The following is a 72,089-nucleotide window of genomic DNA, read 5'->3' on the forward strand; positions in this document are numbered from 1 at the left end:
ATATTATTTCATAAATCCATAATTAGATATACCTGTAATATGTAAAGTATGTCAACACCTATACCAACCACATGATAGATATTATTGGGCAATCCATATAAGGGAACTAGGTATTCCCAAATTTGGTATTGATTTCTTACGATATGAGTCTATTTCTCGGAAAACTCCGCCCCTTCGCTTTTTACTGCATAAATACGACTGAAATTTCTCACATATCATATTAACCCATTAACTAAAGGTATTCAAGACAGAAAACAAGAGAAAGGAAAATGTGTGACGACGACGTAGCCGCTTTAGTTGTAGACAATGGATCTGGAATGTGTAAAGCTGGATTTGCAGGAGATGATGCTCCAAGAGCTGTATTTCCATCAATTGTTGGAAGACCCAGGCATCAGGTTTGTTATTTTTTATTACTAAAGTCAAAGTTACGAACTACAGAAATGTGTTCATATTGGAATATCAAGATCGCTATAAAGTGTAGTTTCTTCATTTGATTACAGTTCTAGTGTTTTAAGGAGACAACATATTATACATAACATACTAGTAACATAAATTCTATTTAGAATACCAATCTGCTACGGTACCCAAAACAATTAACCAGTATATATATCGAAATATCTAAAAGCAAATATCCATGTATCCCAAACACGTGCATGACAATGAGCAAATTCTAACGTTGAAAAAATACAAAAAAAAAATTTTCTCACAAATCTGGACTTCAATTTTCGTTTTTCGTCATGTTACACGATTCCGATCTAAGGATTGTCAAGTTTCCTTCTGCAGGAATAAAATACGAACAAAATTAAGTTATTAAGTATAAGAAATATATAGACCTGAAAGATGATAATATTTGTTTAGTTGTTAAATATATATTAATTCATTATATTAATAAGTTCAGCCTGTGGTGTATAATTGGGGGCGTATGTCCGTACATCCAGTTATCTTGGATCGTGATCTGTGTACATTGTTCATTAATATCATGTCATGGTAGATTGCAGCAGATTATCTATAATATTATATAATTAACGATAAGTATGTAGATGTAATATTAATCTAATAAGTAACAATATCATATTTACATATGATTCAGCGGTTTTAATCAGCACACACCGAATATAGCCTGGGATCCTGGCCAAACCTCCCCTTCGTATCGAACAGTGAGCCCGGACCCCAAGCAAACACTGAAAACTACAACATTAATTCGGGTTTCCTACTTTTGGGTTTGAACGTTCCTGCCGACGATAAATCAAGAACACTTTTTCGGACGCCCCCAATTAAAAAAGTGCTATTTGAATTTTTTGTCAGATCAATTTTCCACATCCACATGAAGTTTAAAGGATAAATGTATGGAAAAAAACACGCATTTCTAGTCTCTTTCGGAATTAAGGTTGGATATGACTTTTGCCAAATAAATTAATTTCAAAAACAAATGATAAAAAGTACATGATGCGGTGTTTCTTTTCATGCTTCTGGTAGTGCACGATTGCCGTATTTACAGATAAAAACTTTTTTTAAAAGAATACTAAATAATACAATTTGAAATTAAAATACGAGGAAATTAAGTTATAAAACAGAAAAACATACAATAAAACTAAATTATATGTCTCTCCTTGTGATACTTATCTCCCCTTATAAATCAGTCTTGGAAGAAGAAAGGTCATCATGCCTCGAAATCAGTCCTTTTATTCATGTAATGTATTATTGAAACGATATCAGTTAGGTATATAAGCTAGTATTTATATGTTCTTAACAAGACAAGTATTCTCGCACATGCGGCAATGCAACATTAGTTGAATCATCCACGAGTGGGGTAAACGAAGCAATGGGTTTTGTAGGGACAAAAACTTTTTGTCAGTCCATTCAGAAGCATGATTTTTTTTTTATTTCTTAACAATGGAAAATAAATATTTCTCCCTTCCTTTCTGAACTATAAAGTTTATTTCATTGAATTAAGAATCAAACTGTTTGAAAAAAAAACATGGAATCCTTAATCATTCTTACTTCTAGTACAGGAGGTCACCGGACCTCTAAACTTTGTTAAAAAAAGAGCAGCATACAGTAAAATTAACGAGATTTCATTCAAATAAACACAAAACATGAATTTGTTATAGTTTTCTTCGGAAAGTTCCAAAGAATGTTTAAAGACCTCGTTTATGTTGGCTAAGATAACACAAAAGAGCAATCTGCATATCATTATTAACAATCAATTCAAAATTTAAAACAATCAATTCAAAGGACCAATTTTAAAAGGTAAATAATATATGTTTAAAATTAATATGTAAATTGACATACATCTTTTGAGTAGCTTAATTTGCAAGTTTTTTATTCTCAAATGATTTATTTTAGGGTGTGATGGTTGGTATGGGACAGAAAGACAGCTACGTTGGTGATGAAGCCCAGAGCAAGAGAGGAATTCTTACCCTGAAATATCCAATTGAACACGGAATTGTCACAAACTGGGACGATATGGAGAAAATCTGGCATCACACTTTCTACAATGAACTACGTGTAGCCCCAGAAGAACACCCCGTTTTACTGACAGAAGCTCCACTCAACCCTAAAGCAAACAGAGAAAAGATGACACAGATTATGTTCGAAACCTTCAACTCTCCAGCTATGTACGTTGCTATCCAGGCTGTATTGTCTTTATATGCTTCTGGTCGTACAACTGGTATTGTGATGGACTCTGGTGATGGCGTATCACATACCGTACCAATCTACGAAGGTTATGCTCTTCCTCATGCTATCATGAGATTGGATCTCGCTGGACGGGATCTCACAGACTATCTTATGAAAATTCTCACAGAGCGTGGATATTCATTCACAACAACAGCCGAGAGAGAAATTGTCAGAGACATTAAAGAAAAATTATGTTATATGGCTCTAGACTTTGAACAAGAAATGTCCACAGCTGCATCTTCATCATCATTAGAGAAAAGCTATGAATTACCCGATGGACAGGTCATAACAATCGGTAATGAGAGATTCAGATGCCCAGAGGCTCTTATGCAACCTTCATTCCTAGGAATGGAAACTGCCGGTATCCACGAAACAACATACAACAGTATCATGAAATGTGATGTTGATATCCGTAAAGACTTGTATTCTAATACAGTACTATCTGGTGGTACAACCATGTACCCAGGTATTGCTGACCGTATGCAGAAAGAAATTACTTCATTGGCTCCATCAACAATGAAAATCAAAATCATTGCTCCTCCAGAAAGGAAATATTCCGTGTGGATCGGTGGTTCTATCTTGGCTTCACTCTCAACCTTCCAACAGATGTGGATCAGCAAACAAGAGTACGACGAGTCTGGTCCATCCATCGTCCACAGGAAATGCTTTTAAGATGTTGAGAACTCGGGCTACGTTGCCTTCTAGATCTGTGATATTTGTATGTCGACAGGGATTGTGCAATTTTGTCATACCGTTTTTGTTGAAATAAATATGAAATAAAGTCGTATGAATAATATGTTTTTATAAAATTTTCTCTAATGGTTTTTTAACGTATGAGTACATATTATGATATACCTTTCGTCCAAGTTTCGCAAATTTTTTTCTAAATAGTTGGTTTCATAATCTTTTCGATTTTGAAGATTTTCTGAATTTGATTGTTTTGGAGAGTCATTCAAACTTTAAAGGTTTCGAGGAGATTCCATGGTTACTTAAGTTCTACTAAGCAGATCGTTGCGAAATTTGTGCAAAATTATTTTGATCTGTAGATATTTTTTCCCGTTGATTTTCGGATATGTCGTCCTCTAGTTACCTGATGTTTTTGTAACAAATTCGATAAACACTAGTATATATATCTAATGATATCTGAGGTAAAACAGATCTCTATGAAACATTATAAATTAATGTTCAATAGTACAAACTTCGTATGTATTGATATGATTTTCCAAAACGTCATTCACAAGGTTCTTGGGACTTATAAAATTTGCAAGGTTTAATCGATTTCTTGTTCAATGAAATTTTCTAACAAGTTACTTCTGACAAAAAGTAAGGAATCCGAACGCCCTTGTTTAGAGTTGTTCAGAAGTTCCAGATTTTATACTAGATTAGAAGCAAGAATTATGCTTGCTTACATTGATATAGATATGAATTTGTACACAGTTATAAACACGTTTGTGCTCATATCCTGGCGATACTTGTATTTTGGCATTGTACAAGTTTATACTTTTTTCTCGCTGCTTAAGAAGACATTAGTGTACTGATTAATATTATATCCCCACTACATGAGTAGAGGCTATATACATTCACCCTGCCCGTCCGTCCGTCCGTCAAACAAATATTTCCGCCACACTCTTCTCAGACGGTACTACTGATTAGAATGACTTCATATTTGGTAAGCAGTCTGACGGAGATTAGTTCTATCATATATGCACTTTTCAGATCTGTTGGACATCTTTTTCCTGCAAGTGGGACCCGTATGCCTTTTTCTACAAAGCGTGTATTCTTGCTGCGTCTTGGAAAACCTGATTTGATCTTTTAGTCGTAATGGGCATTAAACTATCTTTCATTAACTGCGAGTACTCTCAAATTGTTTTTTTTGTGTCTTTTTGTTTTTTTTTTGTGCTTCGTGTAGATCTGATGAGCTTAATCCTGTCCAACTGATTTTAAGTTTCTACACTGTCCCCATGTTATAGGGAGAGGGTTAAGCACCCAGAAACCTGTTTAATCCCGCAAAATTTGTATGTGCCTGTCCCAAGTCCGCAGCCTGAAATATAGTGGTTGTCGTGGATTGCTGTCTGCAATATTTGTTCATGGTTTATTGTTTTAATATATTGTTTTAATATAAATTGGGTTGGTTTTCTCCTTTGAATCGTTTCACATTCAAGTTGTCATGCTGGGGCCATTTATGGCTTACTTAATACGATACCGTATTGGTTTTTTTCATTGTTTTCTCTATTGATTGTCCTAGTTGTCTACAAAAAACTAGTTGTCAATATACATATCTTGTATACCCGAGCGTGACTGGTTTTTCAAAGTTGGGAAAAGGACCAGTAGCGGCTGAGTGGGATGTGAATAGCGGCAAGATACATATTTCCCGAAATAGCCTTTGATTTTTCGGTATGTGATGATTTTTTGTGGTATTTCATGCACCTGAGCTAATATACCATAAAATTTGAAAAGAATTGAGGTTAAATGAATTCATTTTTATGCGGAAAGATTTTAACCTAGCATAATATTTTGAAGGTATTGTAGCTATTTACAAGATATTTGCTATGCTATACAGCAACGATTGATTGATTGTTTGTTGCTTAACGTCCAGTGGCAAATTATATATATATATAGCGACGAAAATAGCATCGTTAGAGACAACCATAAGACAAGACAAAATAACGATAATACAATCACTTATTAAAAGGCACTGCATTTCATTTCTATTTATTCAGATTTGTATATTTCTAATTATGAGACTTGAACCGTCAAAATAAGGAGAAGGGGAGGCAAGCCGATAATGTGAAACTAAATATCCAATATATTTAATTTTCTGGTTTATACATACGTGATTATTCCAATGACTACGTGTAGAATGCTTGGTTAAATTTTCCTGTGTGAACGCAAGAAGTTTGCTGACGATACAATGGATAATTGGCATATATGAGAGATCTGCCTTGTCGATTGAGAGAAAAGCAAGAGGCTCATAAGAGCCTGAATCGCTCACCTGGAATTTTTTGTGTAGATCTTGAATCAATGATTATTCTGCTGTTAATAATATATAAATTGGTGTTTGAACGTTAAAAGATTTTCTTTATCTATCATAGTTTCTGCAAAAAACTAAAAAAAAAATATGTTAGACTCATTTCAAGGGCAATAACTCCTATAAGGAATCAATTGACATTTACGGTCATTTAACCTATCCGTAGGTCTTACTTTGCTGAACATTTGAAGTTTCTGTCTATCTATCATAGTTTCTGGAAACAAAATTAAAATTGATGTACCCTTTGTTCTTTTGATATCTAATGTTTTCTGTATTTTGCAATCAGATTTTCGAGCAATTAACTACCGTATGATATCTATTAAAATTCTTTGCCTTTCATACTTTATAACTTGTTGAAATTATCCCAGAGCCGTGAATATGTAGTAAATATCTTGCAAATAATTCAGTGCAAGCCAATCATATCTTAAATTTGCAGTCAAGCGCGAGCAGTTTATCGTTATCTGGATATGTGGTTTTATTGTGTAAGGGGGTATGATATTTTGAAGGCGACAAATCTGGTTGCACAGACCCGGCGATAAAAAATTTATTTACACATTTAAAATAAATATTTTTGATTACTTCTAGTTTAACTAATATGTGAAAATATAAAACTGTATGATTGCTAATGAACCAACTATCCACCATAGACCAAAGATGCATGAGAACTACAGGTCACAGTAAACGGCCGTCAACAATTAGTAAAACGCACACTGTATGGTACGCTTTAAAGGGTCCCAAAATGACAAATTTAAAACAATTCAAACGAATAAATAGTCGGCATTATACCAAAACAATAAACGAAAAACAATGTATCCAGCTTAATTTCTTTCAAAGTATTTAAAAAGAGAAATTAAAGCTGCCACTAAACAGCTATTTTAGCGTAAGTGCCTTTTCTGTACTGGCTTTTATTGTATGTACTTGATGTACGGTTTGTTAATCTACGGATAGAGATGAAAAAAGGGGATGGTTGACTTCTAAAAAAACTAGTTTTACCCCTCACCATTCTTCTGTGCCTGTCACCGCTTCAGTAGCAACTGTTGTCGATATATATATAATATCTTAATGGTATTTATTTTTTTTGGGGAATGGAGTTTTAATGGCAGATTCCATTTGTAAAATTTATTCACAACGTTGTTAGAAGCAGGCGATTTTGAGTCTGACACATTGTATAGACACATGTCTATTGTTGAAAACTGTATGACGCCCTCTAAAAGACTTTTTGTTATTTTTGTCGTTGAGTTGCTTTCTTTTGACGTAAAACACACATTTCCTTTTGTTCGTATTAAAATATTTTTTTTTTAATCCCTTATCATTTATTTTTACTTTTAAAAATGGAATTTTTTTGACGACATGTTTTGCCATTTTTTAAAAGCTCACCTGTTTCCGCCATTTCAGAGCAGGCGGAAACCCAGGTGAAATTAAACAAAAGAAATGGAACTCTTTGTTAGAGAAGGTAAAAAAGGCGAAGTTGGTAAATTTGAATGTTTACATCTGTTTCTATGGGCTTTAAAAGTTTAATGAATGTGCCTAATTTAGGATTTTATGCATCTTATGTATGTGTTTTTACTTAAATTATTGAATTGAGCTTCGAGATATTTGTAAAATTTTAAATTATAGACAAATTTTCACAAAACAGTCGATTGTGGTAGGTGCAAATTCACGTGGATCGATTTTTGTGCCTAAGCGTAAATTCCGTCGAAAAAAATTCCAAAGAAAGATAATAGATTTATCTTTTTAAAGCATCAATTTGCATCTCTGCCCCGGGTGACAGTTTTTTGGAAAAAATTCCCAAAAAAGGCAATAATTTCATCGAACAGAGAAAGTCGAGTACACCTTTTTAGGTTCATGCGTGTTTGAGTTGACTATTCTGTCTTGAAAACGTATAAAAGAAAATATTTGATACATCATCTCTCTTCATATTATATTATTTTTATATATTTAGGCTATAGGTTGATACAATAACATTAAAAATTTACAGTATTGAAGATGAAATATATGGGTCAAGTGAAATACCTTTCTAATGAGTCATAACAACAGAGTAGGTGTGTTCGAATAACACATTTTTACTAAAAGTACTTGACGACAAATTTTTCTGGTGGATCTTAAAAATGCATAACTTCAAATAAACTCATTTTTTATGTGTGTTATCTAGGATAATCAGTCTACAACCTCCTTAAATTTTAAGTCTGCCCTTCAACGAAATATTTAATTAGAATTTTTTTTAAATATTTTTGAATTTTCGAAAATTCCCCCTGACAACCGATTAGACAATAGTTTTAAGTTGACCAGATGCATAAAAGTACATTAAATGATGCTCAATAGCTAGTAGATACATTTGTCTTTTAAAATACAACAGGCATGTAAGGATCGTAATGATACTATGTGGATAAATTTATCGGTTTTCAAGAGCTAAATTGACAGCGCGTCATCACTACAATGGCTTCCAATTTTACGATTATAAAAAAAATTAGGTGGCGTAATGGGGAGATAGTTTTGACGAAGTAGAATCCTGACTGAGAGATGCCTATTAAGAAATTTAATTCCGCATTCATCGTAATTGTTACTTCTAAAAATGTAGAGTTGCTTCCCTTATAACAGTTAAATTGTCATGCACATGGCTTTTTTAACCAGACTGTGATATACTGATACATCTTTGTTTATACTTTGAATACAATTTCTTTTTCAATTAAACCGCCGGAGTTGGGTAAAATAAGCATGTTCGAAGTCTTGGGTAATAACAAGAACTTGAAAATTGGTGTATGTTGCTTTACCGCTAAGCAGAGTGCAATTAGGATTGAGAGCAAAAAGCTGGTTGGGAAGAGGTCACAAAAACATGACATTTAATCCTGCAGACTTTGTTAACTTTTTAACTAGCAAATCCGGCTCAGCGTATCGGGATATTACAAAACGAATTCAAATTTATATCACATTACTATGTTCTCGTCCTGAATATGCATGTAATATTTTTCAACTGGAGGTTAAACATCTTACGTCATCATCTCCCCTTATTTATCATTCCAAAACAATTTTACATTGAAAAAGTTGATATATGAGCCAACTCTACTCTTATTTTCCACATGGCTGAAATATCGAAATTGTAGATATCATAAAACTGCACATGCTTGCCTCTGAAAAGTAAATATATACAGGTAGTATAATTGGCTTTCGATTCATCAGTCAATGCTGAATGACTGTAATTATGCAAAAGAATAATCCAATTGGCATTATGCATACGTGTAATTGTGGATATATTCCAACTCCATTCATCTTGTCTTGCAAAAGATTTGAAAATATTGCAAATCGTAGCCTTTTATCGAGCTAAGTGTTTTTCGATTAAATTAACAGAACACCAAAAACAGTGACATTTTACATACTGTGCAACCATTCGGACATTCCAAGTATAAAAAATGTGATCTAATGTTTCCAGTTTGTTGTAGTTAGATTAAATTATAATAACTTAATAGAATAAATGCTATTTAAATATATACAAGACCATCTACTAGGATATACACGTTATATCTACAGGAAATAGTCATAGTTAACATGATAAAGAAGTACATTTAAGGTTGCCGAATGACAACGAGTATTTATGGAATGCAAGTACATGTACGTAATATAAAGATAAGGAGATGTGGTATGATTGTCAATGAGACAACTTTCCGCAACTATTCTACAAGTTCAAATGACGTAGATGTTAGCAACCACAGGTCACCGATTTCCAAACATACAAAGCATCGATCGTATTCACATGATACTAAATACTACACAAAAAATCCAAATGATGCATTTGGAATAGAACAATTACTTGATTGAATTTGTATAGACTAAAAGTTTACCTTGAAAAAGACAGAACCTATTATTTTCTATCCTTACTTCAAAGACAAGATAGGGTTTATATTCCTAGTTTCTATATGATACCACGTAAAAATAAGAATATATAAACTACTGTTATTATTAAGATATTGGATAAGAACAAGAACACATTACAATCATTTAATAAATAAGTTGAAATATTAAGAAATATTTACAAAAAAATAATTGAAAAAAAAAAATAGGGAAAAAGGGGGTCCATTTCCCAAACGCATGTTGATTTATGCTTAAAATTCTTTTCTTGATATGCAGTAATATCCCTTTATTGCTTGTTAATGAAAAACTTCCTGATACGAAAAATGTACATACAAAATATGAATATGTGGAACCGTATTAAGCTTTATCTCACCTCCTATACATTTCTAGGAATATGATTGATTAAAAGCAACCGCGTGGAGACCGTGTATATTTCATATGGGGTTAGTACGCGTGGACTATTTCAATACACGGTTAGTAGTGGTGTTCCGTCCCTTTGTAAAAAACAACACAGTGTTGAGTAACCCGAATACTTCAGTCCCTCCCCGTAGTCGATCTCTCCTTCTTGTTACTGTTAATGTAGTAGAATGTAACGACTGAATTATTCTTGTTAGGTGTTGAGGAAAAATCTGAACGGTTTCAATAGACGAAGAAATTGATGATGAACGATTGAAATAAATGCAGATAACACATTAAAAGCTAAGATATTGTTATTGTTGGCATTTGTTTTTGTATAGACCAATGGAAGTAGGTTCTTGATATTGAAGACTTGATCACTCTGATAGGCCACTAGTCTAAATGCCACGTTAAGATAGTTGGGTAAGATAAATTCGTTACACAGTGTGCTAGTGACCTAATACGATATATATGGGGTCAGTAAATCGTATCAGGTCACTATCACACTACGTAACTAATAGTATTGACTTCTTATTTGGAAACCCTCTTGAAGTGACATTCGCAGATATGCTGCTGACATGAGTATAATGAAGTATATAAGAACAGTTAGCCAGGGGTTAATGGGTAACTATAACTGATCGACATCAAAAGTACTAAGGGTGTACACCAACTCTTATAGTTGCAAATTGTGCTATCCTTTACTTATTTTAGAAATGAAAAAAGGCATAAATGTTACCTTCGAAAACAGAATCTATAAAACAAGACATAGTCAAACCAACATTATCTCCATGTCCTATTGGATTTGACCCTGATCCTTAGTTGGCTTTGACCACTGGATAGCACGACGGGATCAACTCCTTCTGCATAGTGCTTTAAATGTGTTGTTGTATTTAATTATATAGATAAATCTTTATAACACCATGTACAATTTAAGTGGAGCTAAAACGTTTAATTCAAACTTGAATTCGAATGAGCCGATTAGAGGTTCAAAGAGTTAGTTCGTTCAAGCTTCCATTTAATCGTCAATCTATGGCAGAAGGAGGTAGTAGCTTCATTCACAAGGTGAACATTTAAAAGTAGTCTTATCCTACTGCATTGAATTTGAATATTAGAGCGTCTATAACATTGTTTAAAAACATATCTTCATGAAATCAAAATTTGTTGCAGCGCTACAAGTTGAAGGTATTTTGATACAAAATTGCAAATTTTAGTTTTTTGTTAAAGTTTGCATCGAAATACGTATCTTACCAGAATGAATTAACTTGTTTCAGAAAGAAAATCTATACTTCTAACAGAATTGATTAAGAGAGTCCTGAAACATTTTTAAATAAACACTCAAACGTTTGTCAAAACTGCATTTTGAGCTATATAAAGACGTTTATAAATTTTTCACCTGCCAAGAAAGTAGCAAAATATAATGGATAGAATCTTTAAGTTCACATATGGAACTATGAAACTGTGAATTTAAGTAATTGAAGACAAAGACTTTTTGTAATGACAAATAACTGTAACAAATTTAAAAAGTTAAAATCAGAATCAATGTTTCTAGTCTGACTTGCCTATTTCATATAAATTATTGATCCGGTTATTGAATGCATATCAAAAACACTTACCACTCATTTAAAAAAGAGGTGGAATTCCTCAGAGCAATTAGTACTTTGCGGAACGGAACGTAACGGAATAACAAATTTAAAAAGTTAAAAAATCAGAATCAATGTTTCTAATCATCGTCGGAAAGGATGACGGGAGGTCCGTCTTCTTAGATATCATAATGAATGAAAGGAGTAAGACTTTTTTCTCTGAACTGCCAATGCGTCAAATTCATGATAATTTATCAGGACATGAATGTATATCTACAGGATATTTCCCGATGTTATACATTATTATACATTTTACATGTGAAGATGAGGTTTAGTATACAATTGTGTTATCTGTATATTGGAAACCGTAAACAGAGAAATTTTAAGTTTGTTTTGTTTTAAAGATTTTTAGAAATTATGATAGGTATGATATGGATACCTTAAATGAAATTCCGTTCCGTTCCGTTCCCTAAGATAAGATAAGATATAAGATAAGATATTTTTTTATTTCCAATTATGGGCCCCAAAGGGCATAAACATTACAACATCAATAATTTTTCATAATACAATACAAACAATGAGATAAAAAAAACGAGAATTATTTAAGTTCTTAAAGAATACGTTGATAAAGAATCTATAGTATGTTTTTTTTTCAATACTAATGCATTTTATTGCATGTGTGGGTGATATAGATAACAAACAAGCAGCCCAAAAAGAAAAAAGAAAAATACATATCCATATATGTATAGTACACAAAAAGTTCGATCAATTAAACATATAATAATTAGCCAAAAAGAAAGTAGAAATTAAGCATGTCCATGACTCATCCTGTGTCAGCAGCAAATAGGAAATGATTATGGTTCCCTAAAGGCAGCTGACACCAGGGGGAGATACCTTATGGGCCATAGGCATGTAAAATGTGTGTAAATGTCTCTTTCCTACCTATTTCAAAAGCAAACAAGGAAGCATCATAGGTAACTTGAATGCAGTTGATACAAGGGGACGATGCCTCAAGGATATAAGAGAACATTTGAATAAATAATATATCTTAACAATTATTTTTTTTTTAATCGGCTAGTATGTTTGTGATATTCAGATGAATATAATTTTCTATGTCCAATCAAATGTATATACACACATAGATTTCCTTTAACTAATCTTCACTAAGGAAGATGTTTGTATATAAAATTACATATTATTTTAAGTAACTCAACATATTCTACACTAAATAACCAGATAATTTTGCTTTGACTGCTCATATGATTAAAATAAGAATTATATTTTGCAATACTAGCTAACATACAATTTCTATCATCCTCAAATTTGTTACAATCAAATAGAAAATGAGCCTCATCTTCGACAGTATTGGAAGAACATTTATTACATATTCTGTTAATTCGGGGAATACCCTGATATCTACCTAATTCTATTTGTAATCTATGAGAAGATACACGTAATTTAGTAAAACTTCTTCTAAGTTCAAAATTATTGATTTAAATATTTTTCAAAACCAAAATTTGTTTTATATAAAAGGTAGGTTTTCAGTTTACTGTCTGAAAATTTATCTATTTGTTTTTTCCAACAGCTAATAAACAATATTGATAGCTTGGTTTGTGTATATTTCTTAAATTTGTATAAGGATTCAAAAAATGGAGCATTCATGGCATTTGTATAGTCAATACCAAGTATTTTAAAAATAACATTTATTGAACCATACCATGATGTTATATTCATGTGATGTAGTGTCTTTGATTGTGTATATGCCTCTTTTAATAGAGGAAAATTGTTACCTAAATTCTCTAATCTATACCAGTACAATAACATTCCTTTTATAATATTAAAATATATTGGAAATCTTCCAAGTTCAGATAACACTGCAGCATTTGTTGTTTTCTTGTGTACCCCAAGTATAAATTTACAAAATTTTATATGAAGTTTCTCACAGGGTAAACCTGAATATAATTTTTCAAAAGATATATCTTCCTTCTTACATTTAGAGGAAAGAGAATTAAACATCCCCCATATCTCGCTACCATATAACAAAATATGTTTTACAGTGTGGTCAAAAACATGAATACTTGTTTTTACATCAGGATTAAGTGATAAAAGATCTTTCCTTAATTTGAAATAAGCTTTCAAGGATTTTTTGTATAGTTCATTTTGAGCATAACTGAATGAACCAGATGAGCTTAAATATAAACGTAGGTATTTGTATTTTGAAACACATTCCAGATTTATATTCTGAAATGTGAATATCTGTTTTACATGTCTGCCTGCTTTGTTGAAAATCAGAACCTTTGTCTTATTAGTATTCACATTGAATCACCAATCTTTGCAAAATTTATCAAGCATTCCCAGCTTTTCTCGTAGTCCTTCAGCTGATGTAGATAATACGGTAAAACAATATCATCCGCATACATTAAACAATATAGATCTTTGTCATTGACATTAACTGGGTCTCTAGTATCTGACAAATATCTGGGCAAATCATTTATGAATATCTTGAATAAATCAGGACTGAGGTTGTCACCTTGTTTGACTCCAATATCTAATGGGAAAAAATCACTTACTTGATTTTGAATTTTGACACATGATTTGCTAATTTCATACATAAAGTAAAGTACCAATAGCCCAAGAAACTAGCAAAAAAATATTGTTAGTACCTTAACGTTTACATATGGAACTATGAAACTTGAATTTAAATTTTTGAAGACACACTTTTTGAAAATGACCCTACAGGGGACAAACAAAGTCCGAATTTTACATTAAAACTTTCAAGTTTATATACAGTAACTTTGGAAATATTTTTTAGTTCCGAGTTTGTTTTGCAGCATTTTCTTCGCAAAAAAAATCTATTTTTTGGGGATATATTAAAACTATTAAATTGAAGAGCAGTTTAAAGCTGCGTGGATATTCTTGTAATCGTCTAAACACCTCAAACCCCTTCGAATGTAAAATTGCAGTTAATTGAATACTAAACAGATGTCATAAAGACAAATCTAAATTGGAAATATAGTTACAACAAAAGTGAAATATTTGTCATTGAACATCAAGCAAACAAGTCAAATCAATATGTGGTATGATTACCAATGAGACCACTCTCCACAATAGACCAAATGACACAGAAATTAACAACTATAGGTCACCGTAGATCCTTTCAAACGGATGTATTCTGTCTTGATGTGTCAGCTATTAAAATGTATAACTATTAGTGTGGTGTACTTTTGTTTGGTTGCTGTCTAACTGACATTATATATTAGTCGGGATCTTAGTCTAGAGGATATGGGCTCGGGTCACTGTTTTATATCTCCTGTGCCACCAGACGGAGGATGGACTCAAAATTCCGAGTCAGTGTTTTAAATCTCCCATATCCCCTGTGAAGCCCGAATAACAATTATATCATACTAGTGTGTCCTTAATTCAACACTATAATTATCATATTTTATTTTATCTTTACATGATTAACTGGGATATTTTACTCTAGTAAATGTATAGCTCAATATCTCCGACTTCATTTTGTTCACCCAAACTCCAACTAGACATATATATATATATATTTTCAATTTAGACTTGTTTATATATATATATATATATATATATATATATATATATATATATATATATATATATTCAGAAACGGTTTGTAGTAAGAATCAGTCAAGCATAACAAATACTGTGTTATGCTGATTTAGGAAATTCATGACTGCAGACAAAAATAAAGCCGGGTATGCTACCAGCACACACGAGACTTCAGACAACTAGAGGCTCTAAAGAGCCTGTGTCGCTCACCTTGGTCTATGTGCATATTAAACAAAGGACACAGATGGATTCATGACAAAATTGTGTTTTGGTGATGGTGATGTGTTTGTAGATCTTACTTTACTGAACATTCTTGCTGCTTACAATTATCTCTATCTATAATGAACTTGGCCCAGTAGTTACAGTGGAAAATATTTTGTAAAAATTTACAAAAATTTACAAAATTTATGAAAATTGTAAAAAATTGACTATAAAGGGCAATAACTCCTTAAGGGGTCAATTGACCATTTTGGTCATGTTGACTTATTTGTAGATCTTACTTTGCTGTACATTATTGCTGTTTACAGTTTATCTCTATCTATAATAATATTCAAGATAATAACCCAAAGCTGCAAAATTTTCTTAAAATTACCAATTCAGGGGCAGCAACCCAACAACGTGTTGCTTGATTGGTCTGAAAATTTCCGGGAAGATAGATCTTGACAGGGGCGGATCCAGGATTTTGAAAAGGGGGGGCGTAGTATTAAAGTTCGCCGAGCGGAGCGAGGCAAAAATTTTTTTGGACCTTTTTTTGGCTAAAAAACATAGAATAAGTGTAAAATGCATTTTATAGTTAAAGTGTAGGGGTTGGACATTTTTGGTGCCGTATTCTCTCCATCAATTGTCTATTATGAAATGATTGGATGAATCCAAAGCTATGTACTAATTAATATATTTGATGTGGGACTTGTCAGTAAAAAAGGGACATGGAAAATTCTCGTTTGTTGTATGGTTAGTTAGCATAACCTCACAGATTTCTTGTAGTTAACAAGATATACGGCTATTCAATGAAATTTACAATACGACCGACACGAAGAAAAACAAACAAGCAATTTTCATCCAAATGTTTGGTTGAAATGTTTCACTCAACAAGGGAAGTGAGGGGTTCCAAATCAACCAAAGGCTACGAATGAGTCAGAAATGACAATGAAGTTGTGAATGACGGTCGACACATGGATACATATAGGCAACACCCAGCAGGCAGGTTGCAGTCGGGCCTTGAAAAAAGTATTCAGTATATCAGTTCGGCGAAACAGACATTCCGGTCAGATATGGGATTCACATGCAACCCCCCCCCCCCCCCAAAAAAAAATATGCCCGTTTTTTATTTATCATGTTCATTTAATGCTAAATAATTCTGTTGAAAATATTTTTTTCTAATAGCAAAAAGTGGACAAGATTATTGCTTTCAATCCAGATACGGCCAGAATTTTTGTTTAAGGCAAAAATCAGGGTCAGATTTTTTTCTCTAAAATATCTCAGACTGCCCCCTCAGATCAAATGGTCCGTGCCTTAGACTTTAAATCTATATCTAGAGCTTACTGAATGGGGATCACTATTCAGCAATGTTATTAATGGACTGGAGCGTGTGGGGTTAAACATGTTTTCGTAGGTAAATAATATTGCTGTGAAACTTTTTTTTTCATGACAGTGTAATAGAGTATTACTTTCTGTTGGGTGGAATTGTGAAATAGAAGTCAATAAGTTCTTGCTCAATACTTTGTCGCTTTGAATGCGTCATGCTTGTCATCCTCAGCCTAAGCAATGTGTTACTGTAATTTGAATTTCAAAATGACTGAGTGACGTTTTTTTTCGACGAACTGGTCAACTCCACCGTAGAGAATCACTTGACTTTGACATAATCAATAATATATTACAGTAAATACGAGCGAAACATAATTATCTTTATAAGTAAAGAATTGTCGCATAAAAATTAAATACACGGGAAATGGCAAAATTCACGAAGTTTAGTCTAATCATTTTACGAAAAAAAAAAAAGAAAAAAAAGTGCAAGCAAAGGGGGGGGGGGCGTACGCCCTCTACGCCCCCCTCTGGATCCGCCACTGCTTGACCTAATGAACAATTTTATCCTGTCAGATTTGCTCTAAATGCTTTGGTTTCAGAGATATGAGTCAAAAACTGCATTTTACCCTATGTACTATTTTCTAGCCATGTCGGCCATCTTGGTTCGCGGGCGGGGTCATCGGACACATTTTCTAAACTAGATACCCTAATGATTATTGTGGACAAGTTTGGTTAAATTTGTCTTAGTAGTTTCAGAGGAGAAGATTTTTGTAAGATTACAAAAATTTACGAAAAATGGTTAAAAATTGACTATAAAGGGCAATAACTCCTTAAGGGGTCAACTGACCATATTGGTCAAGTTGACTTATTAGTAGATCTTACTTTGCTGAACATTATTGCTGTTTACAGTTTATCTCTATCTATAATAATATTCAAGATAATAACCAAAAACGGCAAAATTTCCAATTCAGGGTCAGCAACTCAACAACGGGTTGTCAGATTCATCTGAAAATTGCAGGGCAGATAGATCTTGACCTGATAAACAATTTTACCCCATGTCAGATTTGCTCTAAATGCTTTGGTTTCAGAGATATAAGCCAAAATCTACATTTTACCCCTATGTTCTATTTTTAGCCATGGCGGCCATCTTGGTAGGTTGGCCGGGTCACCGGACACATTTTTTAAACTAGATACCCCAATGATGATTGTGGCCAAGTTTGGTCAAATTTGGTCCAGTAGTTTCAGAGGAGAAGATTTTTGTAAAAGTTTACGGACGACGGACGCAAGCTCACTTGGCCCTTTGGGCCAGGTGAGCTTAAAATGATATACTACTCAGTGGCACATCTAACTAACTAAAACAGTATTATACTTGAACATTGAGACTAGAAACCAAATAAAGCATCCCTTAAATACATCACAAGCATGGTGTGATATGATGGGTCAATTTCTTAAATCATATATTTCTGTGTCAAGTGTACTATGTCGTATGATATACATGTATGCAGGTTTTTAAAAAAAATATTAATTTAAAAAGTTTTTTATTCTTCTTAGTTAACAGTTTATTCCAACAATCAAGAAGTTATTTCTCTTCGTATTGTTCTTTTTGTTGGTTTATTAATAAAATGGCATGCTGCTCCTTGTGGGCCTATTAATATGGAATAAAGTATACTCTTTTCTATTCTATAATGTGAAATGTTTTGATTATTTGTATTGGGGAAGATCTCACAAATTAAAACTTGTATCTTATCCATCGTCATTTTTCTCGTGTTGACAATAAAATATGTTTAAATTAAGTAACATAAAGCAGGATATACTTCTGACACATTACAGTTAAAACATCAAGACAAAGAAAGCAATGCATTATACTACTGGCACATCGTGATCGCAAACAAAATAAAGTATATACTACCAACACATAGGGAAATCAAGCCTCTCAAAATAAACCAAGGTATAATACGGACACGTTGAAACCTCAGACAATATAAAACAGGATATGCTAATTGCACACCAAGACCACAAACAAAATGAAGGGAATGCTATTAGCATATTGAGACCACATGCAACATAAAGCAGGGTATACTACTAGCTTATCAAGACCACATGCAACATAAAGCAGGGTATACTACTAGCTTATCAAGATCACATACAACATAAAGCAGGGTATATAAAATACTGGCATATCGAGACCACATACAAAGTAAACGGAATGCTATTGGAACGCTGATAAGACAATGTAAGCATTGATACTCTTCGTTCTGGCACACCGAGACCATACAAAATAAAGCATGATACACTTAGTTCTGGCACACCGAGACCATACAAAATAAAGCATGATACACTTAGTTCTGGCACACCGAGACCATACAAAATAAAGCATGATACACTTAGTTCTGGCACACCGAGACCATACAAAATAAAGCATGATACACTTAGTTCTTGCACACTGAAACCAGACAAAATAAAGCAGGATACACTTAGTTCTGGTAAACTGATACCATACATAATAAAGCATGATTAGGCCTTAAACCAAAACAATAAAACGTATAATTGAAGGCACATCATATTGGGTTTTACAGCTTTATTTGTGTACAACGAAGAACTCTATAAAAGTAATACAAAATCGTTCGAATTAAGCGCCTTGCTTGGGAGTTCTCCACGACACGGGACCGTAACGAACGGTGCAGATCATTAATAGTCTTTCAGATCTATATTTAACTTCATATCTCGAGATAGAATTTTAACAATGATACAATAGTATGCTGTCTGCACCAGTGTATAACATAACAAATTAATTGCAGTTTTGAACAAGTTATTTTGTAGTTTAAAAGCATTTTCTGTGGACGATGGATGGACCAGACTCGTCGTACTCTTGTTTACTGATCCACATCTGTTGGAAGGTTGAGAGTGAAGCCAAGATGGAACCACCAATCCAGACAGAATATTTTCTTTCTGGTGGAGCAATAATCTTGATTTTCATTGTGCTTGGGGCAAGTGCTGTAATTTCTTTCTGCATACGGTCAGCAATACCTGGGTACATGGTTGAACCACCAGAAAGTACTGTATTGGCATACAAGTCTTTACGGATATCAACATCACATTTCATGATACTGTTGTATGTTGTTTCATGGATACCGGCAGATTCCATACCCAAGAAAGATGGTTGGAACATAGCCTCTGGGCATCTGAATCTTTCATTTCCGATTGTTATAACCTGTCCGTCAGGTAATTCATAGCTTTTTTCTAATGATGATGAAGATGCAGCTGTGGACATTTCTTGTTCAAAATCTAATGCTACATAGCACAATTTTTCTTTTATGTCTCTTACGATTTCTCTCTCGGCTGTGGTTGTGAATGAATATCCACGCTCTGTGAGAATTTTCATAAGATAGTCTGTAAGGTCACGTCCTGCAAGATCTAATCTCATGATAGCATGAGGGAGTGCATAACCTTCATAAATGGGTACAGTATGGGTCACACCATCACCAGAGTCCAACACAATACCAGTTGTACGACCAGAAGCATATAAAGACAATACGGCCTGAATAGCAACGTACATAGCTGGAGAGTTGAAGGTTTCGAACATAATCTGTGTCATCTTTTCTCTGTTGGCTTTAGGGTTGAGAGGAGCTTCTGTCAGTAAAACGGGGTGTTCTTCTGGTGCTACACGGAGTTCATTGTAGAAAGTGTGATGCCAGATTTTCTCCATATCGTCCCAGTTTGTGACAATTCCGTGTTCAATTGGGTATTTCAATGTAAGGATTCCTCTTTTGCTCTGGGCTTCGTCACCGACGTAGCTGTCTTTTTGTCCCATACCAACCATTACACCCTGAAAATCACAAATGAATGAACATGTACTATTTGTTACATTAACAATATAACGGACTAGCACTGCATGTGTATTGTGTATTTTATTGCTGTTGGTATAAATTTGGATACATTTATATTTGAACAACACATGGGTTTCTGTATTGTACTATAACGGCGATTTGTTGAAAATAAAGTTTATACATGATCATTGGGCATGAAGTAATATGTCATTTACAAAAAATAAAAACTTTTTATCAAAGTATGTTTTTTAGAAGTGTTCCCGAGTTCAGTCGCTTAATTTTTTGGTGAATTATTCGAAGTATGAATAATCAAATCGATCTGTTGTCGTAACTAACACGTGATTACTGCCGTTGTCTCAAGTGGTCACCATATAAGGCGTTGTTCCACATTTAAAGCCATGATGAAGAATTTTTAGGTCACAATCACAGGCGCTTGATATATTTTTTGTTTCTTAGTGTGTATAGAAAAATGGGGGTTGTCTCAGAGTTGGTAAAATCACTCGAAACTAGGTGAGACATGCGCAGTAGTGATAGATATGTAGTATAAATATAGAAAATTGAATATTCTAATTTTAATCACCAAAAAAAATAAAATAAAAAAAAAATATCTGTATCATATACCCAAGCGTCTGTGGTCACAACGCTGGCATTTCTGATTAATAGACAAAAAGATTTAAATAAAAAAAGAAATGTTAGAATTTAAACTAGACATCTTGCATTTCACGTGAACAAGTCAGTCTCGTAATTTTTATTTCTTCCAATAAAGTACATACGTGGGCGTGGCTAACTACTGAGGATGAGTCATCTCCAAATATGGGCACCGGCAACGTGTACCGGCTTATTACATCATATTCAGAACAATCTTATTAATTTTCGTTTCAATTTTTCAATACATTGATTTCTGCATGAAATGAAGCATTACAACGAATCTCGAAATATAAAACACGATTATCAAAATATTATTCTTCCGAACGAAAAAAAAAAAGATTTTTTTTTATACCCAATGTGTGTAGGTAATTGAGACGAATCTTGATCGAGACATTCTTAAATAAATTGATAGTATCACTTTCAACAATGTTTGATTATTGAACTAAATGCAAAGATTGAAAATTAAAAAAAATAACAAACCTGATGTCTGGGTCTTCCAACAATTGATGGAAATACAGCTCTTGGAGCATCATCTCCTGCAAATCCAGCTTTACACATACCGGATCCATTGTCAATTACCAAAGCGGCTACGTCGTCGTCACACATTTTGAATTTAGTTTGATATTTAGTTTGTTACAACCTTTCTGTTCTGTTCTCAACGATTGACTGTGAAGAATTTAAAATTCACACTAGTTTTATTCTCCAGTCTTTCTCACCTTTGCACCCTGGGAAAAGAAAGCCAAATGTTACCATATATGGTGATTCGGAATGAATCATTTGCATACGATTCTCGGAAAAGCTTTCAGTTTAACAGGCAGTATGCCTGTTTATGGTAAACGTCCTGTTTATTGATTGGTTTAGCTACTGAATATTCATAATGACCTCACCTAAAGGGTAATGGACACACAGGTATTTTTACAACTCGTTAGTGTGGCATTTTCTGTTAATCATCAGGTGAGATAAAACCTGCTTGTTTTCATTAAAATTTGACAAATAGAAAAGATAAGAGTATGTCATAATAATGATTTATTCTGTATGATTACGTCGACTTTGAATTATATTTAACATTCTTGTAATGGGAGTGCAGACGTATATGCATAATTAGTAATATTAAAAAAAAAACCCGTAATATATATATACGTTTAATTTTAATATATATATATAAATGTGTGCTATCATAGAATGGAAGTTCCTTTATAATAAAAGTTCTTTAGAAATATTCTGGAATAGGAAAGATATTACAGTACTTGTTTTTTCAGAGAAACTTCAGTTAGGAGAAACAAATACACGTGGACAAGCCCAGGATACAAATGTAGACAACAAAATCAAATTCTGGGACTACTGTGTTATACTGAGTAGTCTCAGATTAAATCGAATCATTTATTGGGTAAAAATACAATAAGGATCGTTAACAAGACTACACGAGACATTTTAATTTTAAAATCCAGTAAATTTTTATCAAATTTTAAAAATCTTTGATTTGTCAGCCACTTGTGCAATTTGTGTATGTGTACATGTTTTTGTGAGACATTCTCGCCTTTAAGCCATAATCACCCGTCATACATAATGCATGTATATGTCAATATCGACTGTCAAAATAACAAGTTTTCTTTAATTTTTCGTTTGGTGGTTATATAAATGTACGTAACAAAATGATCAATGATCACACACATATATTGATATATACATTTCATATATAAAAGTAGGTTGAACACGCAGACAAGAACGTAACAACACACGACATAGGCTTATGAAAATAGTCAAGTATTTGTTTTCTGTTTTCAGCCATACAAAAGTTATGAGTCCTTATGAATTGAAGGTTGTCTGTGTTCAATGACTGTCAATTTTATTATTATCATGCTACTACAGCATAAGAAGTATTTCTACGAAAGCCTCATTAGCCATTCGTGTGAAATATTGAAATTTTTTGCCAAAGCCTATGGTTATTGGATCAGGTTCGTCGCAACGTCGCTTATTTGTGCTGATCCGACGTTATAAATCAATAATCAATAATAAATTATCTGGTCACTGGTGCACGTTTTGATGCAAGATGTATGTTTTCGTTTATTTCATGGGCATTTGTTTGAACCCCCAGACCAAAGTATCTAACGCGACAAGATGAAGACAACAGAGCAAAATTGAAAATGAGTCAAGAAATTGATTATGGCAGATGGTTTGTGTTGGGGACATAACGGAATTGTGACAGTCATCGATGAATCAGTAATTATGCTGAGATGCTCACCAATGTTCCATATAACTCGGCGGATGACATATGCTATTTTTAGAACGATGCGGAAAACAAACAATACAGAAAAAGGAACGATTGAAGGACTGTGACGGTCTGTGCAACTTTACAATCATGGAAAACAGGCAATTTTGACCATGAAAAAGGATTTTAAGGTTGATCTTCAGTCACGAGTTATTTCCTGTAGAATGTGAAGCGTCCTCGGTTAGGTCTATTGTCTTCTCCTTGGTAGATATCATTAAACAACAAATCAAAGGTCAATCAAACACATTTAAGACAGCACGAAGAAAGCTAAAAGTTTCATAACATGTCTATCGTCTAGATTAGATATATTATTGTTCTGTAATTATTTATACTCGCATTGTTTATGTGTTACTTGCTCTCGTGGGACCCCATTCGGAGAATGAAAAATTCTATAGAGTCACTAAAATTAGCTACATATAAGTTTTTTCATTTCGACCAGAAAGTTTTGCTAGCTTATCTGTCGTCATTCAACAAATTGTTTGAACAAAGGGTCCAATAACTGAACAAATGTCGTAATGGAAACAAAACTATTGAATGATTTTCGTCACAAAGCTGACTATTTGGTACACATTATAAATATTTAACATGATTGTCTTCTTCAAAAAATGTTAACTGCATTTTTTAATATTATTGACTTCTGCAAAGGAATGAGGATATTCTTTAAAAAAACCCATCAAAGTGTCCATATTAGTGTTAATGTGAAAACAGATTTTTGTCTTGTCATTTTTTTTATAATTTTTGTCATTTTAGACTAATGACAGACATTAAACGAAAAGATTGCGTCAAAAGTTTTTAAATTTTTGAGAAGAAAGCTTGAAATTATTTGCATGTTAATATTTGGGAATGTTGGTCTTAACCCAGGACGTACCGAATTTCAAATATTCTATCAAATAGAAATTAAACAAGTACACGAATTATATTTCAGTGGTCAAATTTCAGATTTCATTGATACGAGTACTCCAAAACGAACATAAATAAATATCACTTTACCGGTATTCAAAAATGCTGATCAAGCATACTTTTACAGTGTAAATGTACCTATATATGGAAATTGTTTATTACACTATAGGACAGTATTGCAGCTTATTTACTTCGTGGTAGAACGCAGGGAATTTTAAGCTTTTCGACTTCTGTTTCCTTTGAGCGGTTTCTTTTTTCCTGTTTCAGATATAGGTTTACGCACGATAAAAACTTACGACATAAACTCTATATAGATATTTCCATATTTGGATATTTGAGCAGAGGTCGTTCTATTCGCATGTAATATATACACCCTTTGGCTTAGATATATAAAAGAATTCATTGTGACATTCTTTAAGTACACATACATTAAGTGTTGTATTTGAACTATACGTGTATAAGATATATAAGGCATTTAATCATTCACGTTTATCAAACATTGATATTCACATTCATGATTTTGAATACGAGATATTTGTCAAAACCAATGAGATAGCAACCTATCATTATACAGAAACGACAATTCATACAATTTCTTCTGAATTGGTTTGGTCAGAAACAACTCATGTAAAAAACAGGTGCAGAATATAATGGGGTCACCGAATTCATTCATTTTTTTAAACTGAATAATAAAAAAAGATTTCAGTGCATGGAATTATGTTAGGTAAACTATGGTGGAATGGAAGGTTGATAGTCATACAAGTTTAACTGGCGGATAGTTTGCCGTGATGTATGCATGTATGTTAATTTCGAAAAACAAATGAGAACATACTTCGGACATATGTTATGAGATTGAAAAATACTTCGCTACCCTTACAGAACTTCAACCTCCCCTGTATTACAGTGCCTGTCCCAGTTCAGGATAACATTTCATTTCATATTATAATTCGTCAAAACGAGGGGATACACAACGATTAATAGAATCTCCTGTCAAAATAATCTGAACATCAGGGTTGATATATAAATCAGCTTTTTACGAACGCTTGTTGATACCAATTTGGTCAGATGGAACCTATTGCCTTTACGTGACTTGTGTCGTCCGTCTATATAGGATAAATGTCCACGATAAAACAAACAACCTAACCCCACACACGATCACAAAAACTATCAAACCCAAACTAACTAACAACAACCAACCTAACCCCACACACAATCACAAAAACCCTCAAACCCAAACTAGATACCTAACCCCACACACAATCACAAAAACCCTCAAACCCAAACTAACTAACAACAACCAACCTAACCCCACACACAATCACAAAAACCCTCAAACCCAAACTAGATACCTAACCCCACACACAATCACAAAATCCCTTAAACCCAAACTAAATACCTAACCCCACACACAATCACAAAAACCCTCAAACCCAAACTAGATACCTAACCCCACACACAATCACAAAAACCCCTCAAACCCAAACTAGATACCTAACCCCACACACAATCACAAAAACCCTCAAACCCAAACTAAATACCTAACCCCACACACAATCACAAAAACCCTCAAACCCAAACTAAATACCTAACCCCACACACAATCACAAAAACCCTCAAACCCAAACTAAATACCCAACCCCACACACAATCACAAAAAACCCTCAAACCCAAACTAGATACCTAACCCCACACACAATCACAAAAAACCCTCAAACCCAAACTAGATACCTAACCCCACACACAATCACAAAAACCCTCAAACCCAAACTAGATACCTAACCCCACACACAATCACAAAAACCCTCAAACCCAAACTAAATACCTAACCCCACACACAATCACAAAAACCCTCAAACCCAAACTAGATACCTAACCCCAAACACAATCACAAAAACACTCAAACCCAAACTAGATAAGATCTGCAATATGAAAGCGTGGTTTTTAGCCTTTCTTCTACATCCGTGGAACAACAAAACGTACAACAATATTAAACCATAAAATCAGTTCAGAAAATGTGCTGAACATAAAGTAAACACCAATATCATAGACAAAAAACATTGTTAAAATGATACTGTATCAAATAATACTCAGTTACTGTTAGATATAGACACTCACGCTGCTGCAATATAATAATTACCCCACTAATCCCGACATCAGTTTCGGCGGCTAATCTTCGGATTAGTTCTCATAATGCACTACAGGAAAGCACGATCTTGTGTTATTCCTAAAATTAAAAAAAAAACAAAAAAACAATACAAGAAACTAAAAGAAACATTTTAGCCTTGATAAAATGCATGCTGCTGATAATTCTACGGAAAACTTTTCTTTTAGAATAATGCAAGATGTTTACACTAATGATTATTGCTTCTTATTTTTCGGAATCGTGCAAAGAAGCATATCAGATGAGCGAAGCAGATTCATTGACAACCGCGAGAGCACCTAATTCTATCTTTAATAATTATGTAAATGTGTTTTGGTTCTATTAGCTTCTTGTAGCTTGTAAGCAATTATCGTGTATTCCAGAAACCCTCTCTATCGTGTCAAAACAACTATCAGACTGCATATAAAATGAACACAAGAGGCAGATAACAAATACCGCAAAGAAAAAAAAAACAAACAACAGTAGCTCTTTGCATGACTTCCAATGACCAGCGTTAACTTGCTTTATTTAAGAAGAGTTAGACCTGGTGCATAAGGCCGCATTAACAAAATCAAAAATATTAATCAATTGAAAATACACCAGGACCGTGATATAAATCAGGAAATATTCCAAACGCCACACAAAAAAACGAATGAACTTAGACATAATATAAGATTGCCACGATTGATTTCACTAACATTGTGTTATATAAGGAGATGTATAGACAAGAAGTCCTCTTTTGTTTTACATAACTTGTTTCAGACAAACCCTGAATTACCTGTAGTGTTATCCTCCACAAAATATCATCTGAAAAAGGTGGTTTATAATCAATTGTTTAAACTTGTTTGATCAAAGGTCAAGGACAGGAGACGAATATATTGCATTGATTGTAATATGATCTAATGTCTTCAATTACGTTTTAAAAGACGTAATTTTGACATTTCATTCATAGTTAGTAATTTAAGTCGGTCAATTCCCTCGATCATTTTTCATGTTTCCATTGTTCCCTTATAGTGCCTGACAAAAGTTTGTTATAGTACAGAAGACTAGGATGTGTGAAATTAGTTTTTATCAACATTTTATTATTTCAATTGTTTTACTCTATTTTCATATTTGGCATACTTTTCATTCATATTTGGCATACTTTTCATTCATATTTGGCATACTTTTCATTCATATTTGGCATACTTTTCATTCATATTTTATTATTCTGGACTTTGTCGTAAAAGTAGACATTAATTTTTGAAAGGATTTATTGCCATAATCTTGGCCAAACTTGAAAGGACTGGATTTCTATAACTCTATTTATTTAATTACTTATAATCTGCGACAGTTTGGACAATAATTTTCTAATACGCGTTATAACCTGCAGCGAACACTTACTGCATTATTTTAATCAATGGTTATTTCTATTCGTCATCTGTTAAATAATAATTCTTAATCCTTTAATTGCGTGTGTTTATATAAATTGTTATGGTTGATATGATACATTACATTTAGTTTGGAGTTTGTTTTGTCTTGGCGGACTGCTAAAAAAAGTTGAAGAAGCGAAATATTCCTTCTTGATTTCACATAGACGGATAGTAATGTTACCCAGCTATAGGTTGATGGCCCGAGAACACAGTTATTTCGTAGTGTATTTCTTTTAGACAATAAATTCAAATTAAACAAATTCGCACCTGCGGCTATCTCAAAAAGATTTTTACAGTGTAGAGTAAAACATTTGGGACAAATTATATCAAAATTATAAAAAAGTCTTCCAGCTTTTACTCAAAATATTGACAATTTGATGTTAAGGGGGTCCTGAATTCTGTTTGACAGATTCAGACATTTTTAATTATTAACCCCTTTTAACTGGACCAAATCAATATACTTTACTTTAAAATTCATAACCAAAATTTGTTTATAGTGTAATTTCATACGACATATTTTGTAAATAGTGAACAAAAAGGCGAAACATGCTACACCGAGTAACAAGTGATCAGTATGCTAGAGTTTCTTATTGACAACATATTTGTTTAATTTTGAGGTAGACTTTTTCAACAAATTGTCGGATTTCCTATGGGAACGAACTGTGCGCCTCTCCTTGCCGACCTCTTCTTATTTTCATATGAGTCGGAGTTCCTTCAGACACTTGTCAAAAACAAGAAGATCAAAGAAGCCAGATCATTTAATTTCACATTCAGATATATTGATGATGTTCTTTCCATTGACAATCCAAACTTTTCTTATTGGGGTCTATTAACATATCCTCCAGAACTAGAAATTAAAGAAACAACAGACACGGCTTCCTCCGCCTCATTTTTTGACTTATACCTCGAATTTGACATAAGCGGTCATCTCAGTATAAGAATCTATAACAAACGAGACGATTTTAATTTTGAAATTTTCCCCATCTTAGTAGCAATATACCAACTTCACTTGCATATGGGATATACATTTCCCAACCCATTCGATATTCAAGAGCTTGCAGCTGCTACTCAAGCTTTATAAAATGTCACCAGTGTCTGAGCAGAAAGTTGTCTTTCATTTTTGCTTATTAGCTTTGTCTATAGAGTGTCTATATGTCATCTTGCTTTTCTTTGATGACATAGTTGTTGTTTTATCGGGATTAAGATTATAACACAATGTTGACTGCTGTACCCCAATTTTTGACATTTTTACCTATTAAGTCTGTTTGTTTTGCTCACACATTGTTGTCAATATAATGAAACTTTATGCGACTGTCATACAAGTGAGAGGATTAGCTAGCTATAAAACCAGTTTTAATCCACCATTTTGTACATAAGGAAATGCGTGTACCAAGTCAGGAATATGACTGTTGTTTTCCATTCGTTTGATGTGTTTGAGCTTTTGATTTTGCCATTTGTTAAGGGACTTTCCGTTTTGAATTTTCCTTGGAGTTCGGATTTTTTGTTATTTTACTTTTTTCATCTTTCTACTTGCTTTTTAAGGCATAAGTCATGAAGAAATAAATTGGGAAGGGGTATGAAAAAAAAAACGGTAAGTCAAACGTCGGGACCAGATCTAGACGAGTGATCAAATTGACTTTTTATAGTAAAGTATACGTAATATCTAAATCTTTTTCCTTACCTGTGTTGATTTGTGAACGGAATGATTTTAGGTAAGAATAATGTTAGTATACTGAGATTCTAACACAAGAGTTCTTTTTATCCTCTATGGTATCATTCCCAATGCTGTATCCACTACAATATAGATAAGTTATACCGAGTTTGTTGAGTGTTCAAAAAATAATATTCATGAATATTTCGTGAAGTCAAAGAGTGTTTATACGTGATTAATTCAGAAGTACAATCGTAGAATTGACTTCCTCGAAATGAGCACAGCAATCGTAGAATTGACATCCATGAATTCAGCACAGCAATCGTGACATCCTCGAATTGAGCACAGCAACAGTATTTTTCAATATTGAAGAATGGACGTTTACTCTGAAAATATATTTCCATAAAAATGATGAGTAAACAATAATAATTTGTTAACACTTCTTATTTCATCGATTTATATAAATAAAAAATATACTTACTAGTGTAATTAACAAAAATGAAATAGACTGATTCACTCAATCTCAATTCTTTTTTATTTGTAATTCTTAATAAAAAGAAAATAGTATGCCGAGATGTACTTGGGACTATATCCACGAAAAATAAAGTACATCTAAACTTTTATCTCTTTTTCATCCACGAATCTATGTACCCTTTGAAAATTAGATGATCACCCACTTTTTACAGAAATTAGATAACAAAGGTATTTTATTGTCAAAATTTCACTGACAGACCTGAAATTTCAGGTATAAAATTCAAGAGTTGTTCCCCTTCTTACAGTAATGTGATATTTTATCAGATCTTGTGTCTAAGTGCACATGGGTGTTTTCCCTTAGACAAAATGCACAATACAATATATGGAGGCTAACCAAAATTAAAACACACGAGAGAGAGAGAGAGCGAGAGAGAGAGAGAGAGAGAGAGAGAGAGAGAGAGAGAGAGAGAGAGAGATGCACTAAATACTCGAACCTGATGGCTCAACTTATGACTCAATGAGAGATGAGAACAGTTTGTTCATACACCAAAGGAATAAATCTTAAACTTCATATCATTTTACACAGCACACTAAGATCTGTTTGTACGAAACGATGATAAGCTGCAGAAGTTTTATTTGAAATTTAGCCGAACAATGTTAGATCTGCATTAGTTCTTCCCTTAGTGGTATTCGAATCCCTACTTCTATGACATCGTGGCAGCACAACCTTGCACAGTACCCAGCGCCCTAAACCACTTGGAAACTAGGCTATATAAAAATATCGCGTTCTTTAGTCAAGTTATGCCTTTCCTATGTCTATCTAAGGTTGTAACACAGTACATGATGTATAGTGGCAATTAGATGGTTACCTGGCAGGCCTATTTTTTGTCAAGCCGTTAAGATGTATAATTTTACTTACCATGCATCCACCACTGGGTTGGTCCCTTTACATTGGACGCTTTCGATAACTCTCAGGGAGCTGGATATTTTAGATACACTTCAAAAATGCTAGTCGACATTTTAAAAGCGCCAATATTATAGCCAGACTTATTTGTTAACCTGTACTTTCGATATCCCATTTTAGCGAAAATTTCCATGATGAACATTTCTAAGATATGGAAGCCGATTAGGTCAACAGTTAAAAATCATGTCGTTATTATATGCATATGATGTCGTAATCACAAATGACGTCTTTATTAAGACAAATATAGGATATTACATAGGATGCTGTAATAACGAAATAGGATGTTGTAATAACGACATAGCTAACTCGTTATAACGACATCATATATTCCGTACATATCGTATAATAACGACATATTTTTTCTCCACTGTGTCCTTAACCGGCTTCCGTAATACGACTATTGGTAAAACATGGAAATATTTTTTTTTAAATCAAATGAAAAAAGGTTAGATGTTAAACGTGACAGATTTTATTATCAGATCGAAAAATTATCAAAAAGCCAAGAAATTCATATCAGACAAAGAACAAGAGGCTCTCAAGAGCCTGAATCGCTCACCTGGATTTCAGAGGAGAAGATTTTTAAATGTTAGCAAACTTGATGAACAAATTGTGTAAAATTGTCTTTAAAGGGCAATAACTCCTTAAGGGGTCAATTGACAATTTTGGTCATATTAACTTTTTTGTAGATCTTACTTTGCTGAACATTATTGCTGCTTACAGTTTATATATATCTATAATAATATTCAAAATAATAACAAAAAACTGCAAAATTTTGTTAAAACTACCAATTCGGTGGCAGCAACCCAACAATGGGTTGTTCGATTCGTCTGAAAATTTCAGAGCTGATAGATCTTGACCAACTGAACAATTTTACCCCTGTCACATTTGCTCTTAAAGATTTAGTTTTTGAGATATAAGCCAAAAACTGCATTTGACCCTTATGTTCTATTTTTAGCCATGGCGGCCATGTTTGTTGATGGATACAAACTTCGGATACAATTTATAAACAAGATACCATAAGGAACATTAAGTTAAAGTTTGAAGGTATTTGGCCCAGTAGTTTGAGAGGAGAAGATTTTTAAATGTTAGCAAACTTGATGAACAAATTGTGTAAAATTGTCTTTAAAGGGCAATAACTCCTTAAGGGGTCAATTGACAATTATGGTCATATAACTTTTTTGTAGATCTTACTTTGCTGAACATTATTGCTGCTTACAGTTTATATATATCTATAATAATATTCAAAATAATAACAAAAAACTGCAAAATTTTGTTAAAACTACCAATTCGGTGGCAGCAACCCAACAATGGGTTGTTCGATTCGTCTGAAAATTTCAGAGCTGATAGATCTTGACCAACTGAACAATTTTACCCCTGTCACATTTGCTCTTAAAGATTTAGTTTTTGAGATATAAGCCAAAAACTGCATTTGACCCTTATGTTCTATTTTTAGCCATGGCGGCCATGTTTGTTGATGGATACAAACTTCGGATACAATTTATAAACAAGATACCATAAGGAACATTTAGTTAAAGTTTGAAGGTATTTGGCCCAGTAGTTTGAGAGGAGAAGATTTTTAAATGTTAGCAAACTTGATGAACAAATTGTGTAAAATTGTCTTTAAAGGGCAATAACTCCTTAAGGGGTCAATTGACAATTATGGTCATATAACTTTTTTGTAGATCTTACTTTGCTGAACATTATTGCTGCTTACAGTTTATATATATCTATAATAATATTCAAAATAATAACAAAAAACTGCAAAATTTTGTTAAAACTACCAATTCGGTGGCAGCAACCCAACAATGGGTTGTTTGATTCGTCTGAAAATTGTATAGCTGATAGATCTTGACCAACTGAACAATTTTACCCCATGTCAGATTTGCTCTAAAAACTTTAGTTTTTGAGATATAAGCCAAAAACTGCATTTGACCCCTATGTTCTATTTTTAGCCATGGCGGCCATGTTTGTCAATGGATCAAAACTTCGGATACAATTTATAAACTAGATACCCTAAGGAACATTTAGTTAAAGTTTGAAGGTATTTGGCCCAGTAGTTTCAGAGGAGAAGATTTTTTAAATAGTTTACGACGACAGACGACGACAGACGACGACGACAGACGATGGACGACGACGGACGCCAAGTGATGGCATAAGCTCACACGGGGCCCTTCGGGCCCCGGTGAGCTAAAAAGGAACAGTACTCACTGCAATTTTATTACCAATATTGTAGAGGGGTATATCAAGAGCTCGATTGAATAAAATCTAATTCTAAGCTAGAACGGATTTGTAACATTTGAGTTCAGAAACAAAAGATTTAAATGAGATCATAAGTATTCATACTTGTGTTGTTTAGCACAAACTCCCTTTTCTGAGAAATAAAGGCAAACAACTGATGATTATTAGATGCATGGCCATGCCTAATCGTATGTAAACTAGAATGATAAACTCTATGTACTAATTCCAAAGGAAATCTCTACGACACAAATACAAAAACAAAACTAGAATGATAAACTCTATGGACTAATTCCAAATCTCTACGACACAAATACAAAGACAAAACTAGAAGGATAAACTATAAAGACTAATTCCAAATCTCTACGACACAAATACAAAGACAAGACTAGAATGATAAACTCTATGGCCTAATTCCAAAGGAAATCTCTACGACACTAATACAAAGACAAAACTAGAATGATAAACTCTATGGACTAATTCCAAAGGAAATCTCTACGACACAAATACAAAGACAAAACAAGAATGATAAACTCTATGGACTAATTCCAAAGGAAATCTCTACGACACAAATACAAAGACAAAACTAGAATGATAAACTCTATGGACTAATTCCAAAGGAAATCTCTACGACACAAATACAAAGACAAAACTAGAATGATAAACTCTATGGACTAATTCCAAAGGAAATTTCTACGACACAAATACAAAGACAAAACTAGAATGATAAACTCTATGGACTAATTCCAAAGAAAATCTCTACGACACAAATACAAAACGTTGTCACTATTACAGGATCCACTATCATTTGATTGCCTTGTGACAGTACAAACGGAGAGATCAAACAGTTTAGACGTGGTAGAATCTGGAAAGACCCATACAACCATAACGTCTCCCCTTAATAAACTGTATTTGTAAACCTTTAGGATCAAGATGAATATTACCACTGGACCATGTCAAAACATTTAAAATCAAACATACTATCGCCAATGAACATAGTAAGCTAGAGATTTGGGACTAATTTAGATTAATAATTCGAATGTACAGAGACTAAAAGGCCAACCGCATGCAGATTCAACATCTGATGTGTAGATTGATAGCACATAGAATTGAGATTGGAAACGGGGAATGTGTCAAAGAGACAACAACCCGACCAAAGAGCAGAAAACAGCCCAAGGCCCCAATGGGTCTTCAACGCAGCGAGAAAATCCCGCACCCGGAGGCGGGCATCAGATGGCCTCTAAACAATAATGTATACTAGTTCAGTTGTTATTAGCTTAAATTGAGTCATTAGTTTTCTCTGTTGTATTGTGTTGTATTTGTCCGGGTTTGCATTGTGTTGTATTTATCCGGGTTTGTATTGTGTTGTATTTATCCGGGTTTGTATTGTGTTGTATTTATCCGGGTTTGTATTGTGTTGTATTTATCCGGGTTTGTATTGTGTTGTATTTATCCGGGTTTGTATTGTGTTGCATTTATCCGGGTTTGTATTGTGTTGTATTTATCCGGGTTTGTATTGTGTTGCATTATCCGGGTTTGTATTGTGTTGTATTTATCCGGGCTTTGCTGATAATTGAAGGTAGAAAGGTGAGCTGACTAGTTCTTTATATCCTTGTCCTTTGATGGATGGTTGTCTCAATCATACCGCCAGTTCTTTTATTTGTCTCATTGGCAATCATACCGCCAGTTCTTTTATTTGTCTCATTGGCAATCATACCGCCAGTTCTTTTATTTGTCTCATTGGCAATCATACCGCCAGTTCTTTTATTTGTCTCATTGGCAATCATACCGCCAGTTCTTTATTTGTCTCATTGGCAATCATACCGCCAGTTCTTTATTTGTCTCATTGGCAATCATACCGCCAGTTCTTTATTTCTATAGGATACATATGTATACGATTTGGCTGCTATGACGCTCATTAATGAAATAAGACTTACCATAAACAACATTGGAATTATTGTTATGTACATATATAGCTCATTTCAGGAGTTGTCTTTTGTTGATGTGGTTCATAAGTGATTCTCGTTTCTCATTTTTTATATAGATTAGACCGTTGCTTTTCCCGTTTGAATGGTTTTACACTAGTAATTGTTTGGCCCTTTATAGCTTGCTGTTCGGTGTAAGCCAAGGCTCCGTGTTGAAGACCATACTTTGACCTATAATGATTTACTTTTATAAATTTTGACTTGGATGGAGAGTTGTCTCATTGGCACTCATACCACATCTTCTTATATCTATAGATTTAAAATGAACCATTGTTTATGATATAAATCTACTAGTGGTCTCTTTTGTTCTCTTTATAGTTGATATTTTATATACATGTATTACTGTTATAGACAAGAACCATTATCTAAGACCCTGTCGAAATTCAATATTGATATTTAACTTTTAGATTTTGTTTTGAAACTTTGAGAAATAGTCTGACCGGATAGTGTACGGGTGTATTTCTCATGGTTCTAGTCGAATTCGAGGATTCAGTATAAATTACCTATCATAATGCCAGTATATGACTTGACCTCTTCATAAGGAGTTGCTAAAATGCATCCAACGTTTATCTTTAAGTTTATCCCATCTTCATCTCTGAATGTAAATTAACATATATTTCGTTAATCGATGTTGCTTATGCTCGTTGTAAAGTTAAGTGATTTTAACACCCTTATATAGTCCTGAATATGCACGTAATATTTGCCACTTGACATTTAACAAACAACAATCAATTTATCACATCCTAGTTTCAGTTTCATCTACATTGCATTTAAAACAATTTTAATTACATTTTGTCTTAATTTTAGATAACCAAGCGATGACTTAATAAATAATACACCATAGTAATGATTTTTTGCTTTCAATCCTAAAAAGGACAAAATCATGTATAAAATTCACGAGTTGTTCATCTTTTAACCGTAATTTCAGATTTAATCAGAATTATGTTTAGGCACGCACGAGTGATTTCCCTTATACAAGCTTTAAAAAGCACCTTTCGTTACATCAATTAATTTACGGTCTGTATGGATGTGAAAAGTCAATTTTAGTTATGATCACTACTTTGCGTCCGTCCTTGCCAGTTACCGTCATTTATTAGCTTCATAAAAATTTCCATCTGAAATCACTTGACAAATTCATCCAAATTTGCTCTGAATGAAAGGTTTCAGGTACGTATACAACTTGTTAATTTTGTTATCGCCGACCGACTTACTATGCCGTCATGGCTAAAAATACAACATCAAAGTAAACACTAGTGATCGTCAAAAACCTTATAAACCATGATAGATACAAAAAAAAGCTTACCTGCGGTTAAATATTTAGAATTAAAATCTATTATCTCGAAAATTATGACAGATAAACAGAAACTTAAAAAAAAAGAATAATTAAAAAATATATTAAAAAGATAGGCAATGCAGTAACTGCTAAAAAGCAAATATGAATGAATTTGACATTTTACTGGAGTATTGGCCATACATGATGAGTTTTCGTATGTAACCACGTATTTGATGTTAACGAAAGAACCTCTGTGTTACACCGTGACTGAAAAATTATTACACCAGGGTTTTCGATATCACAAACTTGTCAACAATTTTACTAAATTTTATCATCGCTACAAGGATTGATTGATTGTTGGTTGCTTAACGTCCAGTGGCAAATATTTCATGCATATTCAGGACGATCGCTACAAGGACATCATTCGTATATATAAATCAACGTGCAGACTTCTTAAACGTTCAGGTATTTCACATCCCATCTTTTATGGTAATCACAAAAATGTCGTCATTCACATCAAAAGCTAACCAAACATTTAAACAGACTTATTCACAAGGGATATAGTTACGATACTGCTGTCAAGACATTAAAGATAGCATTTTTTGGGTCTTTGCATCGGAAATAAACACATTTATTTTAAAACCAGTTGTTGGCATAATACGGATTATGATCTTCTCGTATAATTAATGATTGCATGATACTAAACCCTTAACAAGAGGTATTGTGGTTGATTTTCATATGGTGCAGACATAATCTTTTCGTCAGTTTCATTGAGGTCTGGAGCTGGCATGTCAGTAAATGCTATTCTAACTTCGGACTTGGACTTCTTTTAAAATGTGTTTACTGTGCGTATTGCCGTATGTTTGTTTATTCTACATTGGCTAGATCTAAAAGGGGAGGGTTGAGATCTCACAAAACAAGTTTAACCTCGCCGCATTGTTACATCTGTCCCAAGCCTTTGTTAGTCTTGTGTGTGTGTTTTTTTTTTAATTTTATTCATTTGTATGTTTCGAAGTTAAGTGTGGCGTCTATTTCGCTGAACTATATTACATTATTGTTTAGGGGCCAGCTGGAGCCCGCCTCCGGGATCTATTATCTCGAAAACTATAACACATGGACAAAAACTGTAAAAAAATTTTTTTTAAAAATAAATAAATAAAAAAGATTAGCAGTGCAGTTTTTACTCAAAAGTCATGATACCAAAGAAAATTTCATTGGAATATTGCCCATATTTTAAATGATGAGTTTTTTTTTACAAATTTGAAGCGGTCTTGCATATTTTCTTGAAAAAATTTACAGATAAGAAAATATACACAACAAAAGTGATCCTCAAGGCATATATTACAAATAAATCACTTGACAAAAAACTGTCAATTGTCAGTTTATTGGATCTATTGTCACAGTTTTTAAGTTCTTTTATTACACAACCACTGACAGCACAACAAAAGACAGTGTCATAAATTTAGACAACCTAGAAAGAAAGTCACAAGTGATCTCCTAGATCAACATGATATTTGAACAAAATGAAGAAATCTTGTGGAGTCGAGAAACATGGAGTTCAAGGTCAAATGTTCCCTTACAGGCATTTACAGCACATCAACTAAACATCAGACAAATCAGTGCATAGTATATAAACGTTAGAGAGAGAACTAATAGTATATAAACGTTGGAGAGAGAACTTATAGTATATAAACGTTATACAGAGAACTAATGAGATAAATGAACATTACACATGTTATCACATCATCGTCACAGACTTTGTAAAATATTGATATTTATGCTAGTTATTTATTTTTTTTAATTTTCTTGGTAAATCCAGAAAAAAACATTAACTTTAATTGTTTATTCAAAGTAATAATATAAAGTTTTGGGAATAATTTTGTAGCATGGCATTTTACCTGATTCAAGCTTTCAGAGAATACGTACATTGCTTTGTTTGTTTCTGTTTGAATTACCAGACTTCCCGGTATATTTTGTTATTTCAAACATCGGCTTAAATATTGTCCACGTAAGAACTGAATAATCAGGCACTATAAATCACAACTTATTCACGAAGTTAATTCTCCAAATTTTTAATATGACTGACTAAATAATCTCAAGAAGTACACTATACAGTCCAACACCATAAAACTGCCATACAATATATAACATTTATAGGTTTAGAAATATTTTTGTTTGTTATTTCTTTATTGTAACCGTATAAGTATAGAAGTTAATCCATTTCAAGTGATGATAATGTTTGTAACGTGACAGGAAGGTGAAGTAAGACATGTGCTTCGGGATTTAGAGTAACATCCATGTAATTAAATACACGAAGATTAAGCTAGGGGATGATGAACAAATCATACATTTGTACAGACAAAACTGAAGAATATTTCCATTTGCTGTACCTGCTTTTCTAACGTAACGAATTTTATTAACAACATAAGTTTCTAACGATTAGAACTTTCTGAAATATAAAATGTTTGAGTTATCTCTCTTTCCATGTAAAAGGCTTCAGACCACAATTAATTCCCGTTGTCCGTGGTCTAATACAGTTCCTTGTTATTATATAGGATATTTCTTCCTGATTTTTCTTGCTACTGTTTTCATATTAGATTTGTTTGTATTTGTTACTACTACATGATCAGTTTGCGTTGCTTTACAATAAATCTTAAGCCATTTATAGGGTCTAGTACTATTTAATTCATTGATCTGCTTCGAACTTACTATATCTTTCTGCACTTATTTAGATAACTTAAGATAAAGAAAAACATGTGAGTTAAGACATGTAATTCCTTGATTTTCATGATAAGTTCTTTTCATAAAGTCCGCACATATTCATTGATGAGTTTGGAGTGAAGATGGAAGCTTAAGAGGTGAGGCATATATTGGTTTCTCACCACGGCATTTTCAAAACGTCTCAATCATTTCTAAAACTTACAGTCTTGCACCTTCATGTGTATAATCACAGGGACTCGGTTAGCAGATTGAAAAAAATAATCAATGTATGTAAAATTTTTTTCGTATTTCAAGTCTATTTGTATTACTTTATTAACGCATTTAACGTTGGGATCAATATTTCTTTGTTTTCTAGCAATGTGCAGTTACTTATCCACATCCGTAAACTGAAAAATTCTCAGTATACGGACGTGGATACAATCCTCAGTATACGGATGTGGATAGTAAACTGCACATTGCTAGAAAACAAAGAAATATTGATACCAACGTTAAGTGCGTTAATAAAGTAATATAAATAGACAGGAAATACGAAAAAAAAAATAACTAAATAAAAAACCCATTAAAATTCATTAATCTGCTAACCGAGTCCCTGTGACTAGCATTACATAACCTTTAATTTAGCAATTTTTATATTGCAATTTAAAAATAACTTCCTCACCTTTCATATTAGTTTAGAATTGATTTATGTATACTAGTCAACAAAAGTAACGATACACAAGTTTGAACTCCCAATTTATCATAAAATATAATAAATAGGAAAAACTGTTAAATTATCCAATGAAAAACATTCATTTGCAAAGCAAATGCACATGATTAAAAGAATCTGACCAAATTGGAAAGTGAGAAAATACCGTGTTATTGAACACAGGGGTCAACTTTATTTTGCGAAAAATTATGACAAAAGTCGGCATTTGATTTCGAAGAGGAGAATTAAGTATTCAAATATCTGCAAAGGCATTCAAAATTTTAAGCAGACCATGTTTAAGTTTATAGTTTTTTAGTTCTAATAGGTGTAATACCACCATTGATTTTCCCGTATTAGTCTTTGTTAAATTTGCACTTTTAAAAAAATTGTGCAGAATTTATCTTTGTTTCAAATAAAGAAATACTTGGCATGAGTAAAGTTTTATCCTGTCCAGTACTATAGAAAAAATTTCACATCACATTTCATTGCATATAAGAAAATAACCATCACTGGAAGTTAACCAATCAAATTTTCCCCCTTTTTTAACCTGTGTACAAGCTTTAGTAACCACGTTACCTCAAGTTTCCAAAATATTCTATAGAAACCCCAAATAAAAAAATAATGGTGCTTTGAAATACCCAAGATATATGTTTATGACCCAGAAATGTTTTACTGCAATGAAATGTAGGATCAATTACCTACAACTGTCAAATTCAAGGGAATATATTTTTTCGACCAATTTTACTATGATTTGGTGGTATTACACCAATATCGATTTTTGAATTTTTGGGTGAAAATACGATTTTTGAAATAACAAAAATAGCAAAAAAAATAAATCGCATATTTGCCTTAAATCAAAGGTTTTGATAAGAAAATAATACTCTGTAAATATTAGACCAATTGGGCAATTATTTACCTTGGTACAGTGTATCCAATTTCATTATATATGGAAAATACATTGCCTTGTATCGTTTCTTTTGTTGACTAGTATATACAGAAATTCACATGTATCAAAATGTAAGAATTGGGGGGTTAAATCTAATAGCATTGTAAGTATGCTTTATTAAGAATTGGGGGTTAAATCTAATAGCATTGTAAGTATGCTTTATTAAGAATTGGGGGTTAAATCTAATAGCATTGTAAGTATGCTTTATTAAGAATTGGGGGTTAAATCTAATAGCATTGTAAGTATGCTTTATTAAGAATTGGAGGTTAAATCTAATAGCATTGTAAGTATGCTTTATTAAGAATTGGGGGTTAAATCTAATAGCATTGTAAGTATGCTTTATTAAGAATTGGGGGTTAAATCTAATAGCATTGTAAGTATGCTTTATTAAGAATTGGGGGTTAAATCTAATAGCATTGTAAGTATGCTTTATTAAGAATTGGGGGGTTAAATCTAATATCATTGTAAGTATGCTTTATTAAGAATTGGGGGTTAAATCTAATAGCATTGTAAGTATGCTTTATTAAGAATTGGGGGTTAAATCTAATAGCATTGTAAGTATGCTTTATTAAGAATTGGGGGGTTAAATCTAATAGCATTGTAAGTATGCTTTATTAAGAATTGGGGGTTAAATCTAATCGCATTGTAAGTATGCTTTATTAAGAATTGGGGGTTAAATCTAATAGCATTGTAAGTATGCTTTATTAAGAATTGGGGGTTAAATCTAATAGCATTGTAAGTATGCTTTATTAAGAATTGGGGGTTAAATCTAATAGTATTGTAAGTATGCTTTATTAAGAATTGGGGGTTAAATCTAATAGCATTGTAAGTATGCTTTATTAAGAATTGGGGGGTTAAATCTAATATCATTGTAAGTATGCTTTATTAAGAATTGGGGGGTTAAATCTAATATCATTGTAAGTATGCTTTATTAAGAATTGGGGGTTAAATCTAATAGCATTGTAAGTATGCTTTATTAAGAATTGGGGGGTTAAATCTAATAGCATTGTAAGTATGCTTTATTAAGAATTGGGGGGTTAAATCTAATAGCATTGTAAGTATGCTTTATTAAGAATTGGGGGTTAAATCTAATAGCACTGTAAGTATGCTTTATTAAGAATTGGGGGGTTAAATCTAATAGCATTGTAAGTATGCTTTATTAAGAATTGGGGGTTAAATCTAATAGCATTGTAAGTATGCTTTATTAAGAATTGGGGGTTAAATCTAATAGCATTGTAAGTATGCTTTATTAAGAATTGGGGGTTAAATCTAATAGCATTGTAAGTATGCTTTATTAAGAATTGGGGGTTAAATCTAATAGCATTGTAAGTATGCTTTATTAAGAATTGGGGGTTAAATCTAATAGCATTGTAAGTATGCTTTATTAAGAATTGGGGGCTAAATCTAATAGCATTGTAAGTATGCTTTATTTTTTGCACTTCTTACATTGATAACTAGAATGGCTCTGCTTGAGTAGTTTGGGAATTTTTTTTTATCAGTTGTACAGTTTGACGTGATGAAAAAAATTGCCAGTTTGTCATAATTTTGATAGGATTGCAATAGGTGGAGTAAAACACTTACAGTAAAGTCACAGTTAAATGTAATCGAACACAGATGATTAGACAAGATTGCAGATGACTATACTGCCATATTGAACGATTTTACAATAATGATTATTTAAACAAGGTTATAATTCTTTCAGTTATGAGGCAGCACGACTTCGAAATTCGTTGCCAAAATGAGGCCAGAAGTAAGGACTCGTTTGACAAGTTTAAAATTACATATCGAAAGCTGGTGTGGTGGACACAACTTTTTCTGCAGTGCCTGTTACTACACAACTCTGCTGTCTCATGGCTGAATTTTATTCCTGCGTCCTTATTTGCTCTACATTTTGCTACCTGGTTTACGATACATTATTATTGGTTACATGTCTCAGTATATTATAACAACTTTCTGCTTATGTTGTGAATTTTAATAACCTCATTGCATTGTTTTGAATATTTAATTATGTGATTATATGAAATTTTAATAGGGTTTTTGACCCATATTCGGTTTAATTTTAATCTGATGGTTATATTTGCTTATTTTATTTGATGCTCATATGCGTGCTTATCATATTTGATAAATATGTGTGATAATATTTTTATGCTTATTTGTACTTGACTTAGATTAAACTTTGCTTATCGTGATGCTTAGTATAGATGTTATAACCGGTTGTGAGAGCTTTCTTACGCTCTTGTTTATTGTTAATTGTATATATGCGCCGACCCAAAATTAAATTTATTTACATACTGGCTGCAGTTTTTTCGTTGTTTTTTCTTTTTTTTAGAAAAAAAAACCATGATGTTGAATTGGCAATCATGCATCAATTTGTATTTAACAGCAATATACTTAAGTAATAAAAGAATTAATTTTTTGGCATGTGTAAAATTATTCAAATATCTTCTTTCCAGTATAAATGGGTTTGATATATGTAACCAGGTTTCATCAACTTTCGGATTTTGTCCAAGTAAGTGAAACACATTTGAGTAAATTGTCCATACGTATGTATAGCAGCTGCGTCAGTTTAGGACTAATAAGCTTTTGGAATTATGTAGTGTTTCCTGCAAGTACTACTACTACTAGTAACCTAAATTTTGTAACGAGTTCATTTTGAATTTAAGATCGGAATGTTATAAACCTTGAAAAAATCGAACTTCAAATTTAAAACAGATTTTGAGTTTTTAAATTGAAAGTAAAACCAAACACTTACTTTCAGCTTCAGATAGTATTTTCCTACTGATTTGATTGTTGTTGAAGTTACATCGAAATATTTGTGAAGACTGTACAACCTGGTTTTTACCACCATTAATTTTTACTTAAGACGCTTTACGTTTAAATTGGAAGTTACTTGTTCCATATGAATTGAAAACACATAATTCAAATAAGTTTAATAAATAATAAATTACAATTTCTGCTCTATAGAGTTTTTATAGTTCTTGCATCGTTAAAATCATTCACCGTATCGATTGTATAATAGTTGAGATGCCATTATAAAAACTGATTTAAAACTGTTATGCTTCACATGATATTTGTGTAAGAGCACAAAAAGTAGGTCAAACTAAAAAAAAAATCCAAATAATACACATCTGCGCCAGGAACGCATGATACGTCCGTCTATACATACTGCAATTGATGCAAGAATAAAATAAAATATTTCGCAGGAATTTAATTAGAAACTGTTACCAAAACACAAAAACTTAACATTGACTAATGAACCATGAAAATGAGGTCAAGTACAGAAGATACCTACCAGACAAACATGTACACCTTACAATCATTCCATACACTAAATATAGTTGACATACTGCTTGTAGTATTTAAAACACTGATCAAAACACAAACACTTAACATTGACCAATGAACAATGAAAATGAGGTCAAGGTCAAGGACAAGGACAGATGAAACCTGCCAGACTGACATGTACTATAATCATCCACACACCACATCTGGTTGACCTACTGCTTATAGTATCTGAGAAACGGACCTAATCGCGTAACTTTAACCTTGATCACTGGTCCATATAATGAGGACAAGGTCAGGTGAACTCTGTCAGACACCGGACATGTAGATGTTGCAAGGAACCATATACTCAATAAAGTTATCTTATTATTCATAATAATTGAGAAATTAACATGACAAACAAACTATTTTTTTAAAGCAATCACTGAACCATGAAAATGAGGTCAAGGACAATGGACATATGACAGACGGAAACTTTGTAACATAAGGTAACTGAATACAAGGCATGAAACATCTAGGTTTTTTACTTTCTGAAATATAAAGCTTTATACAAATAGTTTACATAGCCGCCGACGCCGGATAGTAATACCTATTTCTCGCATACTGCGAAGAAATCGCCGCAGGCGAGATAAAAAATACCTTAAATCGTAACTCTTGTAATATCAAATCGAAAAAAAAAATTAAAACTGAAAGTAGCTTATTTTACCAATTCCAACAGCTTTGGTAAAATTTCAAGTAAATGGTTATCAAATTTATTTCTGGCTTTATTTGGTACAATTGTTCTTTTGTATACACCCGTCATCGAAGGGACGTTTTATGGTATATCGTTGTCCGTCTACCGGGTAGACATCAAATTTGTCTCATTGGCAATCATACCACATCTCCTTATCATTTACACATCTCGATCTATCGATCGATCGATCGATCGAGAGAGAAGGGTAAGCAGGTACTGCTGTACTAGTGGCACCCGTCTTATTAATAATGGTGAATTTCACTTGTTACAGTAATAAATTACAAATAGGTGTCACATATAGGAATGGAACTCGTTACCTTTCGACGCACATGAGTTCATCTGATTTTTAGTGAGATTCATAAGTCTAAATTTTAATTTCTGTGTCTTGTTTAAACCATTTTTATCATTTTTCTTAATCACAAGACATTTTTTCCGTCAATTAGCAAGTTCAATTCCTTTTCGTGATTTCCCCTTTCACTTTGTCCTCTCAATATAACTAGAAAGATATTTATTCTTAAGTCGTCCGTAAGTATCTATCTTAACCAATTGAGAAAGCATTTCCTTTTTTTTTTAAGATTTTATTTTTATCAATCTGAACTCTTTCTCTTTCAACACTTAAGTCCTTACTGTCAGTAAGCTGTCTTCTGATTGGTTTATCGTGGTGATGGTTAACGTGGGGCCACAACTATTTTTCAAAATGTGTCGATACTCGGCTGATCAGGACGGAATTGGTGTTGAACTGATTTGACAATCATTTCACAGCAGGTATACACTATTTATCTTAACCTGAAAGGATAAAACATATTTTAATAAATGGGGAATGTGTCCATTGGACACAGATGTTGCCCCCCCCCCCCCTTTGCATATCATATAAAGTTATAAAGGGACATAACTGAAGAACGGTAAAAGTGACGCTACCCAAATTTGTGCTTGATCTGAGTTTTGAGGTAATAAGTATTGTGTAAAAGTTTCATAACATTTGGTTGAGGCAAACTTAAGTTAGAGAACAGAAACGAAAAATAAACTTGATCTGTATTTTGTGGTAATAAGCATTGTGTATAAGTTTCATAACATTTGGTTGAGGCTAACTAAAGTTAGAGAACGGAAACGAAAAATTCAGCAATTTTTCCATTTGTAAAAGGGCATAACTCTAGAACGGTTAAAGTAACGCCACCAAAATTCAAAATTGATCTGTGTTTTGTGGTAATAAGCATTTTGTATAAGTTTCATAACATTCGGTTGAGGCAAACTAAAGAAAGAGAACGGAAACCAACTTTGGGACGTACGGACGGACAAGGGTAAAACGTAATGCCCCCTCCGTACAGACGGACAAGGGTAAAACTTAATGCCCCCTCCGCTACGGCGGGGGCATAATAAAATCTATCCATTTAAAACAAAATCTGGAATTATTAATGTACGAACAATCAAGTTCCAGTGAGTCTTCTGTCTAAATTTTCATTTAAGAATTGAATGCTTCATTTTAAAATTTTATTGGGAGTGTAAAAGCGTTGACAGAAGCACACATTTTAGAAAATAATTGACGATGAAACCAAACATCTGATAATAAATTCTTACAGACAAGAAATTAAACATACCTGAAATCAGGCTGATGAAAACAACATTTGGAAACATGGATTTTCATACTGGTAGATCTATGACAGGTCTCGCGAACATGTCGTCTGCCAATAAAGATTTGTCACAGAATTCTCCAATGATGTCATCGAAGTTGCTCTGAAATTTTGAGTGCTGCAAAAAATAAAATAAAATATATAAACACCAAATAAAATTTGAAAATGCCTTAGTTTGAGAATTCACGCGCTTCGACCAATTATTTTGTTCTACAATATAAGAATAAGAATATTTATTGTTCCAATTAAGGGTCTTTGATGGGCAGCATGACATATATACACACAAAACAATACACTATGATTTGTAACATAACAAAACATTTTTTTACATTGAAATGAAATATTAAATGTTCATATAGATCAGGAACATATATTTTGTTCCCAGTATAGATATAGAGCTACATATATTTGTCATATAACCTGATATCTTGCATAACATATAAGATTTGGAATTACATTAAAGACTTAAGTTCATGATCAATAATAAAAAAATAACAATTATGTAAAGAAGAATTAACCTACCTGGACAACAACACAGCTGTAATCAACTTTAGAATTCCTGAATTCACCAGCAGGGAGTTCCAACACCTCTCCAATTTTGTCTAAATTTGACACCTAGAAATACAATAAACATAAGCTTAAAACAATGATCTGAAAATAGAAACGATTGTAAAGGTGTGGTACTTATATGGACATTGTCCGCAATTTAGTTCTAAAAACATTATATAATTTCTCTATTACATTTATATTTACCACTTTGAAAGAAAATACATGAATAGTATAAATAATTTGTTCATTTGATAAAATAGTCATACATTGTTTATAAAAACAGAATTATAAATTTCCAGTATGTACAACTCCTGCTTCTGTTTAATACATTTATAGCTTGATAAATGATTTTAAAATTCAGGTGAATATTTTTGAAATATAACGACAAGGGTGAAACTTCAAACGTCGAAGACAAACTTTCGATTGCTTCTTTAATTAGAATATATTAACAAGTTCCATACTATGCATTTATACTGATATTGTATTGCACATCATTGGTACTCTCTTTGGTTTGTAAAGGTTCCCTTTCTTCTATAGCCTTTGTTGGGCATTGGATACATGTCGTAAAGGCATTAAAGTTTTAATACATTTAATATTCATACATTCATATATTTACACAAGAAAGGGATGACACACGGCTGTGATAGTGCATGCTCGAATACGGTCTACCTACATATTCAAGACTAGAACTAAGAGCCCTTGAAAACAGACAGGCCTCCTCACCTTTAAGAATTGAATGTCCTGTTCAGACAGTATGCTTCTATCAATGTGTGTTGTATGTGAATTGACACGTCCTCGGAAGGATTTAATATTCATACGTTATAATGTCGCCGGTCAGTCGTATGATGACACACAGCTGTGATAGTGTATGCTCGAAAACGGTCAACCTACTAAATATGCCCCAAGACCAAAACTAAGAGCCCTTGAAAACAGACAGGCCTCCTCACCTTTAAGAAATGAATGTCCTGTTCGAGACAGTATGCTTCTATCAATGTGTGTTGTATGTGAATTGACACGTCCTCGGAAGGATGTGCATCCATGATCAGACATAGCATCACCATCTCTGGACTTCTGGAAAAAAAAAAGAGCACTGTTTTTAAAATTAATATTTCAGGAGTTATTTTACACGTTTGTCATGACTGATAGGGATATATTTTCATATTTATATATGCCCCTCAGTACTTCATATTAGAATCTCGATGTTTCTCTCCTTGAAGATTTATTTTCTAATGATGTACTCGGCAGTGGTTTAAATATTGATATTGTTCTTCAAATGTTTCCTAGATTTTCTAACCTACAAATGTCCCCATTTTGCCATTTCGGTATGTTAGCTCCTGCAGTTTTATCAAATATATATGCACTTGCAATGTCTTGCCTGTGTTATTAATTGAAAGCCGAATTTCCTATGAATCAGCTAGCCTATCACAATTCACAACCCAAATATTAAAGAAATGAAGATTTCAGTTCCAAAAGAATGTTCTGCTTAAACCAATTTGCATGAATTTCAAATGTACCCTATAACATAAACATACATACATACGACCAAGCGTAATACCATGATGTTTTTATGTAAATATCCCCAGCTGTTTCTATATATGTCTATAAATATATATGTGTAAAATCATCTGACCAATATACAATAACAAATAGGATCATTAACAGTATGTAATATACATTAATTGCGTGTTGTTTCCTGAGCGTCCAGTAGCAAATATTTCATGTATGTTAATAAGGAAGAGGACAAATCAGACAATACAAATGGACTTAATATATCTTTTAGCTATATACCCCTTGTTCAATTCAAAGCCCTTTGTATAATACCGCTTTTCCATTGCTTATCTGACATAATATACTGCTTAAAACAGACTTTGTCTTTAAAATTGGAACATAATTGGAACATAAACATAGCATGGTATACTTGTCTTTTTGGGAGTCTCCTGACATATGTTATTAATCTGTCACACCGTGTAAAGCCATTTAGAATTGTTTTATAAACATGCCAGTTAGGGTCACTGAAGTGAAAGTAACTCATTATATGTTGGAAGCAAGCCCTTGTCAGACCTTAATAAAGTACGAGTCTTAAAACAATGATTGAGAAGATCGGTTTTATTTTAAGTCTTTGTGTCGTGTTTAGCTTCACATCATTGTGCATTTAACACCAACAAATATAGCTTCAATATACAATTTTCAACAATATTCATGCAAAAACAATTAAGCTACTATATGCGTGTTTCGTTCCATAACAATTGTGTAGTCAATTTGGCCGTAATCCATGAATGACTTAGCAGTCTTATTAGTCACAAACCTCAATGAATTAATCAGCATGAAATCAGTCAGCAGATGACCAGTATGACAAATTTATCATTCAGTGACTAAAGATCTGAGATATGCATGCCCAAAACGTTTTCTTCTTCTTCATTTTCCATACAATTATTTTTCGTGGTTCGCTTGTCTACAATTTTCAGCAAGTGATGCAACAAGTACCAACCACCCGTCATTAAAACAATACCAAGTGATATTCAACTTACATTTGTAGAATCTTGACAGATGAATAAATTCCAGATGTAATTCTGTCCTCACTCTTGGCCTTAATTAAAGTTTCTTTGATAGCTTCACCAATATTCATGGATTTCCTATTAAACCAGAAATATTACAATATAAGACGATTGCGTTTCTACTAAGCAATATATTTGTTAATGCTGAAAATATGTCCTCATAACTATTTTATATATTTACTGTTTTCGCAATTTTGAATAAAGTGATGGCGTAGATATCAATCAATAGTATCGAGTTAATCAAAGAAAATAATTTCACTAGTGCGTAGGACATTGAGCCATGATGTGTATTTTGACGTCATCGATCAAGGTTTAAATATTCAAATATGGATATAAATATTCATGTCAATTTCCGATAAACAGCTAATGGAATTTACATTTGAAAATGCAGTCCATGCAATATAAAAATGAAAGGAAATCAATTAAAACTATATACATATATTAATCATCAAACGTGCAAATATTACATTCTGTCTAGCCGTCTGGAGATGTAAATGTTACTTGTTACTTAAAGGCATGCCTACGCAACGTGACCTGGCGGGGTCAGCAAAAACGTGGCTACATGAACAAAGACGTCATTAATTTAATAACAAAAAATGAAATTTACCGATAATATTACAAGAGAGTACCAATCCGTCCAGGATGATGCCAGCATCCAGATGCATCGCTTTAATGCAACGTATGTTATGACAAGTTGACAGATCGTCCCCCCTTTTAACTTGCACATGCATTAAAGTTTTACTGTTTTTTAACATATAATTGTAACTGCTTCCGGCAAGGGCTTTATATTTGGGCACATTAAATGCATGACAAAAATAAATTTTGCGCTTTCTCGATTAAAGTGCACTGAGTCTTCTACATACAATGATACATACTACGATATGATTGCGCAATTTTAAACACACATGATTTAACTGTTGCCAAAAATATTATATACAGAAAAACTTACGCTTTGCAATCTCCGGTCATATTTGTCGCTTCAGGCAATGTCATAATGAGGAAAAGACGCAAAAAATCCAAGGTTTCTGTTGTTTAGATCCGTTGCGCAAAACAAAGTGTAAAATGTGTATTGAATCTTTGTTTGTTGCTCTTTGTTCCGTATTGGGCGGAGTTAAAGGTATTTCCCGTTGAATTCCCATGCTTTGATTGGCTAGCTATTTATAGTACTGCTTCCGTGGTTACAAACCGACGGCAGATGTTTCTCGGTTCTGGCACTGTTTTTTTTAGTAAATCAATAATCAAAGCATCATATTTGTCAAGATTTCAAATATTCTGCTTTGAATAGAAATGATTTATCTCAGCACGAACACGAAAATTAATGTAGATCATTTACTTAAATGACCGATATATAAATTATTTCAAAAGGTAATACACGCGTACGCATATTTATTTAAAAGTAGTCAAATTTGTATGCTTGCGGCAATTAATATCTTATGGAACACCAACCCTCCACTGAACAGAATAAGAATAATAAGAATAAGAATTTTATTAGTTTAAAATCTAAACATGAACATGAAAATAAACAATTAATGCAGGTTTGATTATTGTCTGCAGGTCTTTTACAAATATACAATCACTGACTTTCTGTAACGCTTTCCTACCACTATTTGGTTGTAGGTTGGGTCTTTTTGGGGGAGGGGATTTGTGTACCGTGATTAAATGAATCATGAACTGTGTTTACATAGCTCTGATTTTTGCAAGGATTTTTGTGATTTTTGCAGTCTTACTTAAACTTGGTCATATTTACATATATTTTTTTCAAGCAACATTCTAATCTTGACCTAGGTCTTATTCTATCCTATCATTAAACGTTATTCCTTTCATCTTTTATTAGAAAAATTAAAAACTATAATAATTTGACAGTGTTTTAAAATTTTTTATCGGTTTTATCTGTTGTGCTGGTTTATGACATTACTGCTGTATGCCATTCTAATCGGACTTCCCCGATAGGAAAAAGCAAGACGACATGATTTTATATGAACAGTTAACGCTCCTTTAGCTTGTTAGTAATTCTATCATTTTTGTACAATAATAAATCAGGAGAGCAATGCATTTGTGTAATTGTTCAATTAAGACAGCGAGAGCATTACATTTAAAATCAAAACAGAACGGAGGTTATCTCCCTTTGTACACTATGCAGCATTTACTCTAGAAGTATTAGTATACAGTTTGTGTGACGGTGCTGCACAAAAAACCAAAGGCCGAAACATATAATCCACGTTTAGAGATTATAGATCAATTTAATAAGATGAAATGGCTGTGTTTTCAGTTTATTAGATTTAGCAGATAGATGATGAATTTATTGTATAATTATTGGCTGTACATGTATTCTTCATCGTATATTTCACCTTATGTACATCTGAGACAAATAGTATTTTGTCGGATAGTACCCTGATAACTTCCAAAGAATTGGCATCTAAGACACTTCAAATTCACAAGATACTGTAGCTAATTTAAAGCATCATATGCGCTTTGGAAAATATCTTTCTTATCATCGATGCTAAAAAAACAAGTCTTGAATACTTGTAAACCAAAATACTAAACGCTGAGGACCTAGGGCAATATATGATGTTCAAATGTTATTCAGAAGTTTTACACAGTGTACTTTGTTATTTGTAAACTTGGATATATAATTATGAAACTGAGTTTTATTCTATTGATAACATAATGATTTTTGATAGTATACAATACACATCTTGGTCCTCATGACAGATTAAATTGCTTCCAAAACAACACTGAACTTCTAACAGTTAAGTCAAATCAAAGATGTTTGTTTTTCATTGTGCATGGCATTTAAAATATAAACCAAACTAAATACTTATGTAATATTGATACAGTTAAAAAATATAAAGAAGATATATTTAGAAAAAGTTAAAGCTTTCTAGTCAAGTCTTCCAGTCCAGTCCAGTCAAGTCCACAGTCCAGTCTAATCCAGTCCAGTCCAGTCCAGTCCAGTCCATTCGAGTCGAGTCGAGTCGAGTCCAGTCCAGTCCAGTCCCGTCAACAGTCCAGTCTAGTTCAGTCCAGTCCAGTCCAGTTCAGTCCAAGAGTCTAGTCGAGTTTAGTCAAGATTGGACTGAATATAGAGAAATATTTAGAGGTACTAAATAATATTAATTACAATTGTTTCCTTGACATATTCGGCGAAAAAGATATTTTATGAAATGAAAAATATTTCAAAGTGAGAAAAGTCATAAAGAGAATAAACAGGGAATATGTTGTTGTCTGACAAAGGTCTGTCAACACCTAGATGTGCATAATATTGATCCCAATGTAGATATTACTTATTGTTAAAACTTGTTATCAGCGAATTATCTTTTAAAAGTTTTTGTTTTTTTATTTGAAAATGTGATTCTATGTCATTTTCATTCATATTGTAGAATAAGTTGCAGTGTCGAACTTAACGATGTCGTGGTGAAATTAGGAAACAATTTATCGTTGAAACTACGATGCAAACTTGTTTCCAGTAGTATTCAGAGTATATCAAAATCTCATAAGTTCAGGTTCGTGCATGGTGGTGAAAACAGTAGAAATCGTATCGGATTTTCGAAAGAAAAAACGGTTATTGATTTGGGGATGTACGGCGGGCGGGCGGGTGGCTGCCAAACAGTGTCCGTTCATTAACTTGAAAACCCTTTGACGAAATTCTTTTCAAATTTAGATATGTTGTTTCCTGTGACTAAATGAAGGTCAAGTTCAATTTTCATTCCTTCTAATCCAGCAAATAAGAAAAGTCCGAATGATAGACAAGTAACTCCATCTGTCCGCATGGAACATTGCCTGCTCAACACTATCAACCCAAAAAACAATGGGAGAGAGAGATTCTACCAAACCACTCCGTTGATTATGATGTTTATCCACTTAAGTGTTAATTTTTCAAACTTTTTAAAATACTAGGTTTACCGAACATTTAACTACTGACAGTGTAAAATATTAAAGTCAACGGGGGTAAAGTGGTCGAATCTCTGTTGATTTAATGGAAAATTCCGAGTGCAATGTTACGAATAAATATGGCGGGAAATAACGTGTGGTTTATCAAAATTCATCAACCAGAAGCATGATACCAGTACATTCAATAAGCTATTCTGGTACCAAAGACTTCCTTATTTAACTCATTGTTGTGACAATGTGACGATATTGTTGTATGCACACATATATAATGGAACAGTTGAAATTGTTCTTTGGAATTATAATATGTTATGAATGAATGTTCTGTTGGAATAAACATGTAACTATATATTTATATTTAATAGATTGGGTTTTAACCTTTATATTTTTATTATTTGCTTAATATAAACATTCTCCTTTTACTTTTTTCTTCTTCGTGTAAGCATTTGGAAATAACGTGTTTGGATATCGATCTATTTGGCTGCAGACCTACCTTATATCTCACGTATTGTGCAAAAATGTTTGTTCTACTAGATGACTGCTGTTTGTTTATTATTGACCGACTAAATGAATTAATAGCATTATTTCTTTTACCCGTGTGACGCAGTTGTAAGCACCGTGTGGCTCAGTTGTAAACCTAAATATGCCTATTTGACCTGCTTTGATATGATAACTGCACTTGAATTTTTACTAAATATCATTTTTGTTTGCTATGGAGATTCCGTATATCGCCAAGGTATCAAAATTCCAATGGGGACTGACTGTTCGCCGCTTATTGCAGACCTGTTTCTGTATTGCAAGGAATCACTATTTATGTCTAAAATTATCAAAGACCCATCGAAACTACACCTGATACAAAAAATTAATAAGACTGTTAGATATTTGGGGGATATTTGGCTCTCAATAATGAGGACCTCAATATGTACAATAAAGATATTTATCCTGTTGAACTTACTTTAAATAAAGCTTATACTAACAATGAACACTGCCCTTTCCTGTGTCTTGATATCTATATCTCTATCCATCTTCGCTAGCCAAGGACTACGATCCAGTCCCAAGAGGAGGGGACTGGATCGTAATCCTTGGCTAGCGAATATGATCTCTATCGGGAAGCTTAGTATCAAATTAACGATAAATGAGATCCTATTGTTAATTATTCGTTTTTAGATGGTGATGTTTCCTTAAATAAACACATTTATTTTAAAACCAGTTGTTTGCATGATAGGTGTTATGTTTTTCTCGTATAATTTATGATGGCATGATACTAACCCGCTAATGGGAGGGATTGTGGTTGATTTTCGTATGATGAAGACAAAATCTTTCAATCAGTTTAACTGAAGTCTGGAGCTGACATGTCAGTAACTGCTAGTAGTCCTTTATCAATTTATGTTTATCATTGTCATTTTGCTTAGTTTCTTCTGTTACTTATTCTAACATCGGACTCAGACATCTTTTAAACTGAGTTTTTACAGTGCGTTTTGCTGTGTATTTGTTTATTTCACATTGACTAAAGGTATAGGGGGATGGTTGAGATCTCACAAAATATGTTTAACCCCGCAGCATTTTTGCTCCAGTCCCAAGTCAGGAACCTTAAGCCTTTGTTAGTCTTGTGTGTTTTTAAATTTAATTCATGTGTATGTGTGACGTCCATGTCGCTGATTAGCCGGAAAAATGAATGCTCAGAGTCAAAACCAATGAAAATTAAGATGCATAAATGCACATGAGGCTACATGACCCAATCATAAAAAAAGTGAACTATCAAAACTGTCTTAGATTTATCTGTCCTTTCAAGAGACCCAATGCAAAATATAGACATAGTACATGTATTTTCAGATGTTCTTATAAATTTACATGATACTTTTGTTTATCAATGGCTATATACTGTATATTTAACCGTTACATCATTTTCATGTTTTCTTTTTTGTGTTTTCAAAGAGTAAGTGTATTTTCAATATATATATATATATACATTCATAAAAAATACATATGAAGCTATTTCTGTCTTAGGTTACATCTCGAATTTTTATAACGGTAAATGAAAAAGGCAGGTGTGAAAAAAGGCAGGTGTATACAAGGCTACAATTAGTTGCAAAGTAAATATAGACTCATGTGTTATCTTACTTTAAATTGTAGACAAAAACTCATCAACGACATTTCCTTGAAGAGTGTGTTCATGTTCCTCCAACATTTGATAATTAAACTAAAACAACATTAAGGAGGGTCCTCTTAAGGACTGGCATCTTGATATTGGTTATGTAGTTAGAAATGTTCAATTTGACAATGTATACATTATAGAAACAAAAAGCTTAGTAGAAACAGTGTTTAATTTGGTGTGAAGAAACTTTTAAATTAGTTTGGAGGACAGTTGTACATATTTTTAACTTGCAGCAATGTATTTCCAAGAAGTATATGTATGGTTTGTGACATAATATCCAATAAACGAGATTAAACTCTGTTCCAAAGGATAGCAAGGAGTACGTATAGTGACTTTAATAGTTTTTTCTGTGTCTCCACCACGTGCGCAGCATTTATGAATAATTGAAAAAGACTTATTAAGTCCGAATAAAATATCCGCTTCGGTAACCCGAATAATTCAGTCCCTCCTCCTCCTACTTGCGAGGAATGAAGTAATCGTAGATCAGCGGAATATAACGACTGAATTATTCGAGTTACCGCTTTGGATGATATTTCTCCCTGCAGATGTTTTATCATGTATGCTAGTACGTTAAAATCCGGTTCAATTGAATAATATTTCACATATTTGATTAAAACAATACAATATGTTGTACTGTACACATAGAACCTTGTCGGATCCCTAATTTATTTGCCTCCTGTCTGACAAAAATATTCACCCTTTTCAGCAGTTTACGTATTAACAAAACTATGACAATTTTTCAAAAGTATATAATCATTTCATTTATCAATACGTATATCAAGCCAATGAGGCAGATTCCTAAACGTGTAAACTTATAAACAATATGACGATAAAAAGCAAAATACCATTTCTCCTCAAATTCCTGCACGTGGGATGATACTTCCACAATTAATTTCTATATTTGTTATACAATCTATTTGAAGGCTTGACTAATTTAAGATATCTATTCCTGTTCGTGGAAATCCGAGACTACACTACTAACACGAACATATCGAACTAACTGACAAATATACACTCCATAAGACGGAAACAAAACATCAATATTAAAGAAAGGAAAATTAACAATAGGAAAGGAAATGTCGACCAGTACATCATAAATTTTGTCATGGATATTACCATGTGAATATCTGTTTTTCGTTTTGTTAATAATAATTACATTTATGCATTTGAAGATGAATTCTTTCAAAATCTCAAAATTGTTTCTAATGACAGTTATTTATACATTATCAATAAAGACGTTTAATTAATTTAATAAAAACAATATTACTTATTGTACTTATATAAAATCTCATCAAAGATACGTGAATTGGATGTGTTTGATAGAGGCGAATAAACCGTCTATCAAATAAAGCAGGTGAAATCATACTGTTTGTAGTTATTGATAATGATTTGGCTAAAGGTATTAGACACCTCAAACAAACTATGTCAATACAGACGTCTGTCTTCTATGACCATTTTGCATTTATTTCTATTTCGGTCAGAAAACAAATTTATTGATAGATAGAAGTGTGCAACATTTTAAGCGAATATTGCTGGTTGTCCATTTATGAACATTAAAGTAAGAAAAGCAGTATAAAAAAGAATGTTACACAATAAATTTAAAAGACAGCGAGACTCAAATTCATGGGAGCATTATCGCACTCAGAGAAATCACGTAACTAAAATTAAAAGAGACTCTATATTTATAAAGAGATCTATAAAAAAATAATTTATGAGAGATCTATAAGAAAATATTTTATAGAGAGATGTGTTGGCGGACCGAAAAGCAAATATTTTTGGCCAACTATAAAACCATTCCTTACAAATAAAGGAAGTCATTTTCAAAATGACTTAATTTTACGAGAAAATTACAATCTTTTCGCCTATTAAGATATATGTAAAGTTTTCAATGATTTTTTTCACAAATGTAGCGAAGGATATTGGTAAAAACTCTATTGAAATCAATGAGCAATATCCAAGTATTAATAAAAATAAAAAAATGTCGAAACCTTGCATCAATGATGAGCTAATTTTTAAACAAATTTCGGAGGCTCTTGTTGAAAAACAGATAAATAAACTTAGTGTAAAAAAGTCCTCAGGTATTGACGAAATATCACCTAAAATATTGAAAACCCATGACTTTTGAAACTACTGTCTTCCCAGATGATTTGAAAAAAAGCTCAAGTAGTGCAAGTGTACAAAAAGAACAGCACACTGTGCAAGGGAAACTACAGACCGGTAAGTGTTTGCCTGCTGTATCCAAGTTCTTTGAGAGGGCGATTGATGTTCAGTTAGTGGAGTTTTTAACAACTCGTTTTGATGTCTTTCTGTCTGCTTTTAAAGCCGGACATAGTTGTCAAGACATACTTCTCAGATTTATAGATGACTGGCAAAAATCATTAGATGAGAATGAATACATTGCAGCCATACTGATGGATTTGTCTATAGCAGTCGACTGTTTGCCACATGATCTTCTTTTATTAAAACTAAAACAGTACCATTTATCAACTGAAGCTTTGGAACTTATTAGAGGTAACCTTAGTAACAGTAAAAAGTGTGTTAAAATTTATCAATGACATTTTTGGTTTTATTTCAAAAAGTAATCATTATAATTATGCTTATGATAATACTCTTTCATATGGTAGCAAACATTTGTATGATGTCAAAACTTTAGAGGCTGAAAGTTCAATATTAATAGAGTGGTTTACAGACAATCATATTCAAGCCAGCCCCGATAAATTTCAGGACATATCTAAAGGTGAAAAACACATGACAAAAAAATCATATTTAATATAGATGGTAATGATATAGAATGTGAAGATCAAGTAAAACTTTTGGGTTTCACTTTTGATTTTATATTAAATGTTAAAGGGGCACTAGCTACGAGATATATAAAAATATAAAATAGGATTTTTTTTTCAATCATTAATGAAAGTGAAATAGTGAAATAATAATTCGCTTTTAGCAGCAAGTATGGTTCAATTTTGACAGAATAAGCTAAGAAACATTGAAGATTAATTATTCACTTGCAAGTGAATAATTCGACCTCATTGAATCCGTATTCAGGTGAACTTCAATTTAACCCCTTAGCTAGAGATGGATAACGCATGAATCGTGCGTGATCAGTCATTTAAAGGAAAAGAATGTCAACATTGAAAGTGAAACAAAGGTAAATCATTTGATTGACTGATTCGATTGAGAAAAAAACATTCTTATACAGGTAAAAACGATGATTAACATATATTTTTAATCTATGATATGAAATTAAATAGACCCAGAAAAATCCTATTGCACGAGTTCGTTTAATCTATTTATATCTATATTTATGTTTATATACCTTATATGGCCATCGGAGGTTTTCGGAGGTCAACTCGATAGTTAATTAGATGGCGTCTAGACTAAAATACACACTAAACAAAGCTACATATTATCGAGCCCATGCTCTGTAAATTGTTTATTTTAGACTTTTAATAATTTGGATAAAAGTTTTACATTGTTATAAATCAAATATGAGAATTTGAGTCAAATCGGTGCATATGAATTTGGCAGCTAGTGCCCTTTTAATAGTCATATATCTAATATTTGTAGAAAGGCATCACAACAGCTTAATGTCCTGAAGAGAATTGGTAAACATTTAAATAAACTTGGGCAAATTTACCATATACTATTCTTTCATTTTGTCAATTTTTTTATAGAAGCGATATAAGTTGAAATTTCCTTGTTTTGGAACCCTGAATATGGACACATGGGCTCCTGTTCGGATCCCTTTACAGAATAGTTGAAATATTTTAATAACTTTGATATGTTAAAATATGTTAGAATAGTTCCGACCAGTGCTAACATTTTATATCACTTTTAATATTCTGCAGTATATTTTTAGAACCGAATGAGATTATTTAATATATGTGTTTATTATTCTTTTTAGTGTTTAGCTTTGCTAATTTATGTTTTAATTCTGCTATTATTGCTTTGTTATGCATGTGTATGTGTTGCAAAACATCTGTCTGTGTTCTTGCATGTTTGTCTGGTGTTATTTGTTATGTTTGTACGTTTTAGTATGTCTGTGTTCTTGCATGTTTGTTTGGTGTTATTTGTTATGTTTGTACGTTTTAGTATGTCTGTGTTCTTGCATGTTTGTTTGGTGTTATTTGTTATGTTTGTACGTTTTAGTATGGTTTGTACGTTATATAGATACAATGGATAAGCGTGGATTCTTGAAAAAGAAACCATGAGCCCGGAGGGCGAATGGTTTGTTTTTCATGAATCTACGCTTATCCATTGTATCTATAACTTAAACTATTGTGTTAATTTCTTTTCAAAATTAAAGCCTTTTCTTAATTAGAAGGTATTGTAAGTGAGTTTAAATAACCATGTTATCGTGTCCAACGATGCATTGATAAATTTCAGATCACAATTAATTGGTTAACAAAATACCAATATAACACTTCTGCCTTTAAAGATCTTTATATTACCAGGCATATGAATATTATCTGTTTATACAAAATAAGACATTATTTCTAATAAAATTGAAAATGGAAATGGGGAACGTGTCAAAGAGACAACAACCCGACAAAAAATCATATATAAAGTATATATAATAAGTATGTTATCGAAATTTTTCTAGCACTCTAGGCACATCACGATTTTATCGCATAGGAATTTGCGAACAAACCTTTGTAAAATTATGTAGTAAAACAGATGAAATCATACTATATTTATTTAAGAAAAATTGACAAATAGATTTGTAATCATTTTTGTTTCAAACATGTGAAATAGCCAATGATAATAAAAAACAAACCCGGTAAAACTCGCTATTATTATAAAAATATCCACTGTAACATGCAAAATTAGAATAAAACCAGGATAACTTCAGAATTGGAACAACAGAGAGAATACAGGGATTCGAACCTAAACTTACAAATCCCTATCTTTAACTCATTGATTTTAACCATGCTAACCTCGCGGCTACCAACTCATACTATACGACTGCCTATTGTGTCTATATAAAGGTACAAGCCCTGTGTGTCCGATGAACTGATGTATATCAGATGTTCATTTAAATATATAAAATAGACATTTATAGTGTAACCCATTGGTAGCCGAGAGGTTTCGTCGATGTGTTGATGTCAGTCAAACATAACAGATTTCAAGGAAGGGTTCGATTCCCAGTGAAGGCATACAAAAATTACAAAAATTAAAGGTAAGTTTTTAAATTAATTCCATTAGTGAACAGAAATCAGTAAATTAGCCAATTCAAACTTAATGAAATTAGGCACACAAAGGATACAATTGAATATAATTTGGTGAGTCAATTTCAGCGGCATATTTAGGAAGCGTTGATTCTAGAAAAAGAATCCACGGTAAATGAATAGGCTGACGTCACCACAATGGTTTAAGTTTTAGTATGTCTGTGTTCTTGCATGTTTGTTTGGTGTTATTTGTTATGTTTGTACGTTTTAGTATGTCTGTGTTCTTGCATGTTTGTTTGGTGTTATTTGTTATGTTTGTACGTTTTAGTATGTCTGTTATAAAAGCTCTAAAGAGTTATGTTTTACTGTATTGTATGCTTCTTACCGACTTTAAATAAATTTTATTTGATTTTGATTTGATTTGATTTGTCCTCTAATAATATCACCTTAAAGTTTTTCGTTATAATCCTTTCGATTCTTTTACATGTAAATAATTAAAATCAATTGATCGCCATTTATCTTGCTGTTAAGAAGTTCTAGTTTTAATGAATAAATCGGGTTAGAAAAAATATTACATCGTTCAGGCACTTAAAAATAAGATTTCCATAACAGCTATTTTGTAAATGCGTTTTGCACTTACCTTTTCGGGGGAATACTAATGATTTTGTTTTATTACTTGATATCTTGTGACTAGCATGTATTTATTTTGTATACTTTTTAAGGCTTATCCGTTACTTTGAATATATGACATTCCCTTAACATTAAACGTGGAATCTTTATTTCCCAAAAGGCAAATAAAAGTTTATTGGTTTCTTACAGGAAAAAACGAGATATTCTGGTGAACCGTCTTTTTGACTTTGGTGTTTGTTTTTTAAACACTTTTATCAGGAACTGGTGACGTGATATCCAAAGACCCGTCTCATGAAAAAATAGAGTTTAGCCAATGTAAAGTAAGCATTGCAAAATTTTTACAGTATCTGTATTTGACTCCTTTAAAGACTGAATTAACGATTTAGAAGGTAAATCTAGAAAGACTGAATTAACGATTTAGAAGGTAAATCTAGAAAGACTGAATTTACGAATTAGGAGGTAAATCTAGAAAGACTGAATTAACGATTTAGAAGGTAAATCTAGAAAGACTGAATTAACGATTTAGAAGGTAAATCTAGAAAGACTGAATTCACGATTTAGAAGGTAAATCTAGAAAGACTGAAATAACGATTTAGAAGGTAAATCTAGAAAAGACTTCGGAAACTCGAAATTTATAAAGTGCATGTTATTTTTATTTACTATGACAATGGGTCGATACAACTGTTGGTGGACAGTTAGTACCCGAGAATAACATCCGCTCGTAGTCAGTGCTTTGGTACTGGCATGATGTATGACTTATATTTTCTAAAATTATTCGTTGATAAATTCAGAAATTATAATGAAACGAAGGTTCCATTAAATTAACCTAAGATGAATTCAGCCATTATTTTTAAGTTCCTTTTTATCGTATAGCCCATAAAGTTTCTGTTTGTTCGTCCAAATATTTAGGTTTGAGCATAACACGAATAAAATATATTAAGAATTGTTATTCGTTGATAAATTCAGAAATTATAATGAAACGAAGGTTCCATTAAATTAACCTAAGATGAATTCAGCCATTATTTTTAAGTTCCTTTTTATCGTATAGCCCATAAAATTTCTATTTGTTAGTCCAAATATTTAGGTTTGAGCATAACACGAATAAAATATATTAAGAATTGTTTAGAACAATTCACGATGCAAGATTTTAACTTTATTTTATTGTATACGGTATTGGAGTTTAATTTTATTTCACATTGCGTCATGTTTACTTGAGACTTCGGGAATGTATTGTATTTTTGTTTAATATTAATTTAGAATATGCGTTTTGTTGTGTTTTAAAGTTTCCAACTGATAGAAGCATGAGAGATTGTTCAACAAGTAAAAGATGTATCATACATTTCATGGAATTATAGATGATTATTAAAAACATTTCAGTTTTTCTTCTGAATTTTGAAAATTGTATTTTAGAATTTACTTTCTGGTTTAGTATATTGGCATGTTATTTTTGTATTTTTGTAATTTGGGTTTATGCTTTTATTGTTCTAAATTTTTACCATCAGTTGAAAAATTACACGTTGGTCATTGGACAAAGCGTTGTCACCAAGGGTTTTTAGCCTCATTTATCAATGAATCAGAAAAGAGTAAACAACATATTGGGAATGAGTGGGGATTTTTTAAAACTTTTTATTTACTGTATATGTAGGTCAATAAAATTAATGTAATGCGTAACTCGGAAGTGTCATGTATTAAACAAAGAAAAATAATTGTGCATGCTTATTTGTACTTCTCAGTACCAGTAAAGACATATATTCACAAAATTTATTAGCTAATATATAAAAAAAAAATTTTAACGTGTGTAATATATCTTGGTTTATGATGCGACATTCAGTACTCAGCAGATTAAACTGGATTTGATGGCATAACTAAAAAAGTATAATAAAAACACCTAACTCCAAAATAAATTCGAAAAGGGGAAGTCCATAAAAACTAACAAAATAAAACGTTATCAACCAACGGAACGAGTGAAAAACTACTTTCATATTCCTTGGTACAGGCATTTTTCGAAGCAAATGGTGGGTTGAACCTGGTTTTATAGCTAGCTGAACCTTCCACTTGTATGACAGTATATATAGTTTAGGGAACATATAAAGCCAAATCTAGTGACAATCAAGGGTGTATAATTTACAAGGGTCTTCGAGACGCATAACGTACCTAGGAAAAACCCAAGCATTCGAAGATCAACTTTGCAAACATTTTTATTTGTCTTTTCAATAAATCTAATATAAAAAGGAACAGCATTTACAGTTGTTTTCATAACTTAACAGAATGATGTATTTATCCATGACCATAGGCTACAATCGGTCATTTCATGTATATGTTTTTTTTTGTCGTGTGTTTTATGATGAAAGTGTATTTTTAATATGGATATCAGAAAATATATATGAAATTTTGCTACATCTTAAAAAGAAATGATCTATTTATCTACCAATGTTATTCCTTGACATTTAAAACATAAAATTATTAAACAGCTTTTACATATAGTTAATCCAGCATTACAGTGTACTTAAATTGTCCACAAACGCAAACATGTAAAACCGGTAAAACCGGTAAAAGCACCTGTCAACCTGTAAATGCAATGTTTAAATCCAGTGGTAAATGTTAAGTATGAATAAAACAGATACGTGAATTAAATAGCAATCGAACAACACCACAAAAATAAAAGACATCTTATGGTCAACACACGGTCTTCAATTAAAACCTGGTTTCTATAAAATATGTCAAGGATTAAAATCACCTCGAATTTAGACAATTTGTGAAAGAATCTAACACAGACTATCAAAGGGCTGTAATCAACCCTTAATTTCTCAGAAGACAAAAACAAATCTAAGATATGTCAAAAGCCACCACTAACAAGGTTTCAGAATTGGCAATAGTTTTGTTTAGATTTAAAACTTTTGCCTTTTATCTCAATCAGTTGACTAACAAAAGCGAATAATTGTAAACATGTGAAACCTATAAAAGCACACGTAAAGCAATGTGTTGCTTAAATCCAGTGTTAAAAGTATGAATTAAAACATATATGTGATAAACATCAATGAAACAGCAAAAGAACAACACAATAACATAAAAGAAATATTATGGTCAAGACACGGTATTCAATGAGAGACGGGTGTCTATAAAATATGTCAAGGTTTAAATCGACCCGATTGTAGACAATTTGTGAATAAAAAATCTTACAGAGACTATGAAAGAGCTAATATCAATTCCACAGAAGACAAAAGCAAATCGAATTTATTAACAAAACCACGAACAAGGTTTTGTTAAGAGCATACAATACAGTTTTGATCCCACGGTGATTTTTTTTACCAAAAATTGAAAACAAGCTATTTTTGACTTAGGTAATTCATATATGTAATAAAAAATATACCTTCATGTGCAGTTTAGACATTTAATTAAAATTTCGATTTCTGGGACATTTCTATCCTTAAGACAGACATACTTAACTTTTTTGTTTCAAAAAATAAACACACTTATTTTTTTTTTTGCTACAGGGTTGAAAAGTAAAGGGGCCAGTGTAGGACTTTAGTGCGAATCTACAGTGTTTGTAAACAAGGCCTTTTGAATGGCCCAAAAATGCCGCATGACCCTATGTTAAGATTGGGCTACATTTGTACTTCAATGCATGATATATGAAAGCTTCTGATTTCTAAGGGTAAACCAGGTATAAATTTAATTAATGTAATAGGGTTGCATTGAAGTCGATGGGAGATTTTTTTACTGAATTTACCCCCTAGGAAATCATCAGTATGTCAGCTACCTTTATTTCGAATATCTTTCATCGGTTACGGACATGGAAATAATCCGTCAATCTAATCAAAATTAAACCCTTTAAATCAAGGGTGCGCGACATATCAGGACGGAAGCAATTAAAGGATTTAATCATTAATTTGCGTACAAATTGACAAAACATAGGTAAAATGACTTGGGTAAAGATGTTAGAACTCTTCATCAAACCATTTAAGTTAAGACATCTTTCTTTTTTGGCCATTTAGCATTTATTTCATTTCTTTGAGTAAACAATGGTATTGACATATAGTAGTGTGCAACATTTTAAGTGAATGTTGTTGATTGTTCTTCTAAATAAACTCATCATAGATACCATGATTGAAATTTTGTACGCCAGACGCGCGTTTCGTCTACAAACGCCTCATCAGTGACGCTCGAATAAAAAAAATTAAAAAGGCCAAATAAAGTTCGCAATTGAAGAAGACAAATTTGACATATTCATGTTTTTCATTATTATCCCTTCAATTAATTTTTTTTTACAAACTAAATCAATTTATCAATGTTTACCTCGCTATTTACTAACAGTTTTTATTTATACGTCATATTTAAGTAAAACTATTACAACAATTTCGTAATTTATTTGGCCTTTAAAATTTTTTTGATTCGAACGTCACTGATGAGTCTTTTGTAGACCAAACGCGCGTGTGCTGCACAAAATTATGAGCCATGTATCTCTGATGAGTTTTTTTTACATCTTAATTAAAAAAAAATAGATTTCCCTCATAGTTTGTTTCTCAATATGTTTTGCACTGAACCTTTTCTGGAAAATCCCTATGAATTCAATGCATTACTTGATATTTGTATAATATTTATGTCTTATTGGGTTGTTGAGATGACCTGACTTTTGTGTTGAACGTGGAATCTGTATTGCACAAAAGGCATATTCACGTTCACTACAGGGAAAATATTATTCTGCTAATGACATAATTAAAGAAAATATGATACATTCCACATAGTTAATACAGCCCGAAGTAAATAGCCAAAACATACACATAATGGTTTACTTTTATAAATTTTGACTTGGATAGAGAGTTGTCTCATTGGCACTCATACCACATCTTCTTATATCTACAGACTGATAAGTCCTATGGCGACATGGACTGATTACGTTTCTTCGGGGTTCCTCGTGCTTCTTCATTGAGTCCCACTACTGGTCTTCTTATATATTTAATTAAAAAATCTTATTACATTTTTAAGTATATACTGTTAGATTTGTAACATACAAACTAACCTTATCATTATGGACTTTGCTAAAGGGTACTTAAAGTTCCACACCAACAAGAATTATACAAATAGAATACTATGGTATCCGAAAAAAAAATCCACTGAACTGGATCCAAGCTTTCTTGTTCGATAGAACACAAACAGTAGTAAGACATGGCCTTTCTTCTAAATCAGTACCAGTCACATTAGGAGTACAACAATGAACTGTACTGTGCCCAATATTATTTCTCATTTACATTAAAAAAAAATTCTCCAGAAAATCTAACAAACAGTAAGTTAAAAATCTATTCAGATGCTAGTATCACAAATAGAGAAATATGCCAAGGATTAAAATCGTCTGTAATTAGACAATTTGTGAAAAAATCTGTTAGAGACTACCAATGTGCTGTAATCAACTCTTCAGAATTGACACTAGTTTTGTTTAGATTTAAAACTTTTGCCTTTTTATCTCAATCAGTGAACTAACAAAAACGAATAATTGAAAACATGTGAAACCTGTAAAAGCACACGTAAAGCAATGTATTGCTTAAATCCAGTGTTAAAAGTATGAATAAAACAGATATGTGACACTGATATACATCAATGAAACAGCAAACGAACAACACAAAAACATAAAAGAAATATTATGGTCAAGACACGGTCTTCAATAAAAGACTGGTGTCTATAACATGTGTCAAGATTTAAATCGACCCGAATGTAGACAATCTGTGAATAAAAAATCTTAACAGAGACTATGAAAGAGCTGTTATCAATTCCACAGAAGACAAAAGCAAATCGAATTTATTAACAAAACCACGAACAAGGTTAAGATATAAATATTTTGCCTTTTTATCTCAATCAGTGAACTTACAAAAGTTACACCAATTCAGAACTAGAACAGAAATGAGTATAGCAACCAAATGAATTTCAAAAATTGTTAGAATTTGAATTTTCTATTCAACTAGAGCTTCACAGATAACTTTATATATGTTAAATACTGTCTAATTGGTTCTTTATTTCAATTTAAAAGTATAAGCACTATCAATGTCACTCTGTATTAGAAGAAAAGTTTTTATTTCAAACTAATGGGTCAATAACGGACAACAAGAAAACAAGAAAAAAATAGCAATACACCTTTGTAACCAAAAATAACTTATTGTTAGAGTCATTATATAACGATGTAAGACTTAGTTATTTAATTTTTATTTTCTATATATATGTAAAAGTTAAGATAATAAATCAGCTACTTCATTTATATGATTTTAAGTTTGAAGCAACTATATACACATGATTTTTTTGTTTATACACAGTTTTGATTTAGAAGTTATTTTTAGAAATTTACCTGTGATAATATAAAAGTCACAAAAAAATCGTCACTTTTTGTGACGTTGATCCATTCATGTGACGCGCAGTTTATATTTCGTTTGTGGTGTCCTGGTGTGCTTTCGTAAATTCATGGGTGGTGTCCGTTGGTATTCTGCAGTTTACATGTTGTAATGTATTATTATATTATTTATTTATGTATTTTTCTGTGCTGAGTGTTCTTGCGTTTGTTTGTACTGTATTCCTGTCACGAAGTGGTGTCATTTTAGCGGTATTTTTAACATTGCCATATAAGCGGGAGGTTTGGCTAGCCATAAAACCAGGTTCAACCCACCGTTTTTTCTTAAAATGTCCTGTACCAAGTCAGGAATATGGCAGCTGTTATCACACAATCTGTTTCTATGTATGTTGGCGTTTGCTTTTGTTGTTGTTCAGTGTTTCTGTTGTTCCGTTGTTTTCCTTTTATAGTTGTTGTGTTTCCCTCGGTTTTAGTTTGTTACCCGGATTTGTTTTTGCTTAATCGAATTATGACTATTGAACAGCGGTATACTACTGTTGCCTTTATTTGAGTTGTAGGCAGAATAGTAAATGAATTTATTTGGAAGAGAGCAATTTGTGATTGACTTCTATTAAAAACGTTATCGCGAGTCTTGAAGAATAATATATACTTAACCATTTAAGGGATGTATTTGTACTTATGGCAACGTGTTTAGCCTACTTCACAGTTCAGTATATTTCTACTTAGTAAATGATATATAATTTGGCGCAATGGAATCATCAGTTTGGAGGCCATGTCGATAAATTTCTCAACTTTCATCTCATAAACAATAGATTATGTTTTATAAGTCAGGATTCATATTGCAGCTGATGCATGTAAAATAGGATATGTTTACCTTGTCTACGCTCCTGTTCTCGCTCCATTTGCATTAATGTGATTCCATCCGTAGAAAAACTAATTAAAGATATCGATTGATAATTGTGCAGACGCGCGTTTCACCTCAAAAAGACTCATCAGTGACGCTCGAATAAAAAAAACGTTAAAAGGCCAAATAAAGTACGATGTTGAAGTAGGTTTCACTTTATTTGTTTATCTAAATTAGATATTTGAACATCGGTAAACTACTGTTGCCTCCGATTTATGATATAGCATCTGATACATGCAATTATACTCCTGTTCAAAAGGATGGTAAGGATAGGGAATATTGGTCCATGCGAGTCTCTAAATATATTAAACATTTTATATATTCATGCATAATTTTATTGTTTTAAACAGCTATAATGGATTTTCAAAAGCTTCCTGGGTATATTTGTTCCTTGTTAGCTGGTACATTAATCGTTTTATATATTTATGCAGAAGTTTATTGTATTAAACAGCTATGATATATTTTCAAAAGAAATAAAACATATCCGTTTGTCGTTTTGTTAATAAATTACAAACATTTGAAGATGGATTCTTTCAAAATCTAAATATCATTAATGATCGAACTTGTTTCCCTTTGACAGTTATTTGTACATTAAATTAGTTGTTTTTATAACAGATGTTTTTATTAAAACCAATCTCACCTATTGTTTCACACAAGTGGATAAAAACTCATTAAAGACACTTTCCAATTGCTCCCGTAGATCATTTCATTGTATATTATATATTTCATTGATCAAATAGGCAGGTGAAATCATACTGTTAATTTGTAATTATAATTGCAAACCGTTAAACATTCAATCTATATTATGCTGTCTATATTATTTCAATTTCGACATTATCAGCTACGTGCTGAATCTAAGCATACTTTTTTTTTTATGTGTTAGTGCAGGATATATGGTGGCACGGTAGTATTTCCTGGCCCATAGGGATAATGATAGCCTTTTTAGATTTTCCACCACTTTCTAACACTGCCCAAAATTCTACATACAGAGCTAACTAAAGTACTTTCATTATGATATTCAGGAACGAATTTGAATATGTATCATTACCGTTTACTTTTTTTTGCTATCTTTATAAACCTAAGGCCACTAGTGTTTTTAGGTCTTTTATCATGCAGTGAATACAAAATTTAAAAAAAATCTCAAAAAATCATTTTCACCTGTATGTAAAATTATTTCATATTTTTCTACGCTTGATGCATCCCTCCGTTTGGAAAAGTATGTTTAGTAGATACTGTTTTTTTTGTGTCCAATAACACTGTTCAGATACATTGAGTAAAGAGCAACCTAAATTCCGGAATGTAAATACTACCGTGCCACCATATGACTTAGAGGGAAAACGGTAGTATTTATTCTGCCATAAGCGACAATACTAACATTTTCTAAATTTACCACTTTTTATAATAAAAACCTGGACAAAACAGTTGTGTGTGGTATTAGTACTTTATTTTTATGTTTTAGAAATTGAAGTCAAATAGTATCATGATAAAATAAACGGTACCAATTTTTCTGCACCAGATGCGTATTTCGACAATCAATGTCTCTTCAGTGATGCTCGAGGCCAAAATATTTGAAAATCCAAAGCTTATTAAAAGGATGAAGAGCTATAAACCAAAAAGGACAAAAAAGTATAGCCAAAGCCGGGCAAGGAATCAGAGCTTTGCACGAGGGAGATACATGCCTTAATTTTAAATAATTTCAAAAATTTTGTAACAGCAAATTTTAATAACACAAAATCCGTATTTTCATGCCTTACCGAAGTACTGGCTACTGGGATGGTGATATCCTCGGGAACTATCAGTCCACCATCAGAGGAATCGACCCAGACCATCTTCCAACGGAGCTTGTTTATGTTATTCATGCCCACCGTCATTTTACATCAAATTTATGAAATTTTGGAAGTCTTTTAGAATAGATCTCAAGAGAATATTTCAATGGGTTTCAAAATTTATATTGTAAATATACACACTGCAGTTATTCATAGATAATTAAAATATATATTGTACCCTTACATCCAATCACAGCGCTCCTAAATTGACTTCCTTCACCTGTCTTGGGTAGACAAAAGGCCAACCTAAAGCCGGGAAAATGTAATACTACTTTTTTCCCTAGAAAGCATCATCATGTAAGCGTTATTTATTTCGAATATCTTTCAACGGTTACGGACATGGAACGATTCAGAACTTTAATTTGCGTACAAATCGACAAAACATAGGTAAAATGACTTGCGTTAAGGTGTTAGAACTCTTCATCAAACATTTTAATTGAAGATGTCTGTCTTCTTTGACCATTTTGCATTTATTTCTATTTTTTGACATAAATATGAAACATTTGAAGCAAATATTGTTGGTTCTTCTTCTAATACATATCCGACTTATTCATGTTTTCAGTATTATCCCTTCGAGTATTTTTTACATGTAAATAACTAAAATGAATTGATAGCTATTTACTAATATAGTTTTTATGAATACGTCATATTTGTGGAATACTATTACAATAAATTTCGTACTTTATTCGGCTTTTTAACTTTTTTGATTCGAGTGTCACTGGTGAGTCTTTTGTAGACGAAACACGTCTGGTGTACAAAATTATAAGCCTGGTTGCTCTGATGATTTTTTTTTAAATCTGAATTTTAAAAATTCGATTTCCCTCATAGTTTGTTTTTCAATATGTTTTGCACTGAACCTTTTCCTTATGATTTCAATGTATTATTTGATATTCTGTATAATATTTATGTCTTATTGGGTTCTTGAGATGACCTTACTTTTGTTTGAACGTGGAATCTGCATTGCTCAAAAGGTAAATTCACGTTCACTACCGGAAAATATTATTCTGTTAATGACATAATTAAAGAAAATATGATACATTTTACATAGTTAATACAGCCCAAAGCATACAAGACTGATAAGTCCTACGGCGACACGGACTGATTACGCTTTTTTTCTGGGCTTCTAGTGCTTCCTATATTGAGTCCCACTTCCGGTCGTCTGATATATTTAATTAAACAAGAGTGCACACGCTGAAATGTGTCGCCTACTATACTGACCATTCATTTTATGTTGATAGTCCTATACATATAAAATTTTACTACAAGTATCATATTAACATTTATGATCCAAGAAAATGAGGTCAAGGTCAGATAAACCAAGCCGGTAATACATGTTCACCTTTAATACAATCATTCCACACACAGAATATAGATGACCTAGCGCTTGTAGTATAAAAGAAACAGACAAAACCATGGAAATTCTATATTGACCAATGAACCATGAAAACGAAGTCAAGGTCAGATGAACCTGCTGGACATACATGTACACCTTAAAATCATTCCATGGATCAAATATAGTTGACCTATTGCTTATAGTATCTAAGAAACAAAGTTAACCACGAAAACTGAACATTGACCAATGGACCATGAAAATGAGGTGAAGGTCGGATAATACCTGTCAGACAGACATATACATCTTACAATCATTCCATACACCAAATATAGTTGACCTATT

General features: G+C 32.5%; 3 protein-coding genes across 3 annotated transcripts; 1 reads left to right on the forward strand and 2 right to left on the reverse strand.

Annotated features, from left to right (window-relative positions):
• The first annotated feature begins 208 nt into the window (after window positions 1-208).
• Window positions 209-3,475, forward strand: LOC127727102 (actin-2-like). Its single transcript, XM_052234517.1, has 2 exons — window positions 209-395; window positions 2,347-3,475. Exons 1-2 carry the CDS (start codon window positions 270-272, stop codon window positions 3,349-3,351), a joined length of 1,131 nt encoding a protein of 376 aa, XP_052090477.1. The 5' UTR covers window positions 209-269; the 3' UTR covers window positions 3,352-3,475.
• A 15,720-nt stretch (window positions 3,476-19,195) lies between these two features.
• On the reverse strand, window positions 19,196-21,793 carry LOC127727100 (actin-2). Its single transcript, XM_052234512.1, has 2 exons — window positions 21,588-21,793; window positions 19,196-20,458 (listed from the first exon to the last, which is right to left on the reverse strand). Exons 1-2 carry the CDS (start codon window positions 21,711-21,713, stop codon window positions 19,454-19,456), a joined length of 1,131 nt encoding a protein of 376 aa, XP_052090472.1. The 5' UTR covers window positions 21,714-21,793; the 3' UTR covers window positions 19,196-19,453.
• Window positions 21,794-45,011: 23,218 nt separating this feature from the next.
• LOC127727106 (growth arrest and DNA damage-inducible protein GADD45 alpha-like) lies at window positions 45,012-50,608 on the reverse strand. The gene is made up of 6 exons (XM_052234521.1): window positions 50,459-50,608; window positions 49,483-49,587; window positions 47,902-48,025; window positions 46,928-47,020; window positions 46,373-46,523; window positions 45,012-45,563 (listed from the first exon to the last, which is right to left on the reverse strand). Exons 1-5 carry the CDS (start codon window positions 50,500-50,502, stop codon window positions 46,416-46,418), a joined length of 474 nt encoding a protein of 157 aa, XP_052090481.1. The 5' UTR covers window positions 50,503-50,608; the 3' UTR covers window positions 45,012-45,563; window positions 46,373-46,415.
• Window positions 50,609-72,089: the final 21,481 nt, after the last annotated feature.

This window comes from Mytilus californianus, unplaced genomic scaffold (assembly GCF_021869535.1).
Source record: "Mytilus californianus isolate M0D057914Y unplaced genomic scaffold, xbMytCali1.0.p SCAF_19, whole genome shotgun sequence".
NCBI lineage: Eukaryota > Metazoa > Mollusca > Bivalvia > Mytilida > Mytilidae > Mytilus > Mytilus californianus.

Excerpts from the sequence above, each read along its gene's own strand:
- LOC127727102 (XM_052234517.1), top strand. The coding sequence starts at position 270 with ATGTGTGACGACGACGTAGCCGCTTTAGTTGTAGACAATGGATCTGGA. Across the intron at positions 396-2,346 it reads TTGGAAGACCCAGGCATCAG|GGTGTGATGGTTGGTATGGG; the intron begins GTTTGTTATTTT and ends GATTTATTTTAG.
- LOC127727100 (XM_052234512.1), bottom strand. The coding sequence starts at position 21,713 with ATGTGTGACGACGACGTAGCCGCTTTGGTAATTGACAATGGATCCGGT. Across the intron at positions 20,459-21,587 it reads TTGGAAGACCCAGACATCAG|GGTGTAATGGTTGGTATGGG; the intron begins GTTTGTTATTTT and ends TGTGATTTTCAG.
- LOC127727106 (XM_052234521.1), bottom strand. The coding sequence starts at position 50,502 with ATGACATTGCCTGAAGCGACAAATATGACCGGAGATTGCAAAGC. Across the intron at positions 48,026-49,482 it reads TCTGTCAAGATTCTACAAAT|AAGTCCAGAGATGGTGATGC; the intron begins GTAAGTTGAATA and ends TTTTTTTTCCAG. Across the intron at positions 46,524-46,927 it reads ACAGCTGTGTTGTTGTCCAG|CACTCAAAATTTCAGAGCAA; the intron begins GTAGGTTAATTC and ends TATTTTTTGCAG.